This window comes from Oncorhynchus mykiss, chromosome 9 (assembly GCF_057628025.1).
Source record: "Oncorhynchus mykiss isolate SJ-2025 chromosome 9, ASM5762802v1, whole genome shotgun sequence".
NCBI classification, from domain to species: domain Eukaryota; kingdom Metazoa; phylum Chordata; class Actinopteri; order Salmoniformes; family Salmonidae; genus Oncorhynchus; species Oncorhynchus mykiss.
The window spans coordinates 35228547-35300126 of NC_143030.1; the positions used below are offsets into that span (position 1 = coordinate 35228547).

Sequence of the window (71580 nt, forward strand, 5' to 3'; positions counted from 1 at the left end):
GACCTGAGCCAACTCCCCGTGCTTACCGGAGAGGGACCGGAAGGCGCCATGTTATGCCGTGAGGCGCACAGTGTCCCCGGTACGTGTGCATGGCCCGGTGCGGTACATTGCAGCGCCTCGTATCGGCCGGGCTAGAGTGGGCATCGAGCCAGGTGCCATGAAGCCGGCTCAGCGCATCTGGTCTCCAGTGCCTCTCCTCGGGCCGGTGTACATGGCCATAGCCTTACGCATGGTGTCCCCAGTTCGCCAGCACAGCCCAGTGCAGGCTATTCCACCTCGCCGCACTGGCCTGGCTACGGGGAGCATTCAACCAGGTAAGGTTGGGCAGGCTCGGTGCTCAAGAGCTCCAGTGCGCTTTCACGGTCCGGTCTATCCGGTGGCAGCCCCCCGCACCAGGCTGTCTCTCCGTCTTCTCCCTACAGGTTCTCCTGCCTGTCCAACGCTGCCAGAGCCTTCTTCCTGGCCAGCGCTGCCAGAGTCTCCCGTCTGTCCGGAGCTGCCGGAGTCTCCCGTCTGTCCGGAGCTGCCGGAGTCTCCCGTCTGTCCGGAGCTGCCGGAGTCTCCCGTCTGTCCGGAGCTGCCGGAGTCTCCCGTCTGTCCGGAGCTGCCGGAGTCTCCCGTCTGCCGGGAGTCCGCACCTTTGGGGGGGGGTGGGTACTGTCACGTTCTGACCTTAGTTCCTTTGTTTTGTCTTTTGTTTTAGTATGGTCAGGGCGTGAGTTGGGTGGGTTGTCTATGTTAGTTTGTCTATGATTTTCTATTTCTGTGTTTGGCCTGGTATGGTTCTCAATCAGAGGCAGCTGTCAATCGTTGTCCCTGATTGAGAACCATATTTAGGTAGCCTGTTTTCCATTGTGTTTTGTGGGTGGTTATTTTCTGTTTAGTGTTGTGTTGCACTTTACAGGACTGTTTGTTGGTTGTTTGTTTTGTTTTCAGTGTTCATTAAAATATTTAAAATATGAACACTTACCACGCTGCTCCTTGGTCCTCCTCTCCTTCCCCAGACGACAAGCGTTACAACTTTTCTGAGGTTTTTTTGTCATTTTTTTTATTTCACTTCACCACCACTTTTTCATAAAAAAAATTTAAAAAAAATTGAAACAAGTAATTTTTTTCCTTTCACTTCACCAATTTCAACTATTTTGTGTATGCAACCGAATAGGAAAAACGCCAAAGGGGTGAATTATTTTTCAAGGCACTGTAAGTATTCAGACCCTTTACTCAGTACTTTGTTGAAGCAACTTTGGCAGTCTTCTTGGGTATCACTCTACAAGCTTGGCACACCTGTATTTGGGGAGTTTCTACCATTCTTCTTTGAAGATCCTCTCAAACTCTGTCAGGTTGGATGGGGAGCGTCGGTGCACAGCTATTTTGAGGTCTCTCCAGAGATGTTCAATCGGGTTCAGGTCCGAGCTCTGGCTGGGCCACTCAAGGACATTCAAGGACATTCAGAAGCCACTCCTGCCCCAGTCTGAGGTCTTGAGCGCTCTGGAGCAGGTTTTCATCAAGGGCACTTTTCCTGAAAAACATCGCCACAGCATGGATGGTGCCAGCTTTCCTCCGGATGTGACGCTTGGCATTCAGGCCAAAGAGTACAATGTTGGTTTCATCAGACCAGAGAATCTTGTTTCTTATGGTCTGAGAATCTTTCGGTGCCTTTTGGCAAACTCCAAGTGGACTGTCATGTGCTTTTTACTGAGGAGTGGTTTCCGTCTTGCCACTCTACCATAAAGGTCTGATTGGTGGAGTGCTGCAGAGATGGTTGTCCTTCTGGAAGGTTCTCCCATCTCCACAGAGGAACTCTGGAGCTCTGTCAGAATGACCATCGGGTTCTTGGTCACCTCCCTGACCAAGGCCCTTCTCCTCTGATTGCTCAGTTTGTGCAAGCGGCCAGCTCTAGGAAGATTCTTGGTGATTCCAAGCTTCTTCCATTTAAGAATGATGGAGGCCACTGTGTTCTTGGGGACTTTCAATGCTGCAGAGATGTTTTGGTACCCTTCTCCAGATCTGTGCCTTGACACAATCCTGTCTCGGAGCTCTACGGACAATTTCTATAACCTCATGGCTTGGTTTTTGCTCTGACATTTTCAACTGTGGGACCTTATATAGACAAGTGTGTGTCTTTCCAAATCATGTCCAATCAATTGAATTTACCACAGGTGGACTCCAATCAAGTTATAGAAGCATCTAAAGGATGATCAATGGAAACAGGATGCACTTGAGCTCAATTTTGAGTCTCAAAGCAAAGGGTCTGAATACTTAAATAAGGTATTTCTGTATTTTAGGGTAAGATTTCTAAAAACCTGTTTTTGCTTTGTCATTATGGGTCTATTGTGTGTAGATTGATGAGTAAAACAATTATGTAATCAATTTTAGAATAAGGCTGCAACATAACCACATGTGGAACAAGTCAAGGGGTATGAATACTTTCCGAATGTATTGTAGATTGCTAGCTTTTTTTAAACAGTGTTGATCACATCTGAGCATCATAGAGACTTTTCTGTTCTCAACATTAAAAAGTACTTTGCATTTTCTCCCCAGGCTTGAATTCACCCAATTCCTGTTGGATGGTTGGACCTGTTCCTTTCACTGCTGTTAGTAAGTCATTATAATATTGTGTAGCACTTGGTATAATATTACTGTCGCTGGTGGTGGTCTCAAAAGCTAGTAAATTGATCATGGATTATATCAAACAAAATAGCCTAATGTATTTAGTAACATGCTGTGTGTCACAGCCTATCCCTAGCCATAATTCTGATTGGCTGTTAATTGGACTAGATTGGCTTCTGGCTCCCTAAGGCATTCTGATTGGGAAATAGTAAAGTCTCTTCTCTATTGTTTTTCTAGTGTTGCGATGATTGTGGGAAGTCGTTTGCAAGAAGATCTGAACTTCTCAAACATTATAAACTTGATAATAGGCATTATGGACGTTTACAGAAAAGGAATATTTTCAAGACATTGGCAAACACCTGAAAAATCAAGAGGCTCTCACTTGTATGCTTCAGGATTGCTCATAGAAAACCAACATTTATGGGAATTTCAAAACTAGAAAACACGCCAATGCAGTGAATTACTTTAAACCTGGAATTGTAGAAACAATGACCATTGCTCATTATGACGAATAATCTTTTGACAGTGTTCCTGCTGACACTTTGGATGGGGACGATATATCATGTAATGAAGTGAATTTCGATACTGGATTTGAACATGAAGGCTCTAAGGACAAAATACACTACCTTTCAAAAGTTTGGGGTCACTTAGAAATGTCCTTGTTTTTGAAAAAAAAAAAAGACGTCTATTAAAATAACACCAAATTGATCAGAAATACAGTGTAGACATTGCCAATGTTGTAAATGACTATTGTAGCTGGAAACGGCAGATTTTTTATGGAATATCTACAAAGGCATACAGAGGCCCATTATCAGCAAACATCACTCGTGTTCCAATGGCACGTTGTGTTAGCTAATCCAAGTCATTTTAAAAGGCTAATTGATCATTAGAAAACCCTTTTGCAATTATGTTAGCACAACTGAAAACTGTATGCTGATTAAAGAAGCAATAAAACTGGCCTTCTTTAGACTAGTTGAGTATCTGGAGCATCAGCATTTGTGGGTTCAAAATGGCCAGAAACAAATAACGTTCTTCTGAAACTCGTCAGTCTATTCTTGTTCTGAGAAATTAAGGCTATTACATGCGAGAAATTGTCAAGAAACTGAAGATCTCGTACAACGCTGTGTAGTACTCCCTTCACAGAACAGCGCAAACTGTCTCTGACCAGAAGAGAAAGAGGACAAGTACATTAGAGGGTCTAGTTTGAGAAACAGAAGTCCTCAACTGGCAGCTTCATTAAATAGTACCCACAAAACATTAGTCTCAACGTCAACAGTGAAGAGGTGACTCCAGGATGCTGGCCTTCTAGGCAGAGTTCCTCTGTCCAGTGTCTTGTGTTCTTGTTCCCATCTTAATCTTTTCATTCTATTGGCTAGTCTGAGATATGGCTTTTTCTTTGCAACTCTGCCTAGAAGGCCAGCATCCCGGAGTCGCCTCTTCACTGTCGACGTTGAAACTGGTGTTTTGCAGGTACTATTTAATGAAGCTGACAGTTTCGGAGGCCTTAATCAAGAAAAAACCCTGCTTGAAAGAATATGGATCGTTCAATGGCTTCTACGGTTGGAAACAAAGACTACAGTACAAAATGGGGAAACTACAGGACCCAGCTCAAATTATACGGGTGTCCTGAGCTCTCAGTTAACTCACTGAAATCCAAAGCGACTGCAGATGCTGTCCCGGCAAAAAAGGTTAAAAAGCCAAAATGAACTGAGGCTAACTATTATCCATCCATCCCTACTGGTCATTCTCCCGAAAGCCTTGAAAAAGAGACTTGAACTTCTGAAAGAGGTTGGGAAGAGGAATAATGGCAAGACTGTCAGGGACAAAATGGCTCAGACTTTCACTTTCAATCGAAATGAGAGGATGTATGAGCTGAAGTGATTGGTTTTAGTTACAGTGGGCTGTGATGCATTTGTCACAATGTGGGAAGGTTGAGAGGAAGTAGATGTTGATGATTTTTATGGACATTCAGGTTGGATTTGTTATAATGATTTCAAAGCTCTGTGCTATGCTATTTGTTCCAGATAAATTAAGAGTTCCTCAGAATCATGACTGTTACCTTGAAAGCGAAGTTCATGGGTCAGTTAGACATGCATTCAAGTCAGCTGATCAAAGTAATCCGAGCCAAAGGAGGAGCAACGTGGGAAAAGACCACTAACATCATGCAAATTTTGGATCAGGTACATCTATTACATTTTAGTTTGTATGCAAAAGAGAATTATGCATGTGATTCTTAAGAGACGGAGGTAGATGGAGCAGGGAGACAATGAGTGAAACTGATGGGAGAGAGCATGCAAGGGAGAGAAAGAGAAAATTAGAGAAAATGGGAGATGATGGAACATGTGTGTGTGGAAAGAGTACATGAAGGAGAATTGATCAGGTTGAGTCCAAATATTTTTCTATTTAGGTTTTAGGATTTTAGGACTTTCAGCTCCTTACTGAGTGTGTGTAAGGTAGCTCCTACAAACAAAAAGAACCATTATGGACCCCAACCATTAAACAATCTATAGAATGTAGAATTTTGTAGCTGTACATGTTTAAAGTGGTTAGAGATCAGATAACTCAGGCTGGCTTTGCAGTGAATTACTACGGGGCACACGTCACTAAACAGGGAAGTGACTAATGGACTTTTTCCACTAACAAGGACAAAGGGGGATATAATTGGCCACAGTCTGCTTTCATACGATATACCTTCTCTCCTCGTATTATACCAATTCTCACTAAGCAGTTTGAACAAGATCTTGATTGGTATGGTTAATTTTTCCCATTATAAATAATGGTTGATATGATCTCCCATGTTCCCATCCCACTAAAACTAGGTCTCCCCCTGGTGCCATTGGAGAACTCTGGTGGAAGCGCCCTAACTCCACCCATTCATGTGTCTCTGGTACTCTTTTCTTGTTACTGCTGGTCTCTAGTCATCGTACTTAAGGTAGCTCCTACAAACTACAGTTTTATTGAAGTTAAAATATAACTATCTGGAAATGTTTTTGGGATTCCAGGTTTTGTTCATTCAGGTTGTCATTAATTAAAATGCACTACGCAACTAGTGTGGACAAATTTTGTGTACATTGAAGGAGTCTTTCTTTCACAATTACTGCTCAGTACCTACTGCTCTTTGGCAGGTATCGGTTATCTAGGCCAACCTTTATTTAACTTGATAAAACTTAAACTGCAAGTATGCGTCCCCTCTATTAATAACCCTTAGCACCTATGTTGTGTGTGCTTGACATTAAATTGCTTCACCAATTTAATTTTGCAGGTAAGGAGAGAGCGAGAGGGTGGAAGAAGAGGCTTGGCTTGAAGCACTGGGCATCTTGTGTAGATTGTCATTATCTGAATTAGGCCCACATAATTAAACCTACGAAGGAGCAGCTTCTATGTAGGACCTTTGTCTTTGAACTTGTATCAGAGCTAGCTAGCTAACAAGCTTGTTTGTCAGATGGGCACCAGAATTAAAAACAAGTCTTACCTTTTTGTAGTTAATAAATCCAATGTGAAATGTAATAACTATACTATCCCTAACGAGCATTGAAAAAGTGTATCTATTCTTCCATTCTTGATAAAAATGTCTCTCCCTATCTTCTGAATCATGATGGTAATGTCAGTAGGCTACAGTTATGCTGTACCCTGGCTACATGCACACACACTGGCAAAGATTTACAGCAGGCAGGCAGACTCTGAAATAAGTTTCTGATTGACAGAGGAAGGGCTTTGCATAGGCGGTTTGTTGTGTTTTTTTTGTGGGACTGAAATAATATAAAAATAATATTATGACCAGTTCCCATGCTTTTAAAATAATAGTTCTGTTCCAGAACACTATAGATCGCTTTTGTTCCCAGTTCTGGTTCTGTTCCTTGAACTGGTTCCAACCCCTGTTCATAAATGCTTCCCGAAAGTTTTTATCACGGCATTATAATCACATTATAATTTATTTTTAGAAACAGAACAGAGTGGCCACAACAGACTGTTCATAGTGCACGTGTTAACATGTTTATCCCTCCCTCCCAGGTACCCTTACAGGCGGGAAAGTGAGTGAGATCATCCATATCGAGCCATACAGCACCAGCGCTCCATCCTGGGCTACAGCCAGGACTACATCTCACAGGTTACCACCATCAACCGCGAAGTGACGCACGTCGTGGCCTTCTGCCCCTACCCCGTACTGGCAGGTTGACTGATTGGAGATCGGTTAGAATGTGACGGAGTCGGCGATTGAAAATGTTAAGTCATAACGACAGAAAAGGCTTAGGGTTAATTCATCGTGCATTAAACATTTGTTTTATTTAACCGTTATTTAACTAGGCAAGTCAGTTAAGAACAAATTATTATTTACAGTGATGGCCTACCAGGGATCAGTGGGTTAACTAACTGTCTTGTTCAGGGGCAGAATAACCTTGTCAGCTCTAGGATTCAATCCAGCAACCTTTCGGTTACTGGCAGACTCGCTCTAACCACTAGGCTACCTGCAGCATTATCTTGCAGTGTTTGTGCTACAGCGGGAGAGACTTCTGTGGATTAATATGGGAAAGCCCAGTGAATATAAATATAACTGTTTTATTCACATGCGCAATCTTAGTGAACTCAGGGACTTACATTGGTTTACATCGACAGATACAAACCATTTCCTTTTGGTACTCTACTCTCCCATGTAGGTGTGTCTTTGGAGCTGTGGTTCTGTCTGGGGGTGTGCAGAGGGTCAACGATCAGACCCTCACCGACAACGTCCACAAGGTGAGGAGGGGCAACACAGAGGAGGTCCTCCCCATAACGAAACACCAACAGTATGTTTATCAATAATTTATTTACTGTACTAATTTTCTGTATTGTTAATGTTTAAATAATATTGGTATTAGTATTTTCTGTGTCGTTTAAGTAGTACTGTGTATTTTTAAATATTCTTATTTTTGTTTCCGTTTTAGCATGTAATTGGGGACAACTCAATAGTCTAAATTGATATCCTCCTCTCATCTCCTCTCCTTCATATTCACTGTTCTATTTATACGGCATAGACGAGATGTGTAGATACCTACTGGGAATTTGCTTCTCCTGCCCTGCCTTTCACATCAATGCAGATGAAGGCGATGACCTGGAGGAAGGAAGCCACTTTAGACAATTAAGTTGTGCCCCAGGTATCTGCTTTGATGTCTTGATCTTTCCAGGGTCTCTGTCTGTGTGTGCAGATCCCTACGGCTCTGCACGGTGCGGGTCTGGAACCTGACCAGGTCAAGGTTCACAGGGTGGCTAGTCAGAGTGGATTACGGTCTCCATGGCAACACCAACGTGGCCTTGGTCCATGACATGAAGCTGTACATCCTGACAGACAGAGGGACAGCCACCTTCACTGACACCCCCTCACCCATATTCCAGGTCACCAAGTAATTTATCAATTTGCCTGGTATCCATACTGAATCCCCTCTGCTCTACACTGTTGTTTCACTTCATGGATTGAAGTCACCTTATTAGTTGTCGTGAAATATGTGCTCTACATTTGTGACTCCCTAGGTTCGAGCTCAGGTCTCCTGCATGCAACAAGACTATGTTAGCCCACTGAGCTAAAGCCTAGTCATTAAGCTTCTGTCACACTTGACTCCATATACTCTGCTGCTCTATGACCTGTTCAAGAGAAGCTAGCTTAAGAGACAGTCTGGTCTTTACATCGTCCCCTGTCCCCGACACAAATAAAGGCTCCCGGTCGGACAGCTACTCCTGGGCTTGTCTGAGACAAGGGGAGAGAGAGTCGGTTACTTGAAACAAGCACCAGCTAACTTAGTCCACCACCTGAAACACCACACTCCAAAAACAGTCCCTCTGAGTCAGTTACTTCAGAGAAATAATACCCTCTAGCATCCTAATTCTTGCACAGCTTAACAATGTTTTGTTCATTGTTGCCCCTAATACGGTTTTCCCCATTGTTGTGAACCGGTTTTGGGATGTGGAAGGCTAACACTTTTTTATAACACTTATATTGTCCATAACCTATTTTATTTGTTGGGTGTTATAGGGACCATTTGGTAGTGTGGGACCTAGAGTCTGGGTATATCAAAGGGAGGATCAAAGTGTCCAGTGTAGTATCTGGGATCTACATCTGTTTATATTAGTTACTGTGCTGTTACTAAGCAGTAATGCATTACGGCAGTGTTACGTTACTACACCTAATAGGAAATGCACATGCGCACTGGAATGCCGCGAACTGTAGAGCACGAGGGGTTTTGACTAAACAAAAACTAACTGTACTCCAGTCTCCTGCCTGGTCATTTCTCCACAACACAAATATTACATCCAGCAGCATCATCAGAGACAGGCAGTCCCGGATACTACCATCATTAAGGAGACCACAGGTAACCACAGGTAACAAAACCAGAGACTCTACCAGAAAAGTAGTGCAAGCTAAGCTATCTGTCCAAAAATCCAGCATAACTTGTTTTCAATGTTACTATTTTATTACCTTGCTATTACCCTGTAGTCTAATGCTCTCAATAATTCTGAACACTCCAGTGTTGTAGCTGTAACAATATACACATTTATATTGCTCTGTGGATTACTATTAACCCTAGCTCAGGTGATGCCCTGGGAAGGAAGGACAGAGAAACACTCTGCTAAGAAGAGGAGGGCGAAAAGGGAGGTGCAAAGGGAGCAGAGCAGGTTGGACAGGGAGACATACAACTCCATAGACCAATAACTCCTCGGTGGGGACCAACAGGTAAAGTGTTTGTGTGTGCGCCATGTGCTCTGAAAATGTGGCTGGCTCTATAGAGTTTAATTAACCTATGTGATGTCTCTCCATCCCTCTGATATCCTCTCTACCCCTCTCTATCAACTGGTGGTGTGTTCCTATTTCTCCCACCACCTCAATGTGTTCAGCGTGAAGTCCCAGGAACACCTCCATATCCTGGAGGCCAGAACATCCTTGCTGACCCGCCACATCATCGCCCTCACTCACCCTGGGGGACATCTGGTCCTGGCCAACTACAGCCAGGCTCAACATACACCCTACCTCACCCTCTGGGACCTGCAGAAAGGCACGGTATGTACAGTATCAAGCCAGATTCAAATTCAAATAACTTTATTGTCCATCTGTGATCACTGTCGACACTATTGTCCATATATTGTCCATATTGTCCATACAAGCTACATTATTTGATCTCTCCCCACCCAATATGTTTTAAATTATTGATAAAAAAAAAAAATGAAGGTAAGGAATTGATTAATGAATGAGCCTGGAGTCTGTTGTTTGGCGATCACAGATGATGCCAGCAGAGTCGCCTTTGGGGTCACACAAGACTATCTCTGGCTACAGGAGCCTGAGGCTAGCCTGAGGCTAGGAGTGTCCAACCAGATTTATATCCCTGAGAGGAGCAACATCCATTCTACTAGCAGGTAGGACAGAGATTACTTTGGAGTTTCAGCCATCTTTGCCTTTTTTAGAGAAATATGATTAGGTTTATGTGCACACATATAGTGCCTTCGGAAAGTATTCACACCCTTTTATTTTTCCACATTTGGTTGTATTACAGCCTGAATTTAAATTAGATTTTTTTTTTTTTAATGTACTGGCTAAAATGTCTAAACATGTTTTCACTGTCATTATGAGGTGTTGAGATGGGTCAGAAATCGATTTCATCCATTTTGAATTCAGGCTGTAACATCAAAATGTGGAAAAAGTCAAGGGGTATTAATACTTTCTGAAGCCACGTTCACAGACAAGTGATAGAAACGTGTGTTAGGTAAAAGTTGAGGGAGTTACAATTTGTTTATTTACTGAGTGCCACTAGTGTGTGACACCCAGGTGATGATAAAGTGACAATTCATGGCATTTGTGTGTTCACACAGGTGAGCTGATCCTATTTGGCAGATCTACCAGTCTATAAATCTAAACCAACCAACAAAATGGATGAAACACAACCCACCACCTGCCGCTATGATACCAATTTGATACGCAAATATAATGTGGACCAATAACATGTTTTCCACAAATAAATGCAACTAATATAATTTCCTACCTTAGTGTAACTTTTGGCATTGGGTCGTTTTGGCATTGGCAAGTCGTTTTTCATAGCCAGGGCTGTAGCAGCTTGTTGCAAGTCTCATGCAGGCCACAAGGTGGTCATCAGTCATAGTAGATCTGTACTTGGACTTTATTATCTTCATGTGAGAAAATGCAGACTCACAGAGGTAGGTTGATAAGTTGAGAGCACATCTTCTAATGTTGAGATACTTCTCCTCTAGCAGTAGCTCCCAGAATTCTTCCTTCATCTCAGTGGTTGCCTTGGATTTCAGCTGAATTTCATTTTTAAGGGTGAGAATTTCAGTCTCTGCTATAGTTGTGTCCAACTGAAAAAGGGATCCCATTTTGGAGGCAATGACTTCCACTTTTATGTCTGTGCCAAATGGAAAGCACATCTAAGTGGCAATAGGCTCAAGTGAAGCAAACTCAAGGAAACTAATGTCAAACTCAGATAAGACGCTCTGGACTTGCTCCACGTAACGTGCACTGTCAAGCTGTGCTGTATCCTTGCCCTGGTGTTCAAGTTCTGAATGCATGTGTTGAAAGAAGTGCAGGTCCTTACGTTGCAGCTTTCTTGTGAGCAGCTGTAGTTTGCATTTAATCATGTTGATTACATGTTTGCCTTTTCCTTGCAGCGCTACATTAAATTCCTTAAGCATGTAAGTTAAGCATGTAAGTTAGGTCAGTGAAAAAAGCTAAATCCAAGAGCCACTGTATGTCCTCTAGCTGTGCATATTCTGCATGTTTGGAGACCTTGAGAAACTCCTTGATTTCAGGCAACGACTCACTGAATCTCCCTAATAATGTACCTCGGCTCAGCTATGCTTCAGTCTCTTCTAAGTGAGCGCGAAATAGCCTCCGCTGTAGGCTTCTTGCTCAAATAGAACACACAATCTTCATCGCAACATCCATCAGCTCTTTCATGTTTAACATCTTCCTGCACAAATCTTGCTGATGAATTACGAAATAATAATCTTGTTTGCACAATGTAACATGTGGGTAACACCCACCACAGCGGGTGCCCCATTGGTAGTAATGGAGACAAGCTTACAAAAGGGCAGTTGGAATTTGTTAGCAAACTCCATAAAAGATGGAAAAATCTTCGCCCCTTGTATGTCCTTTCAGTGAAAAAATGGCGAGTTGTTCCTCCTTTGTACTCATGTCAAATACCATTCTGATGAAAATGCATAAGTGTGCCACATCTACCATATCTGTGGACTCGTCAAACTGGAGGGAATTTATTTTATTTTACCTTTATTTAACTAGGCAAGTCAGTTAAGAACAAATTCTTATTTTCAATGACAGCCTAGGAACAGTGGGTTAACTGCCTTGTTCTCAGGGGCAGAACCAGATTCACAGTATAAGATGCTATGGTTGCCGCCTTCCCTTTGGTCACAGGCCTTGTGAAAATTGACTGCTGCGCTGCAAGTTTATTTTTTTAGTTCTTGTACTTTTCATAATTCAGTCTATGCTGGACAATCTTTTGTGTGTGGTTTTAAAATGTTACTTTTCTTTGGGATATCGATGCCATTATGGTAGAGGCATACACACAAAAAAAAGGAATGGGAGGATAATTTTTTTTCATATCCTTCCCTTCACTCATTGCTATTGTCGACCGAACTTAACAAATCTGGCTACAAAGTTAGCTAGCTACCTGCCTGGCATCACCGTGAACTCAACTTTGAGTTGGCGGGCAGCATTTGACCGCACTAACTGGGCAGGGACTGGTCATATTTTATGTAAATCACGTGACTTCAGACATTGCTTTAATGGAAGACTGTTGAACATTAAAACAAAGAGATTATAGGCATTGGTTTGTGTGGATAAATTTGAGTAGAAGCATAATCTCAATAGACTGGCAAGCACGCCGTGCTCGACCAGTAGATCACGATCGACTGGTTGGGTACCCCTGCTATAGGACCTGGAGGCCTGCAACATCCTGTCTGTCCTCTTCCCTGATACCCACGTCCAGTGTCTGACCCTACTGCTGGGCCTCAGCCCTGCCCTCAGGCTGACATCACAATCACAGGGGATCACCACAGTAACCAGGAAGGACTACTTGTTCAGAGGGTCCAGTAGTAGCGAGGATGAACACAAATAGGATAGTCAGAGACGCATGTAGGAGTAGTTCGTTTTTGGGAACTTTATCTCTGTGATACTCATGTTATTTATGAGTATTTGAAAATATCTTGACTTACTGAAACACTTCAGTTTAACAATATGACCTGATAAGCAGAAGAATGGAAGGTAAAATGTATATTTCAAGTTACATTTTATTGGTCGAACACACTTATTTAGCAGATGTTATTGCGGGTGTAGTGAAACAGATAAAAGTAATAGACTGTAGACTGTCTCCACAAATATGAAATCCCATTCCAGACAGACCATCACTTTTTAGCAAATTGGAGTGCTGCACCTGTGGATGGTCAATTGAAATGACAGTTGGGAAATCATAAAATGACCTGAAATACCAACTCAGATGAACACCTCACAGAAACAGCGCAAACTACCCCTCTGTCAGCCATACAAAATAAAACATTGCACAATCTATTTAGCCCCGTCTGGTACAGTGATTCATGAATCGAGACACACGATTTGGAACAGACTTATTTTAAAAACACATAATTAAGAAAATGGGCCAAACATAATGTATTCATTTTTACAAAAAGGACATCATTCATTCAGATACATTATATCAAATCAACATTTCCAAATGGGCTAGTAAGCCAAAATTTGCTTCTCGAGTTACTCAATACACTTGTTAGAACGGAAGTTAAGTAACACACATTACAGACAGAAGATGGCATCTTAGGCTGAGGATCCTTACAGTCAACATCGGACTTCGCAAAACAACATTTAGGCTTCAGTGTGAGTCGCCAGTATTGTAACAGCACCAGTTCAGTATTGGTCAAGTCTTTTACTCAGAGTAAGCGCTGATGGAAATAGTGTTCCGATTGCTCTCAGAACTTGACATTTCATCATCCCTTGAATGAATCACTTCAATAAACTCCACCCTCAGTTCAACAATGTTCCGAGAGGAAAGGGACAACGGACGGAGGACTTGTACCTACTACCTGGACCTCCGGTCCTTTTTGTTCTTGTCCAGGTTTTTGTCCATAGTCTTTTCGTTGTCCCCTCTGCACTTGGGACAGAACCACTTCCCCTTGGGCTTGTAGGTGAGCCCCACGCAGGAGAAGTGGAACCACTCGATGGGGCACGCGTCGTTATCGCAGCCGATCATCTCGCCGTATGACACCTGCTCGCACAGGCAGTAGGTGGGCTCGTTGGGGTCGATGGTGAACTCCACGGGCGAGGCGTCGCGCTCCTGCTTGGCCTTGCGCTTCTTCTTCTTGGCCGACTTGGACCTTTTCTCCCGCGGCTGCAGGGGCAGCTCATCCGCCGGGTCGTCCATCACCGCTCCATTCCCCGAGGCGTGGTTGGAGTCACGGCTCTCACTGTTGCGCTGGCGTCTCGGCCGGCGGGCCGAGGAACGCTCAGCAGGGGTGGACACCGCCGCCTCCTGGACAGAACTGGAGCGCCGCTCGGTGACGACCCGCTCACTGGTCTCGCTGGGCTCCTGGAGGCAGAGGGAGTCCATCTGGCGGGAGCGGTTCTCTACCAGCTCGGTCATCTGGGTAACCACATGGATCTTCTCGTCGCCGAGCTCCTGGCTACTGATGAGGGCCCGCTGCAGCTGAATCTGAAGCCTCTTACGCTGAGCCGCATCCTGCTCGCCCTGGTAACGCTCATAGACATTGTCAACCTCCTTCAGGACCTCTGCAAAGCACACAGAATGAGAAAATAGTTAGGATGGGCGTCTCCTGCATTTGTTTTAGTTACTGAGTAGAATAATCATGAGGGATTAAATAATATCTGACACTGTCAGTCAGGGCAGGGAAAATGTAAGTGCTCATTAAGGACCCTGGCAGGAACAGGGGAAAAATGCATGAGAAATTTGGTGAGCACAATTTTATGCATGTCTAAAATAGCTGCTGCAAACTCTGGGAGCACTGAAAATCACCTAATAGCAATCTGACAAATGAGTAATGAGCTGGAAAATGTGTGCCAGTGTCCTAGCTAGCTAGTGTTATTGTTACATATAGAGACAGATATGACACTATTGAGCAAAGACAGGTATACATTAGACCACAAGAGGAAGATGCACTCTAAGTGTATTTGTCATTCTGGTAAAAACAGGAAACCAAGAAATAACAGACGTAATGGTCAAAGCCATAAAATGCATTGTCTATTGTATAGGACAGGAAACCAAAGCAAGGCCATGAGTGCATAGGACAGCTGGACATACCGAGGTCAGAGGGACACAAAGGAGGGGGGTCAGCCAAATGACCAACGGATGGACTATGGACATAGGACATATATATTTAGGACAGGAAGAGAAGAGACGCAGTCTACGAGTCCTAATAAGGACAGACAGAGCAAAGAACACACCAAGCTAAACATAAGGGGCCCATAGCATAAGATGGGCATGTATTATTTTTGGGACATGAAGACGTCCTGCCACTATTATAACTTAACTGAAAGCAGATATGGGCATTATTGGGCGTGAACAAGCAGGATGCACAGATTGGGATATAATGGTGGCAGATGGACTGAGGGAAGTAACTTAATTTGCATGTGGGATGGACTCATATGTTGTATGTGTATAAATACAGAGCCAGTGCTCTGGAAAAGTGTGTGTTCCGCAGACCATCTAGGCTTCTGATATGTTTGTATTAAACGCCTATATTGAATTCACAAGTTCTTGTAAGTGTTATATTTTGTACCGATTCTCCATGACAGAACTTGGCGAGCTTGCCAGGAGAGACAGGGACCACGGAGTGACGTTCCGGGCTGATGACGGTTTCTTTGGACAATCTTGCAAACAAAGGCGGCCGCCTAACTATAAAAAGGTAAGCATGTTCTTAAATAGTTAAAATGTTTGTATAGATTGCTTCAGAGATCCTGTCTCAGCGAGAGGGGCGTCACGTAGGCTTCTCTTTAAATTTCCTAAAAATCCAGTAAAAGCTAAAGAACTTTTGAATTCAATAAATTGCATGCATGTGTGAATTTGGGGTTGTTTTAAATGTAAATGTATGTGCGCATGTGTAGGGACTAAGTGAATAGGGGTTGTGAACCTTGCTGGAGTCAGGCATTTTAGCGGAGGGGGCTTGCACTCGTTCTGGTCGGACCGTTCGAACGGACCCACGTGTCTGGGTTGATTGGGGGAGTTGTTCCGTCTGATTTTGCTTGGCCGGGCTCGAATGTCTCAGGATCTGTTTTGGGATGTGCGTAAACACAGCCCAATCAACCTGAGCGGGCGACTTGTGTCGAGTGTGTGATTCGGACTGCCCCTCGTTGAGCCATTCATTTGGGGACCTTGTGTGGGCTGACTAGTGTGGCTGTTCGCACTCTCTGGCTGAGCTGCTTGGCCCAGTGTGGGGCTGCTGCTGCCTGATCATATGGTCAAAACAAATCAATAAGTAGTTTTAAAATTCCTGTAATACCGCTTCAATAAAGTTAGTAGTAGGACTGAATGGACAGGTTACTTATGAATAGAGCTCTGCATAAATAAGTAGTTAGAAAGTCCACGAATACCGCCCTTTAAAAGAGATTAGAAAAGGGGTCTGCTTGGGTGGTGTATTCACAGTTACCGCCTCTAGAAAAGAGAGAGGGACTGCTCAGGTGAATAGATAGGGAGCAGAAGAATTCTGACCCGATTTGGCTGGGTTCAACTGCAAAATAAACCCTATAGAAAGTTGCTGGCTTATGTTGAGGAAGTGAATTAAGTTTAGAAACTATAGATTGTTTTAGGTAAAACGAAGGGTGTGTGTGAACAAATAAAAATAAAGAAACTGAATGAATGGAAATAAAATGCATTAATGAGAATTCTCTGTGGTGAAAGGAAGAAGAACAGGTTGTGTGTCGTGCCAGAGGAGGTCCAGAGGGACAGCGGAGTCTTTATGTGACAGGCAGGGTAATAAATTAAGGGGAGGCAGGGTAATAAATTAAGGGGAGGCACTCTTAACTATCGCTAGACAAAGGGAACGAAATCAATAAACATTGGGCAAAAGGTAAAAATAAGGATAGAACATTGACGTGATAATGTGTTAAACGACCATTGTAAAAAAAATACAATAGGTGTTAAAAATAGGTATTAAACAAGGCACGGATAGTATATAACGGATGCGAAGTCAGAAGAAAGATTTTAAAAATATACAGAAATTAAAATATACTACGTGGTTCAAATAAATCTAGGCGGACTAGAATAGTGTGACAACTGCATAAGAGACACCAAAATACAAGTCTAGAACACATTAAAAATATCACGAGGTGTATAATACGATGGGAATGTTTAGGAAAAAAATGTATAGTGGCATAGGAAACAAAAGGACTGTTTCTCCCCAGCATACAGAGATAACGGAATTTAATAAAGCCATGGAGTCGCTGAAGGAAGCGCACGTGAATTCTACCAAATTCGGCTTGAATATGAACGAGCAAACTGGATAATGGAGGACAACATTACCCGGTAAACAGGTTAAATAAAATAAACAATTTAGGGAGACAATTAGGAATTGGAACAATTACATAAAACCATAATAAGAAGCTCAATTTACCAGCATTCAGATGTCAACATTCTATCATCAGAAAATACATTACGATGGGGACAGATATGACTCTGCTCGCCCTTGCAGACGTGCGAGTGGTTAGCAGAGCTATAGAAAATATCTAATGTAGGTGTGGAGCTAACAAGTATGGGGAAAATGAGTGTAAGATGACACTGGAACTTAGTGCGGTAGCAGGAAATGCCGCTATACAAGAGTTTGTACTTTTTTCAAAAGAGAAACAACTAATGCTTCAACACCTGCATTGCTTGCTGTTTGGAGTTTTAGGCTGGGTTTCTGTACAGCACTTTGAGATATCAGCTGATGTATGAAGGGCTATATAAATAAATACATTTGATTTTAACTAATCGTTTTGAGGTTAGTAAGAATGGAATTTTCACCTGGCGGTGTATAGTCTCTGATCGATCAATGAGTGGTTCATAGAGATTAGTTATATGTGATGAAAGACGTATTAGATCACGTTTTACCTGCCTTCTAGTAAAATCCCGATGGGATTTACTCATAGTCCCACGTGGTATCATTTTGCATTGAAACAATAGTTTGTGGTGATAAAATACGTGGATAATTTGTTATTAGCGTCAAAAGACGGAAAATAAACGAGAAATCACCACCTTGGTAAAATTAGTTGGAGGAAAAGCAAACTGTAACATATTGGTGTTTTCAATTTCTAAGGGTAAGATACAGATAACCATCCAGGAAGAAACTATGCGTTTTGTGGCATGGCTAAAACTTATGAATGACCAAAAAGTAAAAGGGGATTTTAATTGTGTTAGACATTCAATACCGTTATTCTCTGAAACTGCTAAGACGCTTATAGAATAAAATCAATATATAAGTAATACTATTGGCTTGCTGATTAAAAGGTAACATTGTGAATGTTAACAAAATGTACATTTCTTTTCCAGAAAAAAGGGGTTTAATTTTCTCTGGTCAAAATGTAATTGGAGACTGCGGTACTGGGGAAAGCAGTTAAGAGATATTCGGCCACTTTAAAAGTCAAAGTATCTGGATAAGGCTATAAATGGAGTTCCGGATAAGTGTACAATTACTTTGAAATTCTATTATTTCCTTGGGAAAATTATGAGTTGTAATATTAAATTGACTAGACCACTTTTTTTATTTAACATGGGTTCATAGGAGAAATGATCAGTTCCCTGGGGTTATGGTCTTTGGGTAAATACAGAAATGTGCTTTGTTCATTCTGCATATAAAAGGGAAATATATGTTAACACGGGATGACAGATACTCCAAATGGTTCATTGGAGTGGGGGTCTCTGCGAGGGTTGTGTTGATAACTACATAACCTGTAACTCGTCAGAGATCGGCAGTAGAATAAGGGAGTTATCATGGAAGGTGACGTCAGAATGCTTTAATGCATGGGAGAGATTATCACCACAACAAGTGTGTGTGAAACTCAAACCTACACTACTGGCTGAATAGTGAGGGACAACTGTGTCTGATGACCTGTGAACTGTATCTAAAATAGACATGCGGGAATGATATGTGCTGGGAGAAGAAAGACTAAAGGGGAATGAGTTACTGACCTTTTATTACCAGGCCACTCATGACAGAAAAACCGAGACAAAAGGGTGTATTGGAAAATAGATATTACTGGTACTAAAAGTTTAGTATAAATGTTAATTAGTAAAGGGATGATGTGTATTGAATAGATAAGGTCACATTTGAGTTAAAGTAAGCACTAAGGACTGTTATCCTGAATATTGGGTTGGACAATTTATAAACAATGTTTAGTTATGATTTGGATATAGGACTGTTTAAATTTACTAAGCCTAGAGAAGCTCTGGAAACTAATCCTGAGACAGGGTGACAGAATTTACAGAATATTAAATTAAACGTTTTTGTTTCTTTTGTTTTATAATGTCATTGTAATGATAAATTGGAATGATATGAGTAATTGAATAAAAGGTATAGTCTGTTGTACGATAACACCCAACGATGAAGAAGAAAGAGACCAACATAACATGGGCATAGAATGAAACGGATGGACGTTTTCCCCAGGTTTAATTACATTACAACTAGTGGTAATTTATTGCAAATATGCAGTTATTCTAATTTACATTTTCTATTTTTTCTTGTTTGGTCAATTTATTTTTGTTGAGGAAAATAAGTGTGTATATTGTTCCTGAGGAGAGACTGATATAAATTGACTAAAAATGATTTGAGAATGTTTAAGTATGTATCAAAATAAGAGGTAAGAGGTTAAGGAAATAGCTTTCTCGATTTCATTGATGATCAGATACTTCAGATGTGACTGGTTCTGTTGAACTCAACTTTTACAGCTGATAGTCTAAGTTTGGGACAGTCCTAAAGTTCTAACCTCTTAACAATAGTATGTATAGAAATCAAAACGTCTCTGTGGCTGCAGCATGTGCACATTCAATGTCATGCTCTGTTGTGGTATTAAAATATTCTGCTTGTCTCCAGTCACGTAAAACGACGTAGAATTGCATGAAATGCATTTATAAAAAGGCTAATTCTTGGAACGCAAACAAGATAGTCATAATAAAAACACTACATGAATATCTTTTCACCCCTACCATTGTCCGCGGTGGTCAGCGACTGCAACCTTCTTTGCCAAGGCTGGTCTGTCCTAGGAGTGAGGATAAACGGTAGGCATGTTCTCTGCTATTTTTGTGTTATTATTTTGGGTATATGGGAGGGTCACTTGTCTTTTTTACAAGCGTTCTGGGAGGGAGGGAGGGTAAAAATGTATTTTACTCTAGGGAAGGCCATCTATTTTTATTTCAGAAGTCCGATTTTCTCCAGGTATCCCTCATCACAAATAACACAGTCCCTAACTTAAAAATGACTCATAGGGAACGACAGTTGAACTAAGCTCATCAGAACCCAACAAATAAACTTGTTTTACTCCAATGTGTGTAAACAAAATAAAAATGTAAACAAATACTATAGCTTCAAAGACATGGTTAAAACTATAATTGTGATATCAGGGATGGTGCATCCATAGCGTCTATGAATTTGATAGTGATTACATTTCTCCAGCCCCATCCCTTAGCTTTTTAACAAACACGGTGTGGGGAGGCAGATTTTTATTATTTTTACTACTGATTTAACAATCCCTTGAAAACGGCACGTAGTTGTCAATGGTTTTAGTGGAGCTGGGGATCTCCTTGCCCCACAGCAGCCAAATCGATTGCTCGGCACCGTATTGTGACGTTTTATTGAACGACTCACGCAATAAGGAATTCCCCTCGACCACACACAAATTGGGGAAAACCAACATTATTTGACATCGACTCCTGCTGTAAAAGAGACAACTTTTGTCGATGTTTAGTTATACAGAAATAACAAAACATGCCGAAAAGCTGCTGTGTTTGTTGTGCAATAGCAAAAATCCCGACCTACAATTCACAATGCTCCCACATAAGGAAACAGAGCCAGCGAGAAGAGTGCTGTGGCTTCAGACTATTCGGCATGGGAGAGTGGGAAATGTAGGGAATCCAAGGAGGCTACATGTGTGTGGATCACATTTAAATCACAGGCAATACATTTAACTTGTTTGGTATAGTCCGTTTAACGCCACTCACTACTTGTCGCTGTATAATCAATTTGTGTTGTTGCTTGTCTTGGCTAGCGTAATGTTACGTCAGAAGCTAGCTAGCACTCACGTGAAAAGGGGGATGAGGGAAGCCCTAAAATATGTTTTTCTAAATAGTGAGAACACTCAGGAGCAAGCAATGTTGAAAATAAATCTTAAAACATGTACTTAAATCTAGTTATCATTGACTAAAACAAGCAGAAAAGAAAATTAGGTTTGAAAAGGGTAACGTTTTTGCTGCTAGCCAATTGGGTAAACTAGGTTACCACAGGTTGTTCTAATACCCGATTCAAGAAGTGAAAAAACTTTCCGCCTGAACAGGCAATAACGTCTATCTGCACACTGCGGTTACTTTATTGCCGCGCCCACTGCCATTGAGGCTGCCAGCGCTGTCTCTGGCCCACAATCCAGCACAGTGGGTGGTAGTAATGCACCAACATTGGATGCCAACTGCCGAAAAAACACCAAAGAAGGATGCTGCTAGTTTGCTTGGGGACAACAGTAGTGTCCTCCACACCCACCTGCCGAGCACTGCTTTCCCACAGTTTTGTTAACATTACAGCGAGGGAAGTAGCTAGCTATTGTTGCCAACCCAACCTTCGTAATGGCACTAGTGGGCAGGGATTACCATAGGCATAAAAGGTTTGCAGTGTGGTTAAGTTTTTAATCCGATTTTTAGAGCGAAATAATACAAATAGCCAGGTTTAGCCAATCTGTGTTCTAGAAAGTGGCCCGATGCGAGATGGGTGATGCTTCAAGAAAAATCCCAGTCCGAGAAAAATTCCCAGTTGTCGTGAATGCACCGGTTTCTGAAATCACCGATCCTAGTTGTTTTGAACGCGGCACAAATACTACCAAAATTCTCGTACATGGCACATTTTCATCACCAGCGTTAGAGCGGATTGCAACAACGACCGTTTCGTTTTTTTCTTTCTGTTAACGTTACTGTTATACTACGAATTGTATATTTGCTAGTAGGCAACACTATCAACAATAAGTAAACATCCCTTGTAAATAATACAACGAATGCAGATAACAGGTTTACCAACTCGAAAGAAAGCCGTTAAACGCCACAACACCTCTTGTCAAAATGGCTGATCCTATAGCTATATCAAGCCAACTCGGACCTGACACCGGGACATGTTGAGGATAACAAATTGAAGGCATACATCGTACTCGAAAGACTAAACTATCTATATTTCAGCACACAAAACACTTGCTTTCAATGCTAGCTAGTATGTGGAACATTAACGTTAGCTAAAGTGGATCGGGAATTTGTCAATCCAGCACACCCTGTTTTGTAATTTTATCGTCAAACTCGCAAATATAAGCACTAAAACAACGAGAGGAAAAACAATACCTTGATACTTTGAGTCAATTTCTCGCAGCAGAGAGACGTTTCTTTGTATATCCAAAGGCATGGACTCAACACATTCCAAATAATCCTCCACATAGCTGACCAGTTGTGACTTTTCCACGTTTGGATAGTGATGACCTAACATTGTTCCACCGATGCATTGAGACAATCAAGAAAACTTGTAAATAGATTTGAGATAATGCATTTAGTATGGTTTCTAATGGTTTTCTTGCGCCAGTATTGTTGCATACTATATTCACTGGTCAGTTCACTTCAAACAGAACTGCACACAGTGCGCATGAGCACGGTGTATTCCTTTTATGGCAATGCACAGCGTTTTCGCATTTTACTTGACAGGGAGATTGGCCGTTTTTATTTCCAGCGTTTGGATTGGCTATGAATAAAATAAAGGCCACCTTTATTTTTATGAACTTTTCCCGGGAAAGTAAACCATTAAGTACTACTATTTTAATTGACCGGTAAAATAGTTGTTCACTCCAGATGTGCCAAGTGTCACGTCTGGAGGAAACCTGGCACCATCCCTACTGTAAAGCATGGTGGTGGCATCATCATGCTGTGGAGATGTTTTTCAGTGGCAGGGACTGGGAGACTAGATAGGATTGAGGAAAAGATGAATGGAGCAAAGTACAGAGGGATCCATGATGAAAACCTGCTCCTGAGCGCTCAGCACCTCAGACTGGGGTGGTTCACCTTCCAACAGGACAACAACCCTAAGCACACAGCCAAGACAATGCAGGAATGGCTTCGGGACAAGTCTCTGAATGTCCTTGAGTGGAGCAGCCAGAGCCCGGACTTGAACCTGATCGAACATCTCTGGAGAGACCTGAAAATAGCTGTGCAACGATGCTCCCCATCCAACCTGACAGCTTGAGAGGATCTGCAGAGAAGAATGGGAGAAACTCCCCAAATAAAGGTGTGCCAAGCTTGTAGCGTCATACCCAAGAATATTTGAGGCTGTAATCGCCAAAGGTGCTTCAACAAAGTACAAAATACATCTTTCAAAACAAGATATTCAATGTCTGGCAGGAAACCCCAAAAGCAATCATATTAAAATAAAATAAAATTGTATTGATCACATGCGCATGTGTGTGTGAGCGTATGTAGTGTGTCATTGTAGTATGCGTGAGTGTGTGGGTAGAGTCTATTGAGTGTGCATAGAGCCAGTGCAAGGGAGTCCGTGCAAAACAATTAAGATAAATAAATATCAAATCGGGTCAATATAAATTGTCCGGGTAGCCATTTGGTTAACTGTTCAGCAGTCTTATGGCTTGGGGGTAGAAGCTGTTCAGGTGCCTTTTGTTCACAGACTTGGCACTCCGGTACCTCTTGCAGTGCGGGAGCAGAGAAAACACTCTATGACTTGGGTGGATAGAGTCTTTGAAAATTTCTAGCGCAGGGCTCTTCAACCCTGTTCCTGGAGAGCTACTGTCCTGTAGAATTTCACTCCAACCCTAATCGAGCGCACCTGATTCTATCAGTTAACTGGTTGACAAGCTGAATCAGGTTAGTTACAGTTGGAGTGACAGCTACAGGGGTAGCTTTCCAGGAACAAGGTTGGAGACCCATGTTCTAGGGCCTGCTCCCGCTTTTCCCTCCCCCTGGCGCTTGAGGACTCCAGGGAGCCCTGCATCACGCACACCTGCCTTCCCTTGTCACGCGCATCAGTGAAATTGGACTCACCTGAAGTCATTCATCACATGATTATTTCCTCCCCTATATTTGTCAGTTCCCTTACTCTGTTCCCCGTTGCTGCATTAATTGTTTTTTGTCTTTGTATTAGTTTGCTGACACTGTTCCTGTCTCGTTCCATGTCCGTTATATACACTGCTCAAAAAAATAAAGGGAACACTAAAATAACACATCCTAGATCTGAAAGAATGAAATATTCGTATTAAATACTTTTTTCTTTACATAGTTGAATGTGCTGAACAACAAAATCACGCAAAAATTATCAATGTAAATCAAATTTATCAACCCATGGAGGTCTGGATTTGGAGTCACACTCAAAATTAAAGTGAAAAACCACATTACAGGCTGATCCAACTTTGATGTAATGTCCTTAAAACAAGTCAACATGAGGCTCAGTAGTGTGTGTGGCCTCCACATGCCTATATGACCTCCCTACAACGCCTGGGCATGCTCCTGATGAGGTGGCGAATGGTCTCCTGAGGGATCTCCTCCCAGACCTGGACTATAGCATCCGCCAACTCCTGGACAGTCTGTGATGCAAGCGATGGATGGATGGAGCGAGACATGATGTCCCAGATGTGCTCAATTGGATTCAGGTCTGGGGAACGGGCGGACCAGTCCATAGCATCAAAGCCTTCCTCTTGCAGGAACTGCTGACACACTCCAGCCACATGAGGTCTTGCATTAGGAGGAACCCAGGGCCAACCGCACCAGCATATGGTCTCACAAGGGGTCTGAGGATCTCATCTCGGTACCTAATGGCAGTCAGACTACCTCTGGCGAGCACATGGAGGGCTGTGCGGCCCCCCAAAGAAATGCCACCCCACACCATGACTGACCCACCACAAACTGGTCATAATGGAGGATGTTGCAGGCAGCAGAACGTTCTCCACGGCGTCTCCAGACTCTGACATGTCTGTCACATGTGCTCAGTGTGAACCTGCTTTCATCTGTGAAGAGCACAGGGCGCCAGTGGCGAATTTGCCAATCTTGGTGTTCTCTGGCAAATGCCAAAAGTCCTGCACGGTGTTGGGCTGTAAGCACCCCCACCTGTGGATGTCGGGCCCTCATACCACCCTCATGGAGTCTGTTTCTGACCGTTTGAGCAGACACATGCACATTTGTGGCCTGCTGGATGTCATTTTGCAGGGCTCTGGCTGTGCTCCTCCTGCTCCTCCTTTCACAAAGGCGGAGGTAGCGGTCCTGCTGCTGGGTTGTTGCCCTCCTACGGCCTCCTCCACGTCTCCTGATGTACTGGCCTGTCTCCTGGTAGCGCCTCCATGATCTGGACACTACGCTGACAGACACAGCAAACCTTCTTGCCACAGCTCACATTGATGTGCCATCCTGGATGAGCTGCACTACCTGAGCCACTTGTGTGGGTTGTAGACTATGTCTCATGCTACCACTAGAGTGAAAGCACCGCCAGCATTCAAAAGTGACCAAAACATCAGCCAGGAAGCATAGGAACTGAGAAGTGATCTGTGGTCATCACGTGCAGAACCACTCCTTTATTGAGGATGTCTTGCTAATTGCCTATAATTTTCACCTGTTGTCTATTCCATTTGCACAACAGCATGTGAAATTTATTGCAATCAGTGTTGTTCCTAAGTGGACAGTTTGATTTCACAGAAGTGTGATTGACTTGGAGTTACATTGCGTTGTTTAAGTGTTCACTTCATTTTTTTGAGCAATGTATTAAATGTTTTACTCCCCGTGCCTGCTTCGTCTCTCCAGCGTCAACTCATGTGACAGCAGCCAACATTCAAAGCATCGTGGAGTACTGGCGTTCCGGTTGGTATGGTGACATTAACCAACAAAACAAAAGACAAAAAAACTCATGGACCGGCCAGGTGAACAAGAACTGACGATCTGGCTGAAGCCCGACGTGGGATGGGCGCCATCCGAGCCACCCGGGGCAAGGAAACCTCTTGAGCCAGCTAGGGCGTGGAAGCCCGACGAGCTGGCTAGGCACCCGTGGTTCCATCCGCCGATGGAACCACGGGTGCCTAGCCAGCTCGTCGGGCTTCCACCTGGAATAGAGGTCCTGGATGGCAGGGAGTTCAAACCCAGTGATGTACTGGCCATGCGCACTACCCTCTGTAGCACCTTGCGGTCAAATGCCGAGCAGTTGCCATATCAAGGATGATGTAGCAATTCAAGATGCTCTCAATGGTTAAACTGAATAACTTTTTCAGGATTTGAGGGTCCATGGCAAATATTCTCAGCATCCTGGGGGGAAGAGGTGTTGTCGTGCCCTCTTCACGACTGTGTTTGGAACAGGATAGGTCCTTAGTGCCGCTCTACTACAGACCCGTCAATGTGAAGGGGGCGTGTTCAGCCCTCCGTTTCCTGTAGTCCATGATAAGTTCCTTTGTCTTGCTCACATTGAGGGAGAGGTTATTGTCCTGGCAACACACTGCCAGGTCTCTGACCTCCTCCCTATAGGTTGTCTTTAATCAGTTCTACCACGTCATGCCATCGGCAAACTTAATGATGATGTTGGAGTTGTGCGCATCCATGCAATCGTGAGTGATGAGGAAGTACAAGAGGTGACTGAGCACACACCCCTGAGGGGCCCCGTGTTTAATGTCAGTGTGGCAGATGTGTTGTTGCCTACCCTCACCACCTGGGGTGGCCCGTCAGGAAGTCCAGGTTCCAGTTACAGAGGGAGATGTTCCGTCCCAGGGTCCTTAGCTTAGTGATGAGCTTGGAAGGCACAATGGTGTTGAACGCTGAGATGTAGTCAATGAACAGCACTCTCACGTAGGTGTTCCTTTTGTACAGGTGGGAAAGTGCAGTGTGGAGTGCAATTGAGATTTTGTCATCTGTGGATCTGTTGGGGCGGTATGTGAATTGGAGTGGATCCAGGGTTTCTGGGATGATGGTGTTGATGTGAGCCATGACCAGCCTTTTAAAGTATTTCATGGCTACAGATATGATTGCTACAGGAAAGTAGTCATTTAGACAGGTTGCATTGGTGTTCTTAGGCACAGGGACTATGGTGGTTTGCTTGAACCATACGTGCACTACCATTCAAAAGTTTGGGGTCACTTAGAAATGTCCTTGTTTTTGAAAGAAAAGCATATTTTTTGTCCATTAAAATAACATAAAATTGATCAGAAATACAGTGTAGACGTTGTTCATGTTGTAAATGACTATTGTAGCTGGAAACGGCTGATTTTTAAAGGAATATCTACATAGTCGTATAGAGGCCCATTATCAGCAACCATCACTCCTGTGTTCCAATGGAAAGTTGTGTTAGCTAATCCAAGTTTATAATTTTAAAAGGCTAATTGATCATTAGAAAACCCATTTGCAATTATATTAGCACAGCTGAAAACTGTTGTCCTGATTAAAGAAGCAACAAAACTGGCCTTCTTTAGACTAGTTGAGTATCTGGAGAGTCAGCATTTGTTGGGTCGATTACAGGCTCAAAATGGCCAGAAACAAAGGACTGTTTCTGAAACTTGTCAGTCTATTCTTATTCTGAGAAATGGCTATTCCATGTGAGAAATTGCCAAGAAACTGAAGATATCGTACAACGCTGTGTACTACTCCCTTCACAGAACAGCGTAAACTGGCTCCAACCATAATAGAAAGAGGAGTGGGAGGCCCCGGTGCACAACTGAGCAAGAGGACAAGTACATTATGACTCGGAGGACCTGAGCCCTAGGACCATGCAAAACACCAGTCTCAACGTCAACAGTGAAGAGGCAACTCCAGTCTGAGATATGGCTTTATACTTTGCAACTCTGCCTAGAAGGCCAGCATCCCGGAGTCGCATCTTCACTGTTGATGTTGAGACTGGTGTTTTGCGGTTACTATTTCATGAAGCTGCCAGTTGAGGACTTGTGAGGCGTCTGATTATCAGAGCGTACTGTAAGTTAAGAAAGAGTAGGTTGTTCAGGTAGATAGTTATGATAACAATAATGATACTAGTAAATCATAATAATAATACCACGCCCCCTCTAGGAATATATTTCAGGATGTAGAAGACACCAAGAAGTCACAGCATGTCACATCAGCATCCAGCTTTGCAGGAGTTTGATGTATGAATTGTGTATGTAGTGTAAAAATGGTAGGAAAAAGGTCCCAAAAAGTGTCAAGAATAATAGACAAGAAAAAGTAAGAGCAATAACAATAGTGTGCTTTGCATGCTGCAAGCACAGAAATAGTAATAGCTTTTCAAATGTTATAACAGAAAAAATATAATATACTGAATAGCCAGCATCTTACCTTCAAAACAAACTCCTCCCAGTTGTTTGAGAAACCTTGCTTTGTAGGCCCTGTGGTGTGAACAAGGTACAATTTTCAATAAAGGAATGACAATCAAATGGTACAGTTCAGTGGAATCATTTAAATGAATATCTAACCTGAACATCATCCACACCAAAAGTCCTCCAAGGTCCAGGGGACAAGATCCGAGCAATGTTTCTGTGAACACAGTGTATGTGAAAGTAAAGAAAAAGTACAATTCAACAGCTTTTTATACTCCAGCGTGCATAACAGGTTTGAACACAGTTGGAACTGAATTAGCCCAAGTATTTTTCACAACATGTATGGGTGTTGCTGGACTAGAAAATGTATTTTTTGACTGCAAACACACCATTTCTCACATCAATGCACTCACATGCAAAAAATCTTTCAAAGCAATGTGTATATGCTTTCTTCGGAAATGTGTTTTGAAGTTTTTTTTATTTAACTTCAGTTTGCAATATAGACAAGTTGTAATGTATTTTCTTGACTTGCCATGTATGTTGGAACCAGGTGATTTCATTATTGTATATACTATGTGTAGGCTGTGTAGACTCGCTATGTGTAACTAAGGGAATGGCATCAACGATACACATTTAGAGTCAACCAAACACAACAAGGCATACATTGAAGAAACACAGAAAATCAACAATCAAATCGATTGCATAAACTGTACATTTAAACCTAGGCTTACAGCTCAAGTAGACAAATTTGTCCAAATAAGATTCCCTCATTGTGAGCAATTAGCTAGCTCACGTGCAAATGGGTGCTAATTAACGCTATGCTAACATCTGTGCGGTAGTTGGTCATATAAAAATATACCACCGCACTGGAATAACATGAATATTACAAAGTACATTATGCATAATGACAGTCTCACTTACTTCCATGGTTCATATTTTTATCCATGTAGGTTCGATTAAGATTTGTTGACGTTGATACCTTTGACGTTTACCTCAACTTGGGTGACCTTGAAGGAGACGGGAAGGGTTCGGGTTAAACACATTTGACTCCACCCACATTGAGCCCAGCCCCAATGTTTGATTCCGCCCACATTGAGCCCGGCCCCGAACTGCACGCTGCAGTCAAGGGCTTCTCACAGGTCCTGATACAGGCTGCTCTCGTTGCTATCTCTGTCACACTGGCTGCTGCAAGGTGGTCTACTGTTGCTGCCAGAATGGTCCGTGTCAACAGAAATATAACATAAAGAATAGACACTAGCATTCATGGAAAATAAACGTTTGGTTGGAGTTTAAACAACAGACTCGACAAGGTCGAAGTTTTAGTTTCGACTGCAGGCCCACAAATACTAGACCTATGGTGTGTCTGAGCTGACTGGCCTATATTCTAATAGTTTAAAATCAACTATTTGACCAGATACCAGGATGGCAACAACAACTGCCTGAGTTACACCAGGAACGCACAATCCCTCCAGCAGTGCTCAGCAATAGGCTGAGAGAGGCTGGACTTAGGGCTTGTAGGCCTGTTGTAAGGCATGTCCTCACCAGACATCACTGGCAACAACGTCGCTATTGGCACAAACCCACCGTCGCTGGACAGTACTTAATGCAGCTGGTGGCCACACCAGATACTGACTGTTACTTTTGATTTTGACCCCCCCCCCCCCCCCCCCCCCCAGGGACACATTATTCAATTTTTGTTAGTCACATGTCTGTGGAACTTGCTTAATTTATGTCTCAGTTGTTGAATCTTGTCATGTTCATACAAATATTTACACATGTTAAGTTTTCTAAAAATAAACACAGTTGACTGTGAGAGGAAGTTTCTTTTTTAGCTGAGTTTATATTAACTAATCAACCAGAAGAAACATGTATTTTTTTCCCATTGACTGATATATTGGATGTGGTTGTACAGTATATGTCATTTCTAATTGCTAAGAGTAATATTGTGTTTCTTTTTGTAATTAAAAAAAGTGTTATTTTTAAAATAAATTGTATTGAGTTAACTTTTATGTTCTGTTATATTTCCAAATGTCCAAATTAGTCACGGTGATTCTACATCTGAATTGCTTGCTGTTTGGGGTTTTAGGCTGGGTTTCTGTATAGCACTTACATCGGCTGATGTAAAAAGGGCGTTATAAATCAATTTGATTGATTGATTAATGTGCAACTCAAAACATACTGGGATTCTAGTAATAAGATGTATGATTATGGAATACAATTTCCGAAAAATGGTTTGCCTATGTGCCTATGCCACAACTTCGGAATGTAGGATCAAATTTCTCTCACTAGAGGGCAGACATTATGGAAAATAAAACTTTACTGGGCGTTTACTCGTCTCATTTTATGTGCTACGTTCAAATACAAAACGTAAGCTGTTTATTAAATAGGCTGTAGGATATCTTTGCAGCAACTCTGTGGAAATGGAAGGTAAATTATTTTCGTATTGCATTTGTTTATTTAAATTCAACCTACTAGGCTGCATAATTCCTTCAAAATGTCCGGATAATGTGGTCAACAAATGTAATTTCCAAACAAACGAAAACTAACCCTAAGAAATAAATTGGTTTATTTTTGTCCAATTCTGGAAGCCTACCTTGGCCTATTGCCTAGAACAGTTATGGTTATGTATAGGCTAAAACAGTTAGGGGTCTGTTTTCCACATTGGCATATGGTTTTCCATCCTCTATCCCGCCGAAGTTGTTGCTGAAACTGGGGTTATTGCGGACTCATCCGCCAGTTCACAACCTGCCGGCGACGTGAATGAAGAGAGAGGTTCCCTCTTCGATGTTACATTTCTGGACCACGACTTTCCAGGTGCTGAGACTGAGACCCCGACCCGCAAGACCTACCAGGAGTTCCAGCCCAAAGCACTGGGGGTGTGTGAGTCTATTTTTGCGGAATGCGAAATCTAAGAAACAACTAAATCCTCATCAATTCCCTACAGAATAAGGCTATTTTTCTAAACTACTGATATTGTATTCCATTGTTAATTGGTTCTCAATTACTTAACTTGATTTAATAACGTTAAAATGCAATTATAAAACTGTTCTTCCTACTACATTTATTCTGTAGGAATCTTAACTTTGTGGATATTTCCTCTCATCATAGGTCTCTCAGATCACTTTGGGTGTGTTTGTGCTCAACTCAGTTTATGTCAGTGTAGCCAACCGATTGGATCAGAGAAATGAAGAAGTAACCAGGGCGATAGGCTCCCTGTCTGTGAGTAGGATACTTCTCTATGCATGTCCTTGGCCGCTTATTAGCTTTATAAATTCATGCTATTATTGAACAAGTGAAGAAAGTTATGATTAGTTCTTGTTTTTCCTTGCTGTATTTTGCCATGAAATGGGGGATTTTCAGCTAACTGTGCTGTGCTCTCTGTAGGCGATAGTGGCGGGAAGTGTGGCCATAGCAGCACAGAGTCTTCATGTTCCCACAGTGAGTCATCATAGTCGGAACCCAGATCTGTTTGTGCTGTTTTGCCTACTCCTACAGTCAGTTGGCAAGAGAGCACAAACAGATCTGTAACCAGGCTAAATTATCATATTATCTAACTGAGAGTTCATTTATATCTGGAAGACAAAAACATCTAATGTCTTATTTTCCTCGTCCTTTCAGCTGAAGGCGTGTCTGGGGACACAGCTGGCTACCTGCCTTATGGCCATGTTCAACGTGGTCGTCGTAGGAGGAAAGCTGTCTGACACCCACTTAGTGCCAGACTGCTGGCTTTTCACTGATTACAACAACACACATCATCACATCACCTGCGACAAGCTGATGGTGAGTCGCATAGAAATAGTTAGAACAGACTATACAGTATACTGTATATAAGGCCTATATAATGTATCTGTCCCGAGATCAACTACTTCAGCTGAATCTCACAGTGACAAGATTTGGGGAAGTTCTGGGGAAACTATTGTCTTGTACAGCTCAGAGACTTAGTAGTTGGTAGCAATCAGAACATCTGTATGTGTCAATCAAAGGTTGTTGATGGAATACATTAATATTAAAACACAATACAAATAGTGCTGAAGATGGTTAGAAAAGTAAACGTAGCAACAGTATGGTAGCGTCATTCACTCATACCTCAAACTCTGTTTCTGTGTCTGCTATCGCCCACACCTACCCAGAATTCAGTGTATCCATTCTATGTCGAGTGGTTCCTCGTGCACGCAACTCTCCTCGGCATTTCTGTCACCCTGACTATCTACAGCTGCAAGCTGCTCCGCTTCTGCTCCCCTGCAGCACCCAGCATGGTAAGAGTTAATTTCAAGAGCATGAGAATTTGAACACATGCCAAATGGTTTGACCAGATGCATGTTCCATACTCACATGCTCTTGAACACTTCACTGAAGCTATTTGATCACATACACAATGTATTTACAGTTTAGCTGCTATGCTTAATCTGAGAATGCTTTCATTGTTGTTTAATCATGTTTTCTTTCTTAAAGCCTGTGGTCACTGCATATACTAGCCCTGCTCAGTGACAAGAGATGAAGTACATAGAAAGGAACCTAAAGCCATCATGAAGAGACACTGATGGGTCTATCTAGCCATGCACTTTTTTCAAATCTATTTGTCACTATGTTTTCTGTCTTGCACAAACACTTGATGTTGATATGTTATATGGTTGCCTTTTTTATGAAATAGTTTGGTTATTTTGTTGTGTGTTCTGATGATAGAGTATGTCTGTTTAGATCTATATGGTCTCAGGTGCTATTTTAGTGATGGGTTTAAAGAGTGAAACTTTGTGGGTACATCATATTGAAATAAACACTTCCTCAGGGTCAAAAACGTGTGCTTTCCTTGGCTCCAAAACAAAGCATCTATGTTTTATTGGTTGTACATACAATACATATAGGTTTTACACACACATTTAAAACTGCGTTATTCATGATTGTTTTTTAGTTAACAGATACAATATAAAAAGGGTTCAGATGCTGCATTAAAAACATTTTTCACACCAGATCAGCATGATTTTTGTGCATACATTAAATCTTCTGATGGATCAATCAATTGATCAACCCTTTGCTGTTGCAGGAAGTCCATTAAAGAGTAACTTGCTAGTCATTGATCTACTGTATTTCATCCTATCTTCGCAGTCTTTTCTCTGTACAGTCATGGTGACTCGGTAGCAGTTCAAAGTTCATATTAGGAAGGTTCTGACTGATCACATTCAGATTAGAACTGCAGTTCATCTGTCCAATGGTTCTGTGGAACAGCACAGATGCATTATTACAAGTCATTTAACAGAAGTATCACAGATGCCTTGGGCCTTCATCCTAATATTTTTACTGTTAGTTATTGAGGCAATTAATAAGTAAAATACAAAACACTAACAATCATTATTCCTACATTTGAATCGCCACTTACTTGGGATGAGGTTGTGTTCTTCTCCAGGTCTCCGTAACAGCCATTCTTGTGGCGAATCAGACTCCCCCACAGTACTGAGTGACGGCAACCGGGACACTCCCCCTCCACAGGAAGGAGATGTGCGGCCTCACCCGTCAGAAAGTGTTTGGCTAAGCAAATCAGGTGGCTGGTCATGTGACATAAGGGATGGAAGCAGGTCATCTTATCTGCAGACTGAAAGGATTAAATTAATCAAGGTCCACATGAGCAGTCAACTAGCTAAATTAGATGTTTCGATGCAGGTTTGGAACAAAACCCTGCGTCTTCAATGCTCTCCAGGACCAGGATTGGTGGCCACTGTACAGCTTTACTATAAAGCGCCATGAGCTTTACCTTAACAGTCCCCTGACAAAGGAGGCATATATCTGCACCCTTCTCCTCTTGTTCCTCTTCCACATCCTTCGGTTTCTGTTTCCTGGCCCTGATGCTGCCGAAGGCCAAAGGGATGTGCAGCGGCGGCTGAAGGCCAGGCTCAAAGTCCATCCTGTACTCCTGCTTGAGCCAGCGGGTGGTGAGGGGCAGGCGGCTCCACGGCATCACCCGCAACATGTTGGACACCACACGCCAGTGGAACTGCAGGCTGGATTCCTTCTTTGAGCGCCGGGTGACGTGGGACAGGCGTCGGGAGGAGTGGGGATTCTGCCATGCCCATTCAAACTGTTGATGAAAGGAAGGAGAAGACAGAGGTTAGGTCTTGAAACGTCAATCTGGTGGGGAAGTGACACGTATGGGGCGGGGTGTAACTAAGGTTGATGAATTGAAAGTTACACAGAACCCAAACCGGCTGCGCGCGTGTGCCATCATGCATAAATGTATTTTGTCACCCCACACCAAACGTGATCACGACACGCAGGTTAAAATATCAAAACAAACTCTGAACCAATTATATTATTTTGGGGACAGGTCGAAAAGCATTAAACATTTATGGCAATTTAGCTAGTAGCTTGCACTTGCTAACTAATTTGTCCTGGGATATAAACATTGAGTTGTTATTTTACCTGAAATACACAAGGTCCTCTACTTCGCCAATTAATCCACACATAAAACGGTAAACCGAATCGTTTCTAGTCATCTCTCTTCCTTCCAGGCCTTTTCTTCTCTTGACTTTATACTATGATTTGCAACTTTCATAAATTAGGTTCATTACCGCCACTGACCTTGTTTGTCTTTCAGTCACCCACGTGGGTATAACTAATGAGGAGATGGCACATGGGTACCTGATTCTGTAACACTTCGAACACACCGACTCTGTTTTGCATCACTACTGCATAACATTTTGTGCAGCTAAGTAACTATACTGATGCAGGTATCTTTTGCAGATGGTCGCATGCGGCTGGACACATGGAGGAGAATCATTTTCGCAGTTTCCTCAAAACAGTGTCTTTTTGACACAACTGCTGACAGCTACAGGGACATAAACACAAAGAACGCTGCTTGGAGACAAGTGTTCACGAGAGTAGGACTGCCAGGTCAGTTTAGTAGTGAGCAGTGTTAGATGTGGCTATTTTTTTTTTTTTTACCTTTATTTAACTAGGCAAGTCAGTTAAGAACATATTCTTATTTTCAATGACGTTCTAGGAACAGTGGGTTAACTGCCTTGTTCAGGGGCATAACGACAGATTTTTAACATTAGCTAGCTAACCTAGCTTGCTAACCTAGCCAATGAGGTGTGTGTGTGAAAGAAATAGTCATATAAATTATGCTAGTTACTATCCCTGATAACTTTCCCAAATAATCATGTTTGACTGAGTTTGAATGTCAGATAAATAGTAATAGAAATGGTAGATAGTACTGTACAACTAATAATTTGGTCAGATAACCATGTGTGTGTCTGTGTGTACAGTAGGTGACATGTCCATGATAGCTATCTAATAACTATAATTATGCTAGGTAATGGTTTGGCTTATCATGTTCATGTCTATCTTAAGAAGACTGTGGGAGGAAGTGGAGAGGACTCAGGGACAGGTATCAGAGAGAGAGAAGGGCAGAGAAAGAGAAGAAGAGGTCTGGGTCAGCAGCTTCAGGCCAGCAGCCTTGGCGCTTCTGCCACATTCTTTCTTTTCTGGATCCATTTATTGTGCCTAGGGCAACGAGTGACAATTTTACAGCCAGACCCTCTACTACGTCATCCACAAGTGTTGTCGCCACCGGAGCATCAAGACCCTCAATGTCATCTACAAGGGCGACCATCGCCAGATCCACTCAACTCATTTCAGCAGAGGCTCCTCCAAGCCGTCGAGAGGGATGCAGCCCAACCTGATGCTCACAGGAAGGAGGATGAAGAGACCCTCTTTGCCATGAGCCTGGTGCCAACACCGAAAAGGCTGCCAGCAAAGAAAAGCAGCAGTCAAGGTTAAAATGTATCAGCTGCTTTTCAAAGTCGAGTTCAATGATCCGTTTCTTTTTCCTCCACATCACAAGTAGTGTCATAAGTGTTGCGACAGTGAAGTAAAGTAGGTCATTTTTACAGTATACTCATGTAGGTTAATTGGTATTTCAGATCAAAGTATTAATATGAGAAAAATGTATAGCTGTTGTTTCTGGGTTAGAAAATATCCTAAAACAACAGTTTGCTGTCTAAATATTTGCCTGTCATATTCATCTTTTGATCTGAAATACAAATTCCATGAGTAAACAGCAAGTATTACCAACTTTACCACACTGTTCCAATATTTACACCACTAACTACACTATACAAGCAGTATTTAGTTAACATAAATCTCACCTTTTATGGTGTTATATTATGTTAAGCTTGTATGTGTTGTTTTTCTCTTCCTTTCCATAAATGGAGTCAATTTAGCCGACCAGCTAACAGGAAGGACAGGAAGAGGAGTTGTCTGGTTGTTGTTTTGACCTCCCTCATTGTACCTTTCTTTTCACACACGCCAGTTCCGTTTAAATTCAGTCAATTCATAAAGTAATTTGTTTATAAAGTGTTAGGATAGCATTCATTATTAGTTATTATTATCTATTATTAGATTTCTGAATTGACAGAATTCAAACTCATATACTGGAGAATTCACAGATGCTCTTCTTGGTCTCTTACAAGACTAAAGGTGAATATATTTATTTCATTTAAAACCACTTGAAAACCAGGGTGTTGAAACTTTTTGTGAAGTTAAGTTCCATCGACTGGTCCATGAAATCCACGGGCCATTTGTTTGTTTAGCTGTGTTATGGCTAAATATTATTTTCTTTTTTTCAGAGACAGACACACACACACCTCTCCTCCAGTCCTCTCTGTACCTCAGATCTCCAGTGCCCTGCCCTCTCTCTCTTTATGGCCATGTCTGAAGTTCCCCTACTATGTCTAGGCTTTATGAGTAGTGCCTGTATCTGTCTGCAGTTGTGCCAAAAATACATGCTCTTGTTGTTGTCTTACAGATTACAGGCTATACATTCATTTATTTTTCATTTTTACAAGCACACACACACCTCTTTCAATAGTTACAAAAACAACATACATACCTGTCATGTTATTTCCTGTACTTGAATACTTATTAAATTATGTTTTCATAGTCAGTTGTTTCAGTTGTTTATTAATATCTCATTTAGACTTAATCTGCTTATTTCTTCCCTACACATTTGCCGATCAAAAAAAAAAAAAAAAAAAAAAAAAAACACATTATCTTCCTAATTAGTTTTTTTCCCACCTGTATTTTGTCAGACCAGTGAACATGGTTGTAAACTGTAATATTTTTATGGACCCTAGGTTACCCTTTCCCTTTGTTATCATGTCGTATAACCTTAATTAGTGCTCCCGCTCACCTGATGTACCATGCCAGGTGTGTATAATACTGCCGTTAATGGGAGAGGGAAGGGGTTAAGGTGTGCTCTTTACTCCCACATTTCACTTAAATATAACTTCCAAATGAAGAGAGGAAATTATACATAAAATAATATAGGGGAAAAATGCAATTTTATGGACAACGGTGGATGGTTCTGAAAATAACCTTTGTGTTAGGGGGCTCTTAAAAGAGCTGTTTCACTCCACGGCATACTGCCATGGAACTTCACCTGCTGGCGATGAGAAGTAGGTGGTCAGTTTCCTCCTCACCTGGAGTGCCTGTCTGGGGGTGTTGTTGGCACCTGCCCTGGTGACAGGTAGGTAACCATTTGGCGTGCACATCTTCATCCAGAGCGGCTCCTGGAAAAGACCTCCGCAGGTAGTTGTGGAGAACACATGTGGCCTTCACACAGGCATCAACATTTGAGGGACTGAGACCAAGCACTCTCCGATACATTCTCCACCGGGCTGCCAGAATCACAAAGGCACATTCAACAACTAACCTTGCCCTGGACAGTCGTATGTTAAAGATCCTTACAGGCTTTGGCAATGGCAGCTGGTGTCCAAAGGGAAGGCTTCGTCGCTGACGAAGACGTGGGGAACAGGTCCCAGGTCTTCTGCCCCAGGGAGTGATGCAGGTGGTGGAATCTCCAGGGTGCCATCCTGAAATGCCTGGCCGAAGGCAGAGTCCCGGAGGGTCCCGCCATCACTTCCCTTGCCGTAAGCACCAACATTGACAACACGGAAACCGCAGATGGCATCTACTACAGCCAAGAGTACAACTGAATATGTACCCTTGCAGTTGTAGAATTGTGAACCTGAGCACGGTGGAGCCTGGATTACCACATGTTTCCCGGCAATGGACTCAAGACAGTTGGGGAAATAGCACCTCTCCAGGAACTCGGCAGCGATACCCCTCAAATCTTCCTCCTTGGGGAGAGACATGTATTCACCAACCAGACAGTCCCAAATGGCTTGTGCCACAGAGGGGACAATGCCTGCCACCGTGGACCGTCCAACTCGGAAGCTGAATCTGATGGTCCTGTAGGAGTCCCGTCGCCAAGAATCTAAAATATAATTCAAAATAATTATCAACAGTGTGTGTAACTTGAATTCCACCCACATATTTTATCTACTCATACTGAGTACTGTTACTCATTACTGTATATTATGCTCTACTAATTATATTGTAATACTCATCAACCATCATTAACAATGCCTTGAAACAGTACAATTCAGTCTATGACTATATCAATAAACTGTAGCCCAGGCCAACTCTACTCTTAGAAAGAATGGTACCATCTACTTAAAAGGGTTCTCCGGGTGTCCCCATAGGAGAACCCTTTTTGATTCCATGTATAACCTTTTTATACCAGGAACCAAAAAGTGTTAACCTATGGGGAAAGCAGAAGGACACTTTCAGAACCCTTTTCTTTAAGAGTGAATGCGAGTCCAATAAGAACGTAATGAATGACTAACTGTCTTGAACCAATGGGTCCTGGAGAAGACTAGCCTACCTTCATCAGAGCAGAAGGCACCCCAACTTTCTTTTCATTTGGTAACATTGCATAATTAAAAAAGGATTATAAACCAACTTTGGGAAAAGTTATAGTCCTAATGGACATTCTGTAAAAATACATCTGATGTCAAATAGGGACTATTAGCTAGAGAGCCCTTTAGCTTGCACATAAAAGCAATATATCAAATATCAATCAATTATGCTATCAAAGGCTTTAAAAATGTACTAGAATTTAGCTTACCGGAGACAAATTGCCAGGCGTTCATCTGGGCTGATGGACTCCCGGTAGTTGGTATCCATTCGAGCGATCCTGGCTCCGACCATCTGGAGCAGGTGATCGAACAGGCTTCGGTCCAGACGAAAGTAACTTCGGAATTCCTCTTCCAAACAGTCGAAGCTCTTGAATGAGACGGTGGTACTCCCCTACTTGCTTTCGGGACTTTAACCATCTCTGGACCCACACAGAACGGCACTTTCAGCGGGGCTGGTCCCGGTCCAACAGCACGATCAAGACCACCTTCCTCAATGTTCGTCTCATTGTTGAAAGAGCCTACTCTGCTATCTTGACTATTTATTATTGCATTTCGCTCCAAAACTGCATTTTGGAGGGAAATTATATGATAGGCTCTCTCTCACAATTAATTTGTGGATGTCATCGAATAAATAATATACTTGGCAAATACATTTATACAAAAAAATAAAGAAATTCTACAGCCAAACTGTTTTAATTATGTTATCCCACTTTTTTTTTTCCTTGATATGTGTGCAATAAAAATTCAACATTCACATTTTGCTACTTTCTGTCAATTCAATGCATACAATTTGATGCATACGTTCGAAAAATCCAATATGCACCACACAGAACGCACTGAAACTGCCTCTGCAACACAATGCTGCAAGGCAAGCGCAGAGTTCCAGTGGAAATTAATGTACTTCTGGTGTATCAAAGCGTAAACCAATGAGGAGATGGGAGAGGCAGGACTTGCAGCGCGATCTGCGTCAGAAATAGGAATGACTTCTATGTTAGCCCTTAGCAACGCAGATGCTCATTGGCACATTCATTGAATAACATCGATTTCTAAATATCGCGACGCGAGCGGTGTGATCAGCCTATTAGGCTAAAGATAAGCAGTTCCTACTGACTTACCCTCAAAGCAGCTATGTCAGAGGGGAAGCCATGAATGATGAGAACCATCTCCCTGGAGACGGCACAAAGACAAAATCTACATGATTGCACAAGGTCTCTCAAAGACTGTAGAAATGGCAACATATTATTTTACATTAGTTCTGTTAGTTACCAAGGTCCCCTTCCACTGGTCCTCTTGGCTCCACCTCGGTGTCGCCCGGCGTTGTGCTGTCCTATACGACGCTCTGGATTCACAGTGAAACCAATGTAGATACGACCCTTGAATTTGGGATTGGTGCAATACAGCATGTACACCCCGAATAAACTCTCTACCTCCAAGACCATAGTAGATGTACATGAAATGATCAAGTCACCAAAATAAAATCCAGATGTGGAGTTATGTGTCAATAATAAGCAAGTTAGTGTCAGCTAACAGTTAGCTAGCTAGTCTGACTTCTACCTGGTTACAAAAGGAACTTAAACCTGATGTGAGTAGTATGGTAATATATAGTTTTACTCCAGCATTATGAAAAACATATGCACATTAATTTCCCCCTAACCGATACTACGTGAGAAAAATGTACGGTAAACAAAAGAGGAAGAAGCGAAGCGAGAGCATTTACTCCACCCAAAATCTGTCCATGTGAGGTAAACCCATTTTGTATTTAGATCTATGATAGTGTCGAATTACTTGAGGCTTATTTGACTAATAACGTTTAATGTTCATGCTGTTACAGACGTACTACTTACTATAAGTGGATGCACGTGGCATTCCTGCAACTTTGAGAAAAACGACGTATTGGTGTGTCAAGCGTATCTGCCCTCTCATTGGCTAGAATGGTCCCACCTGATCTCGCCTGCCTTCCATCTTGGAGGACATGTATTTCCATTGTTAGAGCGGTCACTCGACTATCTTCTCAGTATAATAGATAATCTTCGTTGTAACAAAACGTTTTCTCTTTTCAAATTAATAGAGGTTCAAGCTAATGCCTGACATAACATAGTTCAAAGCACACATTCTACTAACATTTTATACATATCAAAATGTGAATTTACGAGAAAAATCCCACAATTGTGTATCTTTGATCACGTGAGAAGGTATATTTACAAACTATTTATTCATGCAAGAAATGAAACAAGATCGTAAAATAAGGACCCCCACATGTCCCAATTGATTGGTCACTCCGAGATGGTCCATTTCTAGCGCTCATTGGTGTAAAAATATTCTTCCCGCCCTATTTGGTAGCTGTTTGGTTAGAAGTTCTGACTCCATAGTTGCGATTGGATACTTTCACATTTCCTGAGTATCTAATTCCGCCTCTCAATACATACATGGTAGTGGACCTTCCCTTTCGCTTCGTCATCTTGTTTAACAAAATAACCTACCGTAACGTTTTGGATCATAAAGCGACACCAAAAGTATGTCTGTTACAACAGATCACATCCGTGACAAACTAATTAAGGAGATCGGAGCGGTGCATGTGGTATGTATCCCTATTCCGCAATGAATGAACATGGATGTTGCGCATCATAGGCTGCGTTTACACAGGGAGTTCAATTCTGATATTATTTGGACTAATTGGTCTTTTGACTAATCAGATCACCTCTGAAAATCTGATGTGAAAAGATCTGGGTGTTATACTTGATAAACAACTTTGATAAACAACCAGAAATAAATATAGCTTTTCTGCTTAATTAAGAAACTTAGACATGTGGTTTTGGTTGTTGGACCATTAGAACATGCACTTTTCAAGCTTATATTTCCAAGAATAAAAAGTTATTTTAGAATATTTTGGCAAGTTAGCAGGCTAACTCATTGATCCTGCTTTGTAGTATACCCCTATGCCACGGGTGGGCAAACTTATTTTAAGCTCGGGCCACATCGGGATTTTGAAATTCAACGGAGGGGTGCATGTTTTGGGGGACCAATTGTTTGTTAAATTCAATGTGCGTGGGCCTCCTGAGTGGCGCAGTGGTCTAAGGCGTCACTACAGACCCAGGTTCGATCCCAGGCTGTCTCACAGCTGGCCGTGACTGGGAGACCCATGAGACGTCGTCTGGGTTAGGAGAGGGTTTGGCACGCTGACGTGGTCGCCAGATGTACGGTGTTTCCTCTGACACATTGGTGCTGTTTCCTGGGTTAAGCAGGCATTGTGTCAAGAAGCAGTGCGGCTTGGTTGGGTCGTGTTTTGCAGGACGCACGGCTCTCGACCTTCGCCTCTCCCGGGTCCGTAAGGGAATTGCAGCAATGGGACAAGACTGTAACTCAATTGGATACCACAAAATTGGAGAGAAAAAAGGTGTTAAAAAAAATCTAAAATTGCCTTATGCTGTGATTGATTGGTGAAAAAACAATTAGTGATACAGAATTGGGCTGATTTTGGTCATTTTGTATTTGTACATTTACACTCCTACTGGAGAGCTACTGGGTGTACAGGCTTTTGTTCTAGCTCTGCTCTTACCCAATTCTACTACTCAATTGCTCATGATCAGAACCTTAGTTGAGTCTTGTGTGTTAGTACAGGACTGGAGCAAAACCATTCACACATTGCCACTCCTGAGCTATGGTGTGACACACCCCACCAATGCCCTGTTCTACCGGCTTTATTTTCACAGGAAGTTGAAGACACATCCCCTAACAGATGTGCTGCCAGCTTCAAAGTTCTAATAGTGTCTCCCCAGTTTGAGGGGAAACCACTGCTGGCGAGACACAGGTAGGCACAGTGGGCAGGTAGAGCTGATATGTGTTATGAGCTAACTTTGAATGGATATGTGGAGTAGACTGTAGTTGACTCTTGTTTCTGATTTTTGGTTTTTCAGGATGGTGAACACCTGCTTGGCTGAAGAGCTAAAAGAGATCCATGCCTTTGAACAGAAGACGCTGACACCAGAACAGTGGGAGAAACAGAAAGCACAGTGATGAAGACACACACTGACCATATTTACTTGACAACTTATTATGTGTAAATAAGCAACACTTGCTCACACAATATTGACTTTCTGGCCTAACATATATTTAATTTCAGTCAATGATGACTGAAATTAAGTATTAAACATGATGACAAAACAATCCTGGTCTGAATTCCTTAATGATTGAATGAGTGTACTGAAACTTCACTTTCAGTTTTTGTTGTGGAGGTATGTGATTATTACTGACATTATACCAAATTGTTATTAGGAATGGAACAACGCATAACACGGAACAGGCAGAAAAACTAAAATGAAATCTTATCACTTAAATAAACCATTACTGCTTTTGTTCGGTCATAACAATGAATGACTTGACTCAAGGAAATGGCTTTTCAGATTGGAAAGCCCCAAATAAAGTTATTTATGTGAGATCAAGTGTGTAAATGAATAAAATGGGCTGGTACAGCTTTGAGAATTGATTATATGACTCGTCTGTTGTACAAAGCTCTCTTTCCAAGGACTAGATAGTGTGCATGTGCACTGATGTCTATTGAAGCTTCAGATAAAGCTAGACGCCACACAACCGTCGGAGAGCTGGAGATTTCACAATCCAGTTCTGAAGCTTTTATAGTTGTGGTTGGTTATCAAGTAGTCCAATTCTGAAGAGACTTCAATTATTGGGGCGGCAAGGTAGCCTAGTGGTTAGAGCGTTGGACTAGTAACCGGAAGGTTGCAAGTTCAAACCCCGAGCTGACCATCTGTCGTTCTGCCCCTGAACAGGCCCACTGTTCCTAGGCCGTCATTGAAAATAAGAATTTGTTCTTAACTCTTTGCCTAGTTAAATAAAGGTCAAATAAATAAAATCACTGGCTCTTCATTTGTAGCGAGTCAGTTCAATTATATTTTTTTCTCATCAATGACAAAGCGAAAATAGGTTTTTAGAAATGTTTGCAAATTTATTCAAATATAAACACATAAACACACTAATTTACATAAGTATTCAGACCCTTTGCTATGATTTTCGAAATTGAGCTCAGCTGCATGCTGTTTCCATTGATCATCCTTGAGATGTTTCCAACTTGAATGGAATCCGCCTGTGGTCAATTCAATTGATTGGACATGATTTGGAAAGGCACACATCTATCTGTCCCACAGTTAACAGTGCATGTCAGCACAAAAAACAAACTATGAGGTCGAAGGAATTGTCCGTAGAACTCCGAGACAGGATTGTCGAGGCACAGATCTGGAGAAGGGTACCAACACATTTCTGCAGCATTGAAGGTCCCCAAGAACACAGTGGCCTCCATCATTCCTAATGAAAGAAGTTTGGAACCACCAAGACTCTTCCTAGAGCTGGCCGCCTGGCCAAACAATCGGGGGAGAAGGGCCTTGGTCAGAGTACCTCTGCGATGGGAGAACCTTCCAGAAGGACAACCATCTCTGCAGCACTCTACTTATCAGACCTTTATGGTTGAGTGGCCAGACGGAAACCACTAATCAGTTAAATGGCACGCCAGCCTGCTTGGTGTTTGCCAAAAGGCTCCCAAAGGACTCTCAGACCATGAGAAACAAGATTCTCTGGTCTGATGAAACCAAGACTGAACTCTTTGGCCTGAAGCATCACGACTGGAGGAAACCTGACACAATCCCTACGGTGAAGCATGATGGTGGGAGTATGCTGTGGGGATGTTTTTCAGTAGCAGGGATTGGGAGACTAGTCAGTATTGAGAGAAAGCTGAACGGAGCAAAGTACAGTGAGATCCTTGATGAAAACCTGCTCCAGAGCATTCAGGACCTCAGATTGGGGCAAAGGCTCACCTTCCAACAGAACAACGACCCTAAGCACACAGCCAAGACAATACAGGAGTGGCTTCGGGACAAGTCTCTTAATGTCCTTGAGTGGCACAACCAAAGCCCGGACTTGAAACCGATCGAACATCTCTGGAGAGACATGAAAATAGCTGTGCAGCGACGCTCCCCATCCAACCTGAGAGAGCTTGAGAGAATCTGCAGAGAAGAATGGGAGAAACTCCCCAAATACAGGTGTGCCAAGCTTGTAGCATCATACCCAAGAAGACTCAAGGCTGTAATCGATGCTAAAGATGCTTCAACAAAGTAGTGAGTAAATGTTACTTATGAATACTGAATACTTATGTAAATGTCATATTTAATTAGTTTATTTTTAATACATTTGCAAAAATGCCTAAACCTGTTTTTGGCTTGTCATTATGGGGCATTGTGTGCAGATTGATGAGGATTTTTTTTAAATCCATTTTACACTGCTCAAAAAAATAAAGGGAACACTTAAACAACACAATGTAACTCCAAGTCAATCACACTTCTGTGAAATCAAACTGTCCACTTAGGAACAACACTGATTGACAATACATTTCACATGCTGTTGTGCAAATGGAATAGACAACAGGTGGAAATTATAGGCAATTAGCAAGACACCCCCAATAAAGTAGTGGATCTGCAGGTGGTGACCATAGACCACTTCTCAGTTCCTATGCTTCCTGGCTGATGTTTTGGTCACTTTTGAATGCTGGTGGTGCTTTCACTCTAGTGGTAGCATGAGACAGAGTCTACAACCCACACAAGTGGCTCAGGTAGTGCAGCTCATCCAGGATGGGACATCAATGCGAGCTGTGGCAAGAAGATTTGCTGTGTCTGTCAGCGTAGTGTCCAGAGCATTGAGGCGCTACCAGGAGACAGGCCAGTACATCAGGAGACGTGGAGGAGGTCGTAGGAGGGCAACAACACAGCAGCAGGACCGCTACCTCCGCCTTTGTGCAAGGAGGAGCAGGAGGAGCACAGCCAGAGCCCTGCAAAATTACCTCCAGCAGGCCACAAATGTGCATGTGTCTGCTCAAACGGTCAGAAACAGATTCCATGAGGGTGGTATGAGGGCCCGACGTCCACAGGTGGGGGTTGTGCTTACAGCCCAACATCGTGCAGGACGTTTGGCATTTGCCAGAGAACACCAAGATTGGCAAATTCGCCACTGGCGCCCTGTGCTCTTCACAGATGAAAGCAGGTTCACACTGAGCACATGTGACAGACATGACAGAGTCTGGAGACGCCGTGGAGAACGTTCTGCCGCCTGCAACATCCTCCAGCATGACCGGTTTGGCGGTGGGTCAGTCATGGTGTGGGGTGGCATTTCTTTGGGGGGCCGCACAGCCCTCCATGTGCTCGCCAGAGGTAGCCTGACTGCCATTAGGTACAGAGATGAGATCCTCAGACCCCTTGTGAGACCATAAGCTGGTGCGGTTGGCCCTGGGTTCCTCCTAATGCAATACAATGCTAGACCTCATGTGGCTGGAGTGTGTCAGCAGTTCCTGCAAGAGGAATGCATTGATGCTATGGCCTGGCCCGCACGTTCCCCAGACCTGAATCCAATTGAGCACATCTGGGACATCATGTCTCGCTCCATCCACCAACGCCACGCCACGTTGCACCACAGACTGTCCAGGAGTTGGCGGATGCTTTACTCCAGTTCTGGGAGGAGATCCCTCAGGAGACCATCCGCCACCTCACCAGGAGCATGCCCAGGCATTGTAGGGAGGTCATACAGGCACGTGGAGGCCACACAGGCACGTGGAGGCCACACACACAACTGAGCCTCATTTTGACTTGTTTTAAGGACATTACATCAAAGTTGGATCAGCCTGTAGTGTGGTTTTCCACTTTAATTTTGAGTGTGACTCCAAATCCAGACCTCCATAGGTTGATAAATTTGATTTCCGTTGATAATTTTTGTGTCTCTTATACAAGTGGGAGAAAGGGTGACATAGGGGTTCTTGGGTAGCACGCACAGCAGGAACAACATGGGCAGCATAACATGAGCCTGATCAGTTTATTGGCAGATAATAGTAGGCTTTTCCACCACACACCTACATAGGAAGTACTTACTGAGGAAGTAGGTTTAGCATTACACACTGACATTCTTAAGTTTATAACGTATTCCCAATGACCATGTTAGGGTAGAATGTTCCATTTCTCAACAGTAACGGTAAGGTTATTGTAGACACAAAGGTTATACTTTCAATGACTTTCTCCCAACTGGGGACCAGTTCCATTAGCTATATAACACAAATATCCATATCCTGGGGGAAAGTAGGCCAGGGTGATGGGTTGCTTGGGCAAAGAGGTAGCATTATTAAAATCAAATCTTCTCATACTAAACACCTCATCCTCCACCCAATCAAGATCTCGGTCTGTAAGGTTACCGCCTTTTGTCCACATCAATATCCATGTGTCTTTTCCCAAGCACTTTACCACTGTGGGGGTGGTGAGGGCGATCTGATGTGGTCCATTTCCATCTGGGTTTTAAAAGGTTCTTTACCTCTATTGTGCCACTTGACTATTACCCAGGCTGGAGATAGTAATTGGGACGGCCATCTGGGGGAGTTTTGAGAAGCAGAGAAGCATACTTCAGAAAATGTATTTTGTGGCCCTTTAAGGTGCATCTTTGTTAACCCATGAAGAACCTACTAAACTCATAGAAAAATCACACATAAAATAAATCAGAAATGGTATTAACCACTACAAATATTCATAACAGGTGGGCTGCGTGTGTATGCTGGTGTGTGTGTGGTAAAACGTAGGGAAAAATCAAACAAATGACCAGGATATACTTAATTTGGGAGTTCCCTTTACAGCCCGATCTGGGTACCCTTATACTTTATAGTACTGCAGAGTTTCACTAACTGCTCTTCCAAAGCACCTGCCTCAGGAAGCATTTCAAAGGGAGAGATACAGAATCCTTTTTAAACTCATCAGAATATTGGGTATTGGACATTCCACCAGTCCTGGAAGAGAAAACAAACATTTAATTAGTATTCACTATGCTATATATTAATCAGTCATAAAAATGCAATATTCGGTACTACTAGGCCTATGCTATTTACCTCCCTTTTCTTTTTCAATCGAGCTTACTGCATTTTGGGCAGGAAGCCTTGATAAAACCATGCGTATACATAATCATACTGGAGACTCATCAGATAATACAGGGTACCATTAAGCGAAATGGGCACCTATTAAAGTAAACAATCCCAGAGCTCCTTTCACTTGCAATATTATAGTCTAGACCAGTTGCATTGATGAATGGCTTGCGTTCTGTACTTTCTGTCCCTTGGGACATCAATAAAATATGAAACCTGTTATTCAACAAATCTGCTAGGTCCTGCAAAGAATTGGTGCTGGTTTAGTCTTGGATCTACTTACTTTAATTATGGACAGTGTCACACTTAATGGAAACATCTTTTTTTCTTCTTTTTTTAAATGACCTTCGTACTTAAATCACCAGTGTTATTCAAACGCTATCGAAATAGTATTTGGAAATCATCATGTCAGGTTGACAAAATCTGTATCCTTTTCAATTATTCATACCTCCGTTCCAAATTGTCCTCAGTCCCTTACAGCCTATTTGAGTTCACAACACCAAGGACACATCTTATCTTTGACCCAAACTCCAGATGTGTCGGGGAATGGAGACCTCAAATGTAATATCAGTCCCAAGCTTGATCCCTCTGTTCCCATAGGAAACGCAAACAATAAAAGGTAGATTAGCTTCAGATTACTAAAATATTGCATTATTAGAGTGCCCTGTTCATAATGAGTCTGGAATTTGAGACAGAATATACTGAGACAGAGTCAGTTTCCCACTCCGTCTCGAGAAGTGGTTCAATTTGCCCACTCATGAGTACAATAAATCGCAGTGTCGTTAGCAAGTCTCTTCCCAGTAAATGAAATGGTTGGGTGGGTGAAATACATACAGTACCAGTCAAAGTCATCTGGAATGCATGTCAATTAACAGGTGTGTTTCTTTCCTTCTTAATGCATTTGAGCCTATCAGTTGTGTTTTGACAAGGTAGGGGGTATACAGAAGATAGCCCTATTTGGTAAAAGACCAAGTCCATATTATGGAAAGAACAGCTAAAATAGGCAAAGAAATGACAGTCCATCATTACTTTAAGACATGAAGGTCAGTCAATTTCAAGAAATCTGAATTTCAAGTGCAGTCGCAAAAACCATCAAGTGCTATGATGAAACTGGCTCTCATGGGGACGGCCACAGGAAAGGAAGACCCAGAGTTACCTCTGCTGCAGAGGATAAGTTCATTAGAGTTACCAGCCTCAGAAATTGCAGCCCGAATAAATGCTTCACAGACTTCAAGTAACAGACATATCTCAGCATCAACTGTTCAGAGGAGACTGTATGAATCAGGCCTTCATGGTCGAATTGCTGCAAAGAAAACACTACTTAAGGACACCAATAAGAAGAATAGACTTGCTTGGGCCAAGGAACACGAGCAATGGACATTAGACTGGTAGAAATCTGTCCTTTGGTCTGATGAGTCCAAATTTGAGATGTTTGGTTCCAACCGCTGTCTTTGTGATATGCAGAGTAGGTGAACGGATGATATCCGCATGTGTGGTTCCCACTGTGAAGCATGGAGGAGGAGGTGTGAGGGTGCTTTGCTGGTGACACTGTCTGTGATTTATTTAGAATTCAAGGCACACTTAACCAGCATGGCTACCACAGCATTCTGCAGCGATACGCCATCCCATCTGGTTTGCGCTTAGTAGGACAATAATTTGTTTTTCAACAGGACAATGACCCGACAAACCTCCAGGCTGTGTAAAGGCTATTTGACCAAGAAGGAGAGTGATGGAGTGCTGCATCAGATGACCTGGCCTCCACAATCACCCAACCTCAACCCAACTGAGATGGTTTGGGATGAGTTGGACCACAGAGTGAAGAAAAAGCGGCCAACAAGTGCTTATCAACTTCTTCAAGACTGTTGAAAAAGCATTCCAGGTGAAGCTGGTAGAGAATGCTGAGTGTGCAAAGCTATCATCAAGGCAAAGGGTGGCTACTTTGAAGAATATTTATATATAAAATAATCTTCAACGTTTACTGGGCATGTGTTTTGTTTCAAATTGTACTACTGGGGTGGAGGAATGCGTTTATAGTTTTATTGGTTAGGGTTAGGCCAAATCCAGTTCCTTTACCAAAAGTGGATGTAGTAGCACCTGTATCTAACAACATAGGAATTTATTTTCCCTGTATTTTTACCATAAGCTTTGGGCCAGATTGGTCTACTTTTACTTGTGGGCATTGCTGTATTAAAGATGTTGTTTCCCCTGAGGGGTGTCCGTATTCTGAGCCATCTCCTCTCCTCTCTCCTGGTTCCAACCTCTTTGGACACTAATTTCTCCAGTGGCCGGGGTTGTGATAATAGAAGCAGCCTCCATCTCCATTCCAACTCCATCACTATCCCCCCTAGCTGCTCTGCTGTCACCACCCCTGCCACGACTGTGACCATGGCCCCCAGTTTGAAAAGCACCTGCTGTGTAAAACTGTAGCTGAGCTGCCTGTAAGCGACTGTCAGTTTTGGTGGATTTATTTTTAATAGCTTCCATGCAATACTTCGATGAACTAGAGGAGGATGCAGAGGAACAACTGAGGGACATTGCAATTTTAGGTTGTCCAGTGGAGGATACAAATCCCCTGGTGGTGGGGGTTGAGGCGGTGTCACAACTAGACCTTCAGCAGAGTAAACATATTTGTTTGTTCGTTTTATCTTTGACTGACGTTAGCTAATGTAAGCTAGCTCATGTTACCAAATAAAGAGTATCTAGCCATCTATTCCACCCTTGTCTGGAAAACACTGTTACTAAAAATAGAATTGTTGATATAGCTAACTCACTCTGTGTGTTGCTAGCAATGATGAATGTGTATAAATTGTATATGGTGGGTTCTCAGTTGGCTAGCAATCTTGTGACGCTAGTTAGCTAACAGCAAGCTGACAATATTGAAATGTCCATGTTAGGTATGCTTAGCTAGCCAGTCTAATAGAGATCAATACAATTAGTGGGGTGGTTAAAAGGTGTATTTTGTTGTAGGTGGTACAGAATCTGATTCCACCAACATACGCTTCGAACACCTAGCTCTGCACAATGTAAGGGTAAATTGGCCAAAACATTTACAAGCTGACGACTAAGATTTACAGTAAGCATGGTATAAACATGAATTGGGTAGTGTTTAGTCCCCTGTTCTGTTTTGACATATTATTTTTGTTAAACTCAGGTTATCTGGTGTCATTCCAGTGCCCTGCTGAAAAATTCCCCAAAGCGGGGGCATTTTGGGTACACAAGCATGAGGGAGTGGACACACCTTGCAGTGATAGAGCACAACAAGATTTTGGAACAGAAACCAGCAACGGACACTGAAAAGTATAAAATGAAGACTACAACAGTAATGACACAACCACCTCATTATTCTCTGTAGATTCTCAAAACGCAATACAAAGACATGTCTGCATAATTTCCCTGCAAAGGGCTACTATTGACAAGATTGGTCTGTCAAAGTCAATGGGCTGGGGGGAGGTTTGCAGTAAGTACTTTGAGATGAAGAAGGGTTTTTTGGTTGTGCAGGGATGTGCGTAGACAGTCAATTTATTGTTGTGTATGAGAGCGATTGAGGTGCCATTTCTCCTCAATCTCCAATACACAACAATTCCTCCTGTGTAAGAACTGAATTCCTAAGACTTTTCTCACCGTTAGCTCCACAGCCAATTCACTTTGTTGACTGATCTTCCCTCTGATAAGCAGCTCCCACTGTGCCCTCATTGTCTCTAATCAATATGCTAGCCGGTCCCAATCGGTTCATACACTATATATACAAAAGTATGTGGACACCCTTCAAATTAGCCGTTTCGGCTATTTCAGCCACATCCGTTGCTAACAGGTGAATTAAAAGGAGCACACTGCTAAGCAATCTCCATAGACAAACATTGGCAGTAGAATTACTGAAGAGCTCACGTGGCACTGTCATAGGATTCCACCACTGTCATAGGATTCCACCTTTCCAACAGTACTTCACATTTCTGCCCTTTTAGAGCTGCCCCCAGTCAACTGAAGGGGTATTATTGTGAAGTGTAAATGTCTAGGAGCAACAACGGTTCAGCTGCGAAGTGGTAGGCCACACAAGCTTAGAGAACTGAACCGCCGTGTGCTGAAGCGAGTAACACTCATCTATCCTTGGTTGAAACACTCACTCCCGAGTTCCAAACTGCCTCTGGAAGCAATGTCAGCACAAGAACGGTTTGTTGGGAGCTTCATGAAATGGGCTTCCATGGTCGTGCATGTGTGCCTGGGCTTACCTCCACTGTACCCGCACCCCACCATACCCCTGTCTGTACATTATGCCCTGAATCTATTCTACCACACCCAGAAATATGCTCCTTTTATTCTCTGTTCCCAATGCACTAGACAACCAGTTTTGATAGCCTTTAGCCGTACCCTCATCCTACGCTCCTCGGGTGATGTGGAGGTTAACCCAGGCCCTGCGTGCCCCCAGGCACCCTCCTTTGTTGACATCAAATCAAATGTATTTATATAGCCCCTCGTACATCAGCTGATATCTCAAAGTGCTGTACAGAAACCCAGCCTAAAATCCCAAATAACAAGCAATGCAGGTGTAGAAGCACGGTGGCTAGGAAAAACTCCCTAGAAAGGCCAAAACCTAGGAAGAAACCTAGAGAGGAACCAGGCTATGAGGGGTGGCCAGTCCTGTTCTGGCTGTGCCGGGTGGAGATTATAACAGAACATGGCCAAGATGTTCAAATGTTCATAAATGACCAGCATGGTCAAATAATAATAATCACAGTAGTTGTCGGGGGTGCAGCAAGTCAGCACCTCAGGAGTAAATGTCAGTCGGCTTTTCATAGCCGATCATTAAGAGTATCTCTACCACTCCTGCTGTCTCTAGAGAGTTGAAAACAGCAGGTCTGGGATGGGTAGCACGTCCGGTGAACAGGTCACGATTCCATAGCCGCAGTCAGAACAGTTGAAACTGGAGCAGCAGCACGGCCAGGTGGACTGGGGACAGCAAGGAGTCATCATGCCAGGTAGTCCTGAGGCATGGTCCAAGGGCTCAGGTCCTCTGAGAGAAAGAGAGAATTAAAGGGAGCATACTTAAATTCACACAGGACACCGGATAAGACAGGAGAAGTACTCCAGATATAACAAACTGACCCTAGCCCCCCGACACATAAACTACTGCAGCATAAATACTGGAGGCTGAGACAGGAGGTGTCAGGAGACACTGTGGCTCCATCCCCATCCTAACAATTTTTTCAGAATGGCAGAAATTGACAGGGCCAAACAGGAAGGATATAACCCCACCCACTTTGCCAAAGCACAGCCCCCACCGCTAGAGGGATATCTTCAACCACCAACTTACCATCCTGAGACAAGGCCGAGTATAGCCCACAAAGATCTCCGCCACGGCACAACCCAAGGGGGGGCGCCAACCCAGAAAGGAAGATCACATCAGTGACTCAACCCCCTCAAGTGACGCACCCCTCCTAGGGACGGCATGAAAGAGCACCAGTAAGCCAGTGACTCAGCCCCTGTAATAGGGTTAGAGGCAGAGAATCCCAGTGGAGAGAGGGGAACCGGCCAGGCAGAGACAGCAAGAGCCTTTCCATTCACCTTCACACTCCTGGGCCAGACTACACTCAATCATATGACGCACTGAAGAGATAAGTCTTCAGTAAAGACTTAAAGGTTGAGACCGAGTCTGCGTCTCTCACATGGGTAGGCAGACCATTCCATAAAAATTGAGCTCTATAGGAGAAAGCCCTGCCTCCAGCTGTTTGCTTAGAAATTCTAGGGACAATTAGGAGGCCTGCATCTTGTGACCGTAGCGTACGTGTAGGTATGTACGGCAGGACCAAATCAGAGAGATAGGTAGGAGCAAGCCCATGTAATGCTTTGTAGGTTAGCAGTAAAACCTTGAAATCAGCCCTTGCCTTAACAGGAAGCCAATGTAGGGAGGCTAGCACTGGAGTAATATGATCAAATGTTTTGGTTCTAGTCAGGATTCTAGCAGCCGTATTTAGCACTAACTGAAGTTTATTTAGTGCTTTATCCGGGTAGCCTAACCTAGAAGTAACAAAAGCATGGATAAATTTTTCTACATAATTTTTGGACAGAAAGTTTCTGATTTTTGCAATGTTACGTAGATGGAAAAAAACTGTCCTTGAAATGGTCTTGATATGTTCTTCAAAAGAGAGATCAGGGTCCAGAGTAACGCCGAGGTCCTTCACAGTTTTATTTGAGACGACTGTACAACCATTAAGATTAATTGTCAGATTCAACAGAAGATCTCTTTGTTTCTTGGGACCTAGAACAAGCATCTCTGTTTTGTCCGAGTTTAAAAGGAGAAGGTTTGCAGCCATCCACTTCCTTATGTCTGAAACACAGGCTTCTAGCGAGGGCAATTTTGGGGCTTCACCATGTTTCATTGAAATGTACAGCTGTGTGTCATCCGCATAGCAGTGAAAGTTAACATTATGTTTTCGAATGACATCCCCAAGAGGTAAAATATATAGTGAAAACAATAGTGGTCCTAAAACGGAACCTTGAGGAACACCGAAATGTACAGTTGATTTGTCAGAGGACAAACCATTCATAGAGACAAACTGATATCTTTCCGACAGATAAGATCTAAACCAGGCCAGAACTTGTCCGTGTAGACCAATCTGGGTTTCCAATCTCTCCAAAAGAATGTGGTGATCGATGGTATCAAAAGCAGCACTAAGGTCTAGGAGCATGGGGACAGATGCAGAGCCTCGGTCTGATGCCATTAAAAGGTCATTTACCACCTTCACAAGTGCCGTCTCAGTGCTATGATGGGGTCTAAAACCAGGTTGAAGCATTTCGTATACATTGTTTGTCTTTAGGAAGGCAGTGAGTTGCTGTGCAACAGTTTTTTCAAAAAAAATTGAGAGGATTGGAAGATTCGATATAGGTCGATAGGTTTTCATATTTTCTGGGTCAAGGTTTGTCTTTTTCAAGAGAGGCTTTATTACTGCCACTTTTAGTGAGTTTGGTACACATCCAGTGGATAGAGAGACGTTTATTATGTTCAACATAGTAGGGCCAAGCACAGGAAGCAACTCTTTCAGTAGTTTAGTTGGAATAGGGTCCAGTATGTAGCTTGAAGGTTTAGAGGTCATGATTATTTTCATAATTGTTTCAAGAGATATAGTACCAAAACACTTGAGTGTCTCTCTTGATCCTATGTCCTGGCAGAGTTGTGCAGACTCAGGACAACTGAGCTTTGAAGGAATACGCAGATTTAAAGAGGAGTCCGTCATTTGCTTTCTAATAATCATGATCTTTTCCTCAAAGAAGTTCATGAATTTATTACTGCTGAAGTGAAAGCCATCCTCACTTGGGGAATGCTGCTTTTTAGTTAGCTTTGCGACAGTATCAAAAATACATTTCGGATTGTTCTTAACAGCAATCTGTTGTCCTCATCCAGAAACAGGGTATGCTTACTTTCTTTTTTTTTTCATTACTCAAAATGATGGCGCTGATGCGACCATTATTTTTCACTGTGAAAGAGGCTGTATCTATGTTGGTTAGTGACATGGATTCAGACAAGTCCTTGCACTTTGATAAGCGATGTCTAGGTGAGTGAAATATTAAATTAAACAGCAGACATTTGTTTGTTTGAAACGGTCAAACTTGGGTAATAGCTCTTAGATTAACCAGTCCTATTATGTCATAATTGGTACAGTCGAGCACATCAGTGGTGGAGCTGGAACGATTGCTCTCTGTCCCATGGAAATTGTTGCAGTGTTTAGCTGTATAGTCAGCGAACTAGTAGGTTGTTTTGTCTTTTCTACCGATGTAATTCATGTGGTAAGTGAAACCATATGCTTTATGTACAAAAATGAATGGCGACTTATTGCCATTGGACAAACCAGATATACAAAAGAAAATACCACAGATTTGTATGGCGGATCGTCCAAAACATTTGCAAATGGTATATGCTTAATGTACCATGTAATAAACTAAAAATCCTATAGATGGCGTGTGCACTCTACTGTCAGAAACCATATGGCAAATGAAGGTACGTTTTGCACCGTTTTTGAAAATGTTTTGAATTGTTTGTCAATTATCCATTACTAAAGGGCCGTATGGATATATATATTTTTTTTTTTAATGCGATTTTGTCCATAAGGCCTATATTATGTCCAACAGCTCGTAGGTCGCCGGAGCTGAGCATCCTGCCATCCTGGACTTATATAATAGGCAGTGTCAGAGGAAGGCCGAAATAATTGTCAAACTCTAGTCACCCAAGTTATGGACTCTTCCCTCTGCTACCGGCAACTGATATCAGAGCGCCAAGTCTATGTCCAAAAGGTTCCTCAACAGCTTCTACCCCCAAGGCATAAGACTGCTGAATAATGAATCAAATGGCAACCCGGACTATTTACATTGACTATCTTGTCTCATCGCTACAACTCCCGTACGGGCTCGAGAGAGACGAAGGTCGAAAGCCATGTCGTCCTCCGAAACACAACCCAACCAAGCCGTACTGCTTCTTAACACAGCGCGCCTCCAACCCGGAAGCCAGCCACACCAATGTGTCGGAAGAAACACCGTGCACTGTGCCCCGCCCGCCACAGGAGTTGTTCTTTAAAAGTGCCATCCTCGCTATCTTAAATAAGCATGCTCCATTCAAAAAAATTTTAACTAGGAATAGATATAGTCCTTGGTTCACTCCAGACCTGTCTGCCCTTGACCAGCACAAAAACATCCTGTGGCGTTCTGCATTAGCATCGAATAGCCTCCGTGATATGCAACTTTTCAGGGAAGTTAGGAACAAATATACACAGGCAGTTAGGAAAGCTAAGGCTAGCTTTTTCAACCAGAAATTTGCATCCTGTAGTACAAACTCAAAAAAGTTCTGGGACACTGTAAAGTCCATGGGGAATAAGAGCACCTCCTCCCAGCTGCCCACTGCTCTGAGGCTAGGAAACACTGTTACCACCGATAAATCCACTATAATTGAGAATTTCAATAAAGCATTTCTCTACGGCTGGCCATGCTTTCCATCTGGCTACCCCTACCCCGGTCAACTGCCCGGCACCCTCCACAGCAAACCGCCCAAGCCCCCACCATTTCTCCTTCACCCAAATCCAGTCAGCTGATGTTCTGAAAGAGCTGCAAAATCTGGACCCCTACAATTCAGCCGGGCTAGACAATCTGGATCCTCTCTTTCTAAAATTATTTGCCGAAAATGTTGCAACCCCTATTACTAGCCTGTTCAACCTCTCTTTCGTATTGTCAGAGATCCCTAAAGATTGGAAAGCTGCCGCGGTCATCCCCCTCTTCAAAGGGGGTGACACTCTAGACCCAAACTGCTACAGACCTATATCTATCCTACCCTGTCTTTCTAAAGTCTTCGAAAGCCAAGTTAACAAACAGATTACCGACCATTTCGAAACCCACCGTACCTTCTCCGCTATGCAATCTGGTTTCAGAGCTTGTCATGGGTGCACCTCAGCCACGCTCAAGTCCTAAACGATATCATAACTGCCATCGATAAGAGACGTTACTGTGCAGCCGTATTCATTGACCTGGCCAAGGCTTTCGACTCTGTCAATCACAACATTCTTATTGGCAGACTCAACAGCCTTTGTTTCTCAAATGATTGCCTCGCCTGGTTTACCAACTACTTCTCTGATAGAGTTCAGTGTGTCAAATCGGAGGGCCTGTTGTCCGGACCTCTGGCAGTCTCTATGGGGGTGCCACAGGGTTCAATTCCCGGGCCGACTCTTCTCTGTATACATCAATGATGTCGCTCTTGCTGCTGGTGATTCTCTGATCCACATCTACGCAGACGACACCATTCTGTATACTTCTGGCCCTTCTTTGGACACTGTGTTAACTAACCTCCAGATGAGCTTCAATGCCATACAACTCTCCTTCCGTGGCCTCCAACTGCTCTTAAATACAAGTAAAACTAAATGAATGCTATTCAATCGATCACTGCCCGCACCTGCCCGCCTGTCCAGCATCACTACTCTGGACGACTTTGACTTAGAATACTCGGACAACTACAAATACCGAGGTGTCTGGTTAGATTGTAAACTCTCCTTCCAGACTCACATTTAAGCATCTCCAATCCAAAATTAAATCTAGAATCGGCTTCCTATTTCGCAACAAAGCATCCTTCACTCATGCTGCCAAACATACCCTCGTAAAACTGACCATCCTACCGATCCTCGACTTTGGCGATGTCATCTATAAAATAGCCTCCAACACTCTACTCAGCAAATTGGATGCAGTCTATCACAGTGCCATCCATTTTGTCACCAAAGCCCCATACACTACCCACCACTGCGACCTGTATGGTCTCGTTGTTTGGCCAAACCCACTGGCTACAGGTCATCTACAAGTCTCTGCTAGGTAAAGCCCTGCCTTATCTCAGCTCACTGGTCAACATAGCAGCACCCACTCGTAGCACGCGCTCCAGCAGGTATATCTTTGGTCCCCAAAGCCAACACCTACTTTGGTCGTCTTTCCTTCCAGTTCTCTGCTGCCAATGACTGGAATGAACTGCAAAAAATCACTGAAGCTGGAGACTCATATCTCCCTCACTAGCTTTAAGCACCAGCTGTCAGAGCAGATCACAGATCACTGTACCTGTAAATAGCCCATCTGTAAACAACCCATCTATCTACCTCATCCCCATACTGTATTTATTTGTTTATCTTGCTCCTTTGCACCCCAGTATCTCTACTTGCACATTCATCTTCTGCACATTCCAGTGTTTAATTGCTATATTGTAATTACTTCGCCACCATGGTCTATTTATTGCCTTAACTCCCTTATCTTACCTCATTTGCACTCACTGTATATAGACTTTTTTCCCTACAGTATTATTGACTACGTTTTGTTAATCCCATGTGTAACTCTGTGTTGTTGTATGTGTCAAATTGCTATGCTTTATCTTGGCCAGGTCGCAGTTGCAAATAAGAACTTGTTCTCAACTAGCCTACCTGGTTAAATAAAGGTGAAAATAAAGGTTAAATAAAGTTGGAAAAAAATGAAAAAATAAATTGTGTTTTGCCAATAAAATACGCTGCTAATTGGACAGTACATGTGTCATTGCTCACAATAAGGATATTGACAATGGGCACTGTCAAAAACAGTCCAAGGACAGCACAGGTAGAGTGTACGTATAATGTACAATGTCCCAGTAGTGGACTTGTGAGTTTATGCCATTTAACTGCATGTACAATTCGTGGTGGTAAATGCCCATTGTAATAGATTGTTTTCAGACAGTTTCCATTTAACATATGATATATTGCCAGTGTCAAAGTTTCATACTGCAAAGCAGGAGTAGCTTAATTAATAAGAAGTGTCAGGGGCCTCCCGGGTGGTGCAGTGGTCTAGGGCACTGCATAGCAGCTTTGATCTTGTAGGTCAGTTGAGAACAACTTCTCATTTACATCTGCGACCTGGCCAATATAAAGCAAAGCAATGTGACACAAACAACAACACAGAGTTACACATGGGATAAACAAACATACAGTCAATAACACAATAGAAAAGTCTATATACAGTAGAGATACTGGGGTGCAAATGAGCAGTATGGGGATGAGGTAGTTGGATGGGCTATTTACAGATGGGCTAGGTACAGGTGGTGCTTAAAGTTAGAGAGGGAGATATAAGTCTCCAGCTTCAGTGATTTTTGCAATTCGTTCCAGTCATTGGCAGCAGAGAACTGCAAGGAAAGGCGGCCAAAGGAGTAATTGGCTTTGGGGGTGACCAGTGAAATATACCTGCTGGAGCGCGTGCTACGGGTGGGTGCTGCTATGGTGACCAGTGAGGTGAGATAAGGCGGGACTTTATCAAACAAAGACTTATAAATCACCTGGAGCCAATGGGTTTGGCGACGAATATGAAGCGAGGGCCAGCCAACGAGACCATACAGGTCACAGTGGTGGGTAGTATATGGGGCATTGGTGACAAAATGGATGGCACTGTGATAGACTGCATCCAATTTGCTGAGTAGAGTGTTGGAGGCTATATTGTAAATGACAACGCCAAAGTCAAGGATCGGTAGGATAGTCAGTTTTACAAGGGTATGTCTGGCAGCATGAGTGAAGGATGCTTTGATGCGAAATAGGAAGCCGATTCTAGATTTCATTTTGGATTGGAAATGTGAGTCTGGAAGGAGACTTTTTAATCTAAACAGACACCTAAGTATTTGTAGTTGTCCACATATTCTAAGTCAGAACCGTCCAGAGTAGAGATGCTGGACAGGCGGGCGGGTGCGGGCAGCGATCGGTTGAAGAGCATGCATTTAGTTTTACTTGCATTTAAGAGCAGTTGGAGGCCACGGAAGGAGAGTTGTATGGCATTGAAGCTCATCTGAAGGTTAGTTAACACAGTGTCCAAAGAAGGGCCAGAAGTATGCAGAATGCTGTCTGTGTAGAGGTGGATCAGAGAATCACCAGCAGCAAGAGCAACATCATTAATGTATACAGATAAAAGTGTCGACCCGAGAATTGAACTCTGTGGCACCCCCATAGACCCCCAAAGAGACTGCCAGAGGTCCGGACAACAGGCCCTCCGATTTCACACAATGAACTCTATCAGAGAAGTAGTTGGTGAACCAGGCGAGGCAATCATTTGAGAAACCAAGGCTGTTGAGTCTGCCAATAAGAATGTTGTGATTGACAGAGTCGAAAGCCTTGGCCAGGTCGATGAATACGGCTGCACAGTAATGTCTCTTATCGATGGCGGTTATGATATCGTTTAGTAACTTGAGTGTGGCTGAGGTGCACCCATGACCAGCTCTGAAACCAGATTGAATAGCGGAGAAGGTACGGTGGGACTCATCAGAAATGAACTTTTATCAAGGCACATCTGTTATTTGAAATGCTTTCCAGGTGACTACCTCATGAAGCTGGTTGAGAGAATGCCAAAAGTGTGCAAAGCTGTCATCAAGGCAAAGTGGTTACTTTGAAGAATGTCAAATATAAATATATTTGGATTTGTTTAACACTTTTTTGTTACTATATGATTCCATATGTTATTTCATAGTTTTTATGTCTTCACTATTATTCTACAATGTAGAAAATAGTAAAAAATAAGGAAAGACCCTGGAATGAGTAGGTGTGTCCAAACTTTTGACTGGTACTGTATGAATCTTTACAGTGCACAATACACTGCCCTTTAACAAATGTATACATAAGTCATGCAGGCATAGACATATATTGTTTTTCTCAAGTTAATGATGTAATTTTAATTCTAAATTCAAATCAATGTCGATTTAATGCTTTAAAGGAAATAGTTGTAGTTCTACTTTTTTTGCCACTGCTCACAGAGTGAAGTACTGAACTAATGTAGGGATGCTATTTGAGAGATTCTTCAAAAAAGGAAGGAAGTAAGTCAAATAAAATTGTATCGCTTACTCACTGACGAACAGTGCAGTTTAAAAAAATACGGATAAGAATAAGAGAAAGGTAACAAGTAATTTAAGAGCAGCAGTAAAAAAAAAATATATATATATGTAGGGGGGTGCTGGTACAGAGTCAATGTGTGGGGGCTCCGGGTTATTTGAGGTAGTATGTACATGTAGGTAGAGTTATTAAAGTGACTATGCATAGATGACAACAGAGTGGCAGTGGTGTGGAGAGGGGAGTGGGGGGCAATGCAAATAGTCTAGGTAGCCATTTGACTTGATGTTCAGGAGTCTTATGGCTTGGGGGTAGAGGCTGTTTAGAAGCCTCTTGGACCTAGACTTGGCGCTCCGGTACTGCTTGACGTGTGGTAGCAGAGAGAACAGTCTATGACTAGGGTGGCTGGAGTCTTTGACATTTTTAGGGCCTTCCTCTGACACCGCCTGGTATAGAGGTCCTGGATGGCAGGAAGCTTGGCCCCAGTGATGTAATGGGCCGTTCGCACTACCCTCTGTGGTGCCTTGCGGTCGGAGGCCGAGCAGTTGCCATACCAAGCAGTGATGCAACCATTCAGGAAGCTCTCGATGGTGCAGCTGTAGAGGTGCGGTAGAGGTGCAGTGTGTAGGGCCAGAGTGGGGTTTCTGTGGAGTCTGTTATGCAGTATAAAACCGGAGAGGGTATGGAGGCAAAAGACAGAGGTGGGGTGTAACTAGTGTCTTTCAGGCTTCTATAGGAGTGCTGTGTGGCACCTGGTCCCAGATCTTTTGCCACACCACACACGGGCCATGCTGGTAGCCCATAGCCCTTGGGCTCTACAGTGGGTGGCAAAGCCAGCCCTGATAGGGCCTGTATGTAGGGGTTGCAGAACTGGTGGCAGTGAAGTCAGACGCAGGAGAGCAGAGAAAGGTAATAGCCGGAGCAGTTTAATTACAAAACCCACGGCAATACAAAAAGGACCTACATGGGTACAAAACCCGACGCACACCAGTAACATAGCGTACAACCACTTACAAACAAACAATTCCACACGAGAACATGGGGGGGAAGAGGGTTAAATACACAACAATTAATGATGGAAATGGAAACCAGGTGTGTAAGAAAACAAGACAAAACAAATGAAAAATGAAAAGTGGATTGACGATGGAAAGAAGACCGGTGACGCCGACCGCCGCCCGAACAAGGAGAGGAAACGACTTCGGTGGATGTCGTGATACTGTAGGATGTACAGTATTCCATGACAGGCGTGCAATCGCCCTCTCAGAGCTGGTACGCACCGTCAAAGCTGGAAAATAAATATGGAAGGGTACACTGCTACAGATGGGAGTAGATTTGAAGGAGCAGCTAAAACTAGGCAACTCCTCAAAACCCCAAGTGGCTATTGAAATGACACTGGAAAGGGTCTGGTTATTTTACGTATGTTATAGAGTTTTATGAGTTATTGGGTAATGTCTTTTAAAATGTACACTGTTTTTTTTTTTATATATATATATCTCAAGATTCCACCTGTGACTTTGAGGCCAAAAATAGAACAGGTTGTAGTATCTCTTTAACTAACAAATAACCTGAAATTTGTGCGATCGTATCGCATTCCATGAGAATAGTCCTGTCACATGCTACACACAAAAAAAGGAGGGTTCCTCAAGGGTTCTTTGGGAAGGGTGATGGTGTTATGTGGAACCAAAATGACTCAACGAAACCATTTGAGCTCTCCAATGGTTCTTTGAGGTTCACAAAAGAGTACTTTGCTCTTGTAGTCATAATTAAATATTTCCTCATTGCCAAGTCTGAGGACTATTACGGAATTTTTACAGCAGCACAGGTTTTTTCTTTCTTTTAATGAACCAGCTGCTTCTTGTCTGCTTACTGTTACTGTCTATGTTTTGTCTGTCTTTATGCATGGTTTAGTGGGAATACAAATGTGTTCTGTACTAAGAACATGCAGTGCATGGTATTCATATTGTAAAGTAATTTTGAATCAGGGTCCGTATGTATCAAGTGTCTCAGAGAAGGAGTGGTGATCCCCCCCCCCCCCCCCCATTAAATCTTATTAATTGTGATCTAAATGAAAAAACTGGTCCTGTTGTTACAGTAAAGGAAACAAGTGAACGTGTATGATCTCATTCAGGGACTAGATGGCCTCCTGGTCCATAGGAGGGTCAGAAATTATTTCTGCATAATTACGCTGGTCACCTTATTTAAGCTTAGAATGTATGTCAGTGTATGTTTATTTCTGTAAGGGGAATGCCCATACTATTCCATCAGAAGAAAATTGCTTTTAAAAGAGTCCCCTAAATGTTCCAAAAGTTGACATTTGCACTGATATACTGTAAATGGTAAATCAAACTTTTTTATTGCAATGGCCTGTTCTCAAAAATAGATGATTCTTAGATAAGTCTAAGTCAGTCCTGGATTTGATAACTATGGTGAATAGCATTTGTTCAGTGCCTCTTTGATTTCCAATGCTGTCTTCACTCATTAAGGAACTCAAGACAAATGCATGTACAATAAGGCATTGTACAGTAAACATTGCATGAAATGGCAATGTTAGATGGGTGGGGTTGTGACAGGTTACAATATGGACCTAACTGTTTAAGTTTATAGTGTATTAATTTATTTGTATTACTGCACGAAACTCAAAATACAGTACCAGTCAAAAGTTTGGACACACCTACTCATTCAAGGGTTTTTCTTTATTTTTTACTATTTTCTACATAGAATAATAGTGAAGACATCAACACTATGGAATCATGTAGTAACCAAAAAAGTGTGAATTTTAATTTCTCAATACATAGCCTACCGCATATTACGCAGGGCGGAAAAACAAAACAAAACGGATTTAAGATGCCATTGGTACATAATTGGTTTAGCCTCTACTTCAAAAATTAAATAAATTAGAGTAATCATATTTGAGTGTGAACTGTTTTATTATGCATACTGGATGGACTGGTTACCTTATGCTCCAACATGTATATCCATGAGTGGGAGAGAAGTATAGCCCTGGTTCATTGATTGTGCAGGGCGGCTTAAAGTTAGCCTACAATTACTGCATTTGTACAGCACTGACACAAACACCTACTCCACCAAACATGCCAGCAGGGGAATCTTCACAGTCCCCAGGTCCAGAACAAATTCAAAGAAACGTACAGTATTATACACAGCCATGAGTGCATGGAACTTCCTTCCATCTTATATAGTGCAAGTGTACAGCAAACGCCTCTCACCCCATGTGACCTACTTGTTGTGTGTATGTACTGACATGTACAGTGCCTTGCGAAAGTATTCGGCCCTCTGGAACTTTACGACCTTTTGCCACATTTCAGGCTTCAAACATAAAGATATAAAACTGTATTTTTTTGTGAAGAATCAACAACAAGTGGGACACAATCATGAAGTGGAACGACATTTATTGGATATTTCTAACTTTTTTAACAAACCAAAAACTGAAAAATTGGGCGTGCAAAATTATTCAGCCCCTTTACTTTCAGTGCAGCAAACTCTCTCCAGAAGTTCAGTGAGGATCTCTGAATGATCCAATGTTGACCTAAATGACTAATGAGGATAAATACAATCCACCTGTGTGTAATCAAGTCTCCGTATAAATGCACCTGCACTGTGATAGTCTCAGAGGTCCGTCAAAAGCGCAGAGAGCATCATGAAGAACAAGGAACACACCAGGCAGGTCCGAGATACTGTTGTGAAGAAGTTTAAAGCCGGATTTGGATACAAAAAGATTTCCCAATCTTTAAACATCCCAAGGAGCACTGTGCAAGCGATAATATTGAAATGGAAGGAGTATCAGACAACTGCAAATCTACCAAGACCTGGCCGTCCCTCTAAACTTTCAACTCATACAAGGAGAAGACTGATCAGAGATGCAGCCAAGAGGCCCATGATCACTCTGGATGAACTGCAGAGATCTACAGCTGAGGTGGGAGACTCTGTCCATAGGACAACAATCAGTCGTATATTGCACAAATCTGGCCTTTATGGAAGAGTGGCAAGAAGAAAGACATTTCTTAAAGATATCCATAAAAAAGTGTTGTTTAAAGTTTGCCACAAGCCACCTGGGAGACACACCAAACATGTGGAAGAAGGTGCTCTGGTCAGATGAAACCAAAATTGAACTTTTTGGCAACAATGCAAAACGTTATGTTTGGCGTAAAAGCAACACAACTGAACACACCATCCCCACTGTCAAACATGGTGGTGGCAGCATCATGGTTTGGGCCTGCTTTTCTTCAGCAGGGACATGGAAGATGGTTAAAATTGATGGGAAGATGGATGGAGCCAAATACAGGACCATTCTGGAAGAAAACCTGATGGAGTCTGCAAAAGACCTGAGACTGGGACGGAGATTTGTCTTCCAACAAGACAATGATCCAAAACATAAAGCAAAATCTACAATGGAATGGTTCTAAAAATAAACATATCCAGGTGTTAGAATGGCCAAGTCAAAGTCCAGACCTGAATCCAATCGAGAATCTGTGGAAAGAACTGAAAACTGCTGTTCACAAATGCTCTCCATCCAACCTCACTGAGCTCGAGCTGTTTTGCAAGGAGGAATGGGAAAAAATGTCAGTCTCTCGATGTGCAAAACTGATAGAGACATACCCCAAGCGACTTACAGCTGTAATCGCAGCAAAAGGTGGCGCTACAAAGTATTAACTTAAGGGGGCTGAATAATTTTGCACGCCCAATTTTTCAGTTTTTGATTTGTTAAAAAAGTTTGAAATATCCAATAAATGTCGTTCCACTTCATGATTGTGTCCCACTTGTTGTTGATTCTTCACAAAAAATACAGTTTTATATCTTTATGTTTGAAGCCTGAAATGTGGCAAAAGGTCGCAAAGTTCAAGGGGGCCGAATACTTTCGCAAGGCACTGTATGTGTAACTGATAGACGCACCCACACACGCACTAAATGTTAATGTTTAAGTGTATGTAAATTGTAAAGTATTTTTTCTGTAATGTCTTTATCATTATGTGTTGGACCCCAGTAAGACCAGTTATCGCCATTGGCGTCATCTATTGGGGATCCTAATAAATCGTATAAAAAAAATTCTTAATTAATTGGGTGACATACTACATTTAGCTATACAGAATATCTCACCGTCTTGCGTTTTCATCTCCTCCTCTCCATCCTTTATTCTTTTCTCGAGCACCAGAGCACACAAAAAACATGTTACTACAGATTTCACTTCTTTTCCCAAAATAAGCACCGAGTAGCTGCAGGAACAAGGTTGGAGAGCCCATGTCATAAAGAGTTTGGGCGGAACATCACCTGTCGGGCAGCAAGAGCATGGTCCTCAAACAGCGGTTGATGCATGGATTGAAATAAGTGTTCTTATATTTACAGTGGCTTGCGAAAGTATTCACCCCCGCTGGCATTTTTCCTATTTGGTTGCCTTACAACCTGGAATTAAAATAGATTCTTGGGTGGTTTTTATCATTTGATTTAAACATGCCTACCACTTTGAAGATTCAAAATATGTTTGTGAAACAAACAAGAAATAAGACAAAAATAAATAAAACTAGAGCGTGCATAACTATTCACCCCCCCCCCCCCCCCCCCCAACGTCAATTCTTTGGAGAGCCACCTTTTGCAGCAATTACAGCTGCAAGTCTCTTGGGATGTCTCTATAAGCTTGGCATTTTTACACATTCTTCAAGGCAAAACTGCTTCAACTCCTTCAAGTTGGATGGGTTCCGCTGGTGTACAGCAATCTTTGTCATACCACAGATTCTCAATTGGATTGAGGTCTGGGCTTTGACTAGGCCATTCCAAGACATTTAAATGTTTCCCCTTAAACCACTCGAGTGTTGCTTTAGCAGTATGCTTAGGGTCATTGTCCTGCTGGAAGGTGAACCTCCGTCCCAGTCTCAAATCTCTGGAAGACTGAAACAGGTTTCCCTCAAGAATTTCCCTGTATTTGGCGCCATCCACCATTCCTTCAATTCTGACCAGTTTCCCAGTCACTGCCGATGAAAAACATTCCCACAGCATGTTGCTGCCACCACCATGCTTCACTGTGGGGACGGTGTTCTCAGGGTGATGAGTGGTGTTGGGTTTGCGCCAGACATAGCGTTTTCCTGGATGGCCAAAGAGCTCAATTTTAGTGTCATCTGTCCAGAGTACCTTCTTCCACGTTTGGGGAGACTCCCACACGCCTTTTGGCAAACACCAAACGTGTTTGCTTATTTTTTTCTTTATTGAGCAATGGCTTTTTTCTGGCCTCTCTTCTGTAAAGCCCATCTCTGTGGAGTGTACGGCTCAAAGTGGTCCTATGGGAAAACACTCCAATCTCTGCTGTGGAGCTTTGCAGCTCCTTCAGGGTTATCTTCAGTATCTTTGTTGCCTCTCTGATTAATGCCCTCCTTGCCTAGTCCGTGAGTTTTGGTGGGCGGCCCTCTTTTGACAGGTTTGTTGTGGTGCCATATTCTTTCAATGTTTTAATAATAGATTTAAATGGTGCTCCGTGGGATGTTCAACGTTTCTGATATTTTTTTATAATGCAACCCTGATCTGTACTTTTCCACAACTTTGTCCCTGACCTGTTTGGAGGCTCCTTGGTCTTCATGGTGCTGCTTGCTTGGTGGTGCCCCTTGCTTAGTGGTGTTGCAGGATCTGTGGGGCCTTGTCTTGGAGTGTTTTTAGAACAGGTGTATATACTGAGATCATGTGACACTTAAATAAAATACACCTGTGTGCAATCTAACTAATTATGTGACTTCTGAAGCTAAATGGTTACAACAGATCTTATTTAGGGGCTTCATAGCAAAGGGTGAATACATATGCACCCCCACTTTTCCATTTGATTTATTTATTTTTCTAAGCAAGTAATTTTTTTTCATTTCACTTCACCAATTGGGACTTTTGTGTATGTCTTCACATGAAATCCAAATAAAAATACATGTAAATTACCGGTTGTAATTAAACAAAATAAGAAAAACGCCAAGGTGGTAAATACTTTTGCAAGGCACTGTATTTCTCAGCTCATATTAAGCACGTGCTCGGCTATAAAACTGAAGTAGCCTACAAAATAGACAGTGGAAAGCATGCAGTCTCCATTCAGTATTGGAGTGCATACACATACTTTTTTCCACCTGCCCATTTAATAAATGGGCTATTCTAAATCCAAATTAATTTAACATATTAATAAAGATTAGATTAAATTGTGAATAGTCTGACGGGTGAAAATACCTGATGAGAGAACATCTGTGCAGATGGAGGTAAGGAACAGTGCGCAAGCTTTTTTTGTTACTGTCATGACTCTCTCTCCTTGGTGAGGATCAAAGGCGTCAGATCAGCTCGGCACAGGGCTGACAGATAGCCAGACCCCTGCCTCTCTTCCACCAGAGATGAAGGGAGGAGTTGGTCCAGTTTTATGACTTAACGCCGGTCATAAACTTTCTCTCTTACCCTGCACTTGTCAGGACCCGGTTACAAACTCAGGTCTCCGGTGTGAGAAACAGTCACTTAGTAAACTGAGCCACTAATAGTCGGCAGAACCCAGAAGATGAGGCAGACACAGCAGTACTAGAGACGGTGATTTAATAAAGAAAAAAGGAAAAGATCTTCAGGCAAAAATATAAATCCACAACGTCAAAAGTAATTCCAAGAGAAAAAAATGTATATCCTCCAAGACACAAGGAAAATCCACAAAGTGGTAAGAACAGCAGGGAAAAAACTAAAATAAACAAGAACAAAACCAGAGTACCTCAAGAAAATCCAACTAGAGAAACAAAAGTTCACAGCATGGCTGGGTGCTAACCTACAAACACAGAGCAAAGAACTGAGGAACACTAAAGGGTATAAATACATTCAAGGGAAATGAGACACAGGTGCAACTAATAACTTAGAACAAGGGAAAAACAAAAGGGTCAAAAAAGCACAATGGGGGCATCTAGTGACCATAACCTGAACAATCCTGGCCAAATCCTGACAGCACTATTGAGAAGTTGAAAATCCCTTTGTTAAACAGAGAGATTTCAAAGCCAAAACTTCAACATCAAACAACGGACACTGGAACAATATATTTCAACATCCAAACGTTGGGGAAGATGAGGGATGGAATATGTAAAATGAATGTCTATTTTGTGATGTCATTAAAATGATCAGAAAGACTTTATAAAGGAAATACTGTAACTTAGGAAGGAAACACATTCTAGCTGTAAAGTTTCCACCCTGTAGGATGTTAATACAATATGGGGAACGATGAAACTATGTTTGAAAAGATAGAAATATGAGTTTAGTCTTCTAATGAGATAATGTTTTTTCATGTCTGTTGCACAGTAACTAAGCCACGCCCCTAATGAGGTCAGAGTTCGTGTCCACGTGATGGAACCGCCCTCCAAGACCAGAGTGCTTAAAAGGACTCGCTGAGAATGTAAATACAGACCAGAGAACGTGAGGACGTGGTCCACATGTTGAAATGGTTAAAACTACAAGACCAGAAAATGGTAAGACCCTCTGAAACTCTTGATGAGTGAAGAAGGTGAAGACTAGATCAAAACATGCACTGTCTGCAGCTCTGCATGTAAAGTAGTCTAAGATAATTGACCAAAGCCTGGAGGGAAGGTCAAATATCTCTCACCACTGTGTGGTACACCTGAAAAATCCATTCTAAAAACACTCCAAGACAAAGAAGCTAACTAAGAAGGACACTGTGACCTCTGGTGGACAAAGATTGACTTTTCTTTATGTAAGAGATATTTAGATAATCTTTAGAGTTTAAGTCGGGAGATAGTAACTCGGTAAACAACTTTTCCCGTGGTGCCCCAAATTCCTAATGAGTTAATTGTTACAGGATTAATTTAATGGAGTAATAATTAAACGTAGGTAATAATTTGATAAATAGCAGTCATCGCATTAATGATAGCCACGTCACGACACTACTTTCTCAAATCATCAATAGCATGCAGCCCATATATGTTTCGATTTTTAAGACGGTCTGTATCATTCACAACTAAGGTTGCCAAATAACTCTAAATCTAGCATATAGGACTTGTTTCAAATTATCACTTTTACACTCCACATAGCCACTTCATATGTGCGCTCACTCTGTAATGACAAAAATATCCTTTCTATTTTATTCATCTAAGTAAAATTATATTCTTCTTACTATAAAATCACATAAAATAAAATAATGGCACGGGACATATAAGCATATCTTGTCAGCTAAATGAACAAGCCTATGGCCTATGGCATGGAGCATTGAACATAGGCCTACAGTAGGCCAACTCATATTCTGTTCTTCTAGAATACATTTTCTTTATCGTAATATTTCTTTAGACCTGACAAAAAATAAATAATGGAGGTATTGTGATGGTGTAGATTAAATTGGTTTATTATACTTTTTTAAATGTAGATGTTTGAGTGGTTATATGTGTGGAGGCTTGGAGATGCTAAACATGTTTATGTTAATTAACGGTCAAGTACCTTGAGACGGACAGACTTTTGCATGACAATAACCTTTCATGACCGCCACAGACCTAGTCACGAGGCAGCAAACCCTCAATGACTAAGTCCTACAAACTGCTCTGTGTGAGGTACAGGCCATTTTCAACGCCCAATCACTTCGGTCTCTGATGACCCAAGTGACTTGGAACCCCTTACACCAAATCACCTCAATCAACTCAAAGGAAACTGGCCCCAACAATCTGGACCCTAATTGCTATCTGCCAAGGAAAGCAATGAACGGAGCTTAAGTAACATATCATCAGCATTTCTTTGTAAAGGTGAACCTTCGACCCAGTCTGAGGTGGTTAGAGCTCTGGAGCAGGTTTTCATCAAGGATCTCTCTGTACATTGCTCCGTTGATCTTTCCCTCGATCCTGATTAGTCTCCCAGTCCCTGCCGTTTAAAAACATCCCCACAGCATTATGGTGCCACCCACCATGCTTCACCGTAAGGATGGTACCAGGTTTCTTCCAGATGTGACGCTTGGCCAAAGAGTTCAATATTGGTTTCATCAGACCAAAGTATCTTGTCTCTCATGGTCTGAGAGTCCTTTAGGTACCGTTTGGCAAGGCTGTCTGTGCCTTTTACTGAGGAGTGGCTTCCGTTTGGTGACTCTACCATAAAGGCCTGATTGGTGGAGTGCTGCAGAGATGGTTGTCCTTCTGGAAGGTTGTCCTATCGCCACAGAGCTCTGTCAGAGTGACCACCGGGTCCTTGGTCACCTCCCTGGCCAAGGCCCTTCTCTCCTGATTGCTCAGTTTGGCCGGGTGGCCAAACATCTCAAGGATGACCAGCGGAAACAGGATGCACATGAGCTCAATTTCGAGTCTCATAGGAAAAGTTCTGAATACTTACATGAATAAGGTATTTCAGTTTTTAATTATGTAATAATTTGCAAGAAATTCTAAAAACCTGTTTTCACTTTATTATTATGGGGTATTGTGAGTAGATTGATTAGGAATAACATTAATT

General features: G+C 42.5%; 4 protein-coding genes, 1 long non-coding RNA gene and 1 pseudogene across 16 annotated transcripts; 4 read left to right on the plus strand and 2 right to left on the minus strand.

Moving 5' to 3' along the window:
• The first annotated feature begins 4157 nt into the window (after positions 1-4157).
• Positions 4158-9755, plus strand: LOC149980893 (uncharacterized; annotated as a pseudogene). Its single transcript, XR_016483205.1, has 6 exons — positions 4158-4487; positions 4610-4790; positions 6622-7394; positions 7794-8961; positions 9168-9313; positions 9475-9755. The product of XR_016483205.1 is annotated as an uncharacterized LOC149980893 (transcript).
• A 1-nt stretch (position 9756) lies between these two features.
• Positions 9757-16470, plus strand: LOC149980894 (uncharacterized). The gene is made up of 2 exons (XR_016483206.1): positions 9757-9990; positions 15419-16470. It is a non-coding gene; the product is annotated as an uncharacterized LOC149980894 (long non-coding RNA).
• Positions 12874-28174, minus strand: LOC110531919 (inhibitor of growth protein 2). The gene is made up of 2 exons (XM_090184079.1): positions 28128-28174; positions 12874-14395 (listed from the first exon to the last, which is right to left on the minus strand). The coding sequence occupies exon 2, from the start codon at positions 14247-14249 to the stop codon at positions 13689-13691; it is 561 nt and encodes a 186-aa protein (XP_090040205.1). The 5' UTR covers positions 14250-14395; positions 28128-28174; the 3' UTR covers positions 12874-13688.
• A 2225-nt stretch (positions 28175-30399) lies between these two features.
• LOC110531922 (uncharacterized) lies at positions 30400-32903 on the plus strand. 2 transcript variants are annotated; one of them, XM_021615407.3, is made up of 7 exons: positions 30400-30535; positions 30806-30984; positions 31217-31327; positions 31493-31546; positions 31727-31888; positions 32239-32364; positions 32561-32903. In XM_021615407.3, exons 1-7 carry the CDS (start codon positions 30529-30531, stop codon positions 32594-32596), a joined length of 675 nt encoding a protein of 224 aa, XP_021471082.1. In that variant the 5' UTR covers positions 30400-30528; the 3' UTR covers positions 32597-32903. The 2 variants fall into 2 exon arrangements, with proteins under 2 accessions (XP_021471082.1, XP_090040211.1); XM_090184085.1 differs by having other exon boundaries at positions 30407-30535; positions 30923-30984.
• A 4-nt stretch (positions 32904-32907) lies between these two features.
• Positions 32908-40821, minus strand: slx1b (structure-specific endonuclease subunit SLX1B). Of its 10 annotated transcripts, none has more exons than XM_036987798.2 (6): positions 40704-40771; positions 40126-40198; positions 39975-40026; positions 33855-34178; positions 33483-33695; positions 32908-33320 (listed from the first exon to the last, which is right to left on the minus strand). In XM_036987798.2, the coding sequence occupies exons 1-6, from the start codon at positions 40723-40725 to the stop codon at positions 33291-33293; spliced, it is 714 nt and encodes a 237-aa protein (XP_036843693.1). In that variant the 5' UTR covers positions 40726-40771; the 3' UTR covers positions 32908-33290. The 10 variants fall into 10 exon arrangements, with proteins under 10 accessions (XP_036843693.1, XP_090040206.1, XP_090040210.1 ...); XM_090184080.1 differs by lacking the exon at positions 40704-40771 and adding an exon at positions 37579-38375 and having other exon boundaries at positions 39069-40026; positions 40126-40570; XM_090184084.1 differs by lacking the exon at positions 39975-40026 and having other exon boundaries at positions 40704-40776.
• A 536-nt stretch (positions 40822-41357) lies between these two features.
• Positions 41358-43341, plus strand: zgc:112271 (BolA-like protein 2). Its single transcript, NM_001160518.1, is given in 3 exon segments — positions 41358-41437; positions 42570-42667; positions 42774-43341. Coding segments are annotated over 3 exon segments (261 nt in total). The 5' UTR covers positions 41358-41374; the 3' UTR covers positions 42874-43341.
• Positions 43342-71580: the final 28239 nt, after the last annotated feature.

Bases quoted from the DNA above. Each gene is read 5' to 3' on its own strand.
- LOC110531919 (XM_090184079.1), bottom strand. From the start codon at position 14,249: ATGACCGAGCTGGTAGAGAACCGCTCCCGCCAGATGGACTCCCTCTGC.
- LOC110531922 (XM_021615407.3), top strand. The intron at 30,985-31,216 runs GTGTGTGAGTCT...CTCTCATCATAG, and splicing joins TCCAGCCCAAAGCACTGGGG to GTCTCTCAGATCACTTTGGG. The intron at 32,365-32,560 runs GTAAGAGTTAAT...TCTTTCTTAAAG, and splicing joins CCCCTGCAGCACCCAGCATG to CCTGTGGTCACTGCATATAC.
- slx1b (XM_021615401.3), bottom strand. From the start codon at position 40,298: ATGGTCTTGGAGGTAGAGAGTTTATTCGGGGTGTACATGCTGTATTGC. The intron at 40,027-40,125 runs GTAACTAACAGA...TGCCGTCTCCAG, and splicing joins ACCAGTGGAAGGGGACCTTG to GGAGATGGTTCTCATCATTC. The intron at 33,321-33,482 runs GTAAGTGGCGAT...GCTGTTCCACAG, and splicing joins AGAACACAACCTCATCCCAA to AACCATTGGACAGATGAACT.